At 35.9% G+C, this 72089-nt stretch overlaps 1 protein-coding gene across 1 annotated transcript; it reads right to left on the reverse strand.

Moving 5' to 3' along the window:
• Positions 1-33068: 33068 nt before the first annotated feature.
• On the reverse strand, positions 33069-52409 carry CXXC4 (CXXC finger protein 4). Its single transcript, XM_090267973.1, has 2 exons — positions 51297-52409; positions 33069-34029 (listed from the first exon to the last, which is right to left on the reverse strand). The coding sequence occupies exons 1-2, from the start codon at positions 52407-52409 to the stop codon at positions 33985-33987; spliced, it is 1158 nt and encodes a 385-aa protein (XP_090124099.1). The 3' UTR covers positions 33069-33984.
• Positions 52410-72089: the final 19680 nt, after the last annotated feature.

The following is a 72089-nucleotide window of genomic DNA, read 5'->3' on the forward strand; positions in this document are numbered from 1 at the left end:
CAAGTAGACATTATCCCAACTCACCACATACATGAATTTACCAGATAACTGCTTGGTCCTCAGGATGACTTCTGTTGGTGAACCTAAACTTTTTAGACACCTTTTTTAGTTAATATTTATACCTGATAAAGTCTTCTTCATTACTTAAACTAAATACCGGGAAATAACTTTCTGAAACATTCAGAAATATTCAGACATATAATTTCAGGAAGTCGGTCGGTCGGCAGCCGTCCGTCTCGAGAGACGATGGTGTAGCTTCTTAAGAGTCTATCTGCACCGCCGAGAATGGCTGTGCAGTCCGACTTGGGAGTGACACGGTATCTGTCTCCTCCCGTGTTGAATCGACATCTTGCGATGACGCTGGAGTGTTCTCTCCAGTGAAGCTGAAGCTACAGAGCCTGGGCAGGGTAATATGGAGGGTCTGCTGTTGCCCATGCAGCAGACCCCCCCTCTCTTCGCAGCTGAAGGGTCCAAGGGAAAGACGGAGTCAATACAGCTTGGCTTCAGGTGCGCCGCAGGAGTTGCCGGTGTTGACTACAACGTCAAACCGCCTTAGGGACTCCGGCTCCGGATTTTCTGTCGGGGTTTACTCCCTTAGCCTTTCCCCTGAAGAGGTATGCCGCAAGGCAGCGGAGGTTTTTTGGAGTCAGAGTTTTCCTTCTCTGATGTGCCCTGACTGGAAGATCGAACCAGCGACACTTAGCTCGCAGGCCGACGCTCAATCCACTGAGCCAAACCAGCCAGGGTCAGAGAGTAAGTAATATAAAAATAATCACTTGGTTTTTATTTGCTTTACAAATGAAATCACTCCTTTTCCCCTCCAAGTGTTTATAATCCCCATCTCAGTAAATCACACCAGTCTGAACTATTTTCTTTATGACCAAGGAAATCAGAGACCTCTTTTCAGATCAGGGTATGGAATTTGCAGAGAGGGTTCCTCAGATTAGGAAGGGGAGATGGTTGGAAATCTGGGTACCAAGAGAATCTAATCAAACTTTTGCTTGTTCCATGGCTCAATTGTCAGTGTCCTAGACTCTACTATATCAAATGAATGAATTTTACCCTTATCAAGAAGTTAGGAGGAGAGTAGAAAATGTTAGCAGTTCACCCCATCCTACATTTTTTAAAAGTTTTATTGAACTATTTGGTTCAATAGACAAGATTAAATATGTGATGATCCTTTTAGAGATGGAGTTCTGAGTATCAAAAATGTGCTTTCACTCTTATGTAGCCATTAAAATTTTTTTAAATTACTATTCTTAAAAAAAAATAATAAAACAAAATTACTGTTCTTGCTAGTGAGACAAGCATGTTAGAAGCTACTCAAAGGTCTGAAATTGGTCAAACAGGACATGAACCACACCTCAGAGCCAGACCCACAGGGGATTCACCTCTTATTCTGCATCTTGCCTTGAGTTTGCCCAGTTGTGCTTCTCAGCCTGGTAGCGCATTGCGTAACCTGAAGGCACATTTCAGGAAGTAATACACATATATAAATATACATAAATATACATGGCAATGTTTTCATTGTTTCATATACATAACGATGGAAAACAATGAACATATTGTAAGAAAGAATCCTAAACAGGTCTCCAAAAAATATGTAATAGATGTTTATGAATTTACTTTCTGAGGTTATGAACCATGTTATTAGCATACTGGATGTAACACAACTATAAAATGGAGATAGTAGGTTTTAACCAAATTTCTGCAGCATGTGTGTTAACTTCACTGTGACAAATCTTTTTCTAGATACTCTCTAGTATATTTTTATTTTCCACTTCACTGAAATTTTAATTTCATATAGCCAATCAGGTTTGAGTAAGTGAATCATTCCATTTAGATTAATAACAAATATGCATCGACTGAGCTCTGTAATAAGTACAACATGGAGACTAGAAACTGAGGAATGAAATGTGCTACAGTCATCAAAGTTTCTCTTGAGTTCATCATCTGTCTCCCTTTTACGACCTACCTCTATATTCCCTGTCTCAACAAATTCCATTATCATTACCTACCCAGTAGGCTCAAGCTATAAAAGGTAACTCCTCTCTCTTCTTCATGGTCCCTGCCACACCTTGAAAAGTCCTATTTATAATGGCTCTTCATCAATTCTGGAATCAAACTCGCAGTCACTACCCATGTCCAGGCCATCATTGTCTACACTAAAATCTAAATTAGTTGCCAACTTTAAGCTGTTTCTATCCAATCCATTTTAACAGTTTCATACAAAGCTGTCTACTTGAAGTCTAAATATAATATTGGTACACTTGAACTCAAAATTTTTCTCTAGCACTGAATTTTCTTCAGGATAAAGTCTAAACATGGAATAAAATGTTCTTCATAAACTGGTCCTAGCTCTCTCAAACCTTATGTTTAGTTCTACTACTCCCATGCATGGCAGAGGCTCATATATTTATTGAAACCCATTTATTTTTCAACTGTTTACAGAGCTAGATTATATTTCCCGGCATCTTTTGCTGTTAGCTGTACCAATATGATAAAAATCTAATGAATAGAATGTGAACAGAAACAATGTGCCTTCTGAGGCAGAGTGGTGATATTTTCCACCTGCCTGCTAAATAACAAGAACTTTGAGGGTTTGCAAAAGATAACTATATAAGACAAAAAACATAGATCCATGAATTATTACCTGGGAGACTACCCTACCAGGAATATTGGCAGTGGGTAAGAATGTGTGATTTATCATTAATAGCACTTAGCATCCTCTTAGTTTATGCACCATTGTATAGACTGACCCTAGTTACCTACTTTTCCTGGAATGTTTCAGGTGTTTGTTCTGCTCCAGGCCTGGCACATGCTGTTGAGTATCTCTAGTTCTCTGACTTCCATGTTTTTTAAATTTCTCTCACTTCTGATGGTCTGTCAGATTTCAGACTAAACTTCAATTCTTCTAAACGTTACCATTCCCCAAGGCCATATCTGTACTCCTCTCATGAAATTTCATAACACCTTGTACCTACCTTATTTAAGCACTTATAACATACACTGTATAATAATTGCTTACCTATCTGTCTATTCTACTAGATATAGCTAGCTATCTTCTCAAAAAGTGGGCTTGTGATTTGTTCGTTGTTGTATATTTACTGAATATATTCTTGCATTCATTCAATTCACAAATATTTATTGATACTTTATATGACAGGCATTATGCTAGACAAAGTAGATATAAAAATAAAGAAAACAATTAAAGTCCCTGCCCTTATATAGATTAGTGTATAGTAAGAAAAATGATATAAACTGTGATAAAGGCCAAAAGGAAAATTACATAGTAAGTATAAGAATATCAGGGATGGGAGGACTAATTTGCATGGCCTTAGATTCTGAAATATGGTGTCCTCTAATTCTGTGGGCAATCATGATTTGTAAATAAAAGAACAATGCCAGTATAGCACGAAAGTTTCATTGGTTCATGCACAATATTATCTGTAGTGTGTTACTATTTTTTTCCTTCACACAGCTGAGTACAGCATGAGTGTACTGGGGTATTATCCTGGGAATTATGCTCATTCACCCCAAACTCTTGCTCTTAGCTCAGTCTAGGTTCATGCTGTGCCTTGGAAATACATTGCACAGTCTCCAATAATTGTACATTTTCCTCTTATGTCAGCCACCTCAACCTTTCGTTAAAATCCTTCCATACATCTACCTTCACCTATTTTTTGAAAAGTAAATTTCCTGTATATTTGTTCTAGTAGTTCTTCATGTATAAAAAACTTAACACACCTTCTAGACTGTGTTAGTATTTTTATTAGGATTGTTACTTGTTTTTTGTAAGTGCATTAATTACAAACTTTCAAAGTTCCTTAGTTTCACAAAACTATGAAAGTGGTCTACCTTGAAGCTATCCTCTTATATGCTCTGCTGTTTTTCTGTAAATGTTATGGAACACAAGACTTTTCAAGAACCTGTATATTGTGTTATAGCAGAAACTCCCCTTTTTCTTTGCCCAATCTTCTTCATTCTTCTTAAACTGCTTCCATGGATTTCTCTCTGGAAATTAATAGGTGTCCTGTTCCTGCCATACACCAACCATTGGGCATGTCATTTGATTCCATCTGTGTACAGAAAACCTGTCCAAATCTACTTGTCTAGCTGTGAACTTGGCCTCTCCACCCAACAGAGTTTTCTGTACTAGGCATTTCAAACTATATCTACTGTCACTAACAGAAATAAAATGTGGGGAAGACAATTCAGCTTATCATCTTGCAGTGACAGAGCTCTGTGCCTGGTTTCTTTGTGACACTGGGTAATGCCACTATATCAGTAGCCAGCTACACAGAAAATCGTGGAGTAATTGTCAACTCATCACTGTCCTTTGTTCTGAAGATCCATTTTCTTTAACTCCTGCTGTAATTGTACTTATACTTCCCAGATATGGTCCTTCTTCACTATGCTTTCACTTTATCTCCTTCTTAGGTGTTTTATGTTAAAATCCTCTCATTATCAGGCTTTGTGTGTCCGGTTACAGTGTACTATTGGAAAATGAATGAGTTCTGGGGCTAAACAGACCTGCATCAAAACTTTACTCTGTGAGACCTAGAGCAGATTATTATTACTGTCTGAATCTCTATTTTTTCATATGCAAAATGGAATAATAATGCTTACTGTACAGGATCATTGTGATGTTTTAATGATTACATATAAATTAAAATGCATATGTCAAAACCCCTAAATAATAAGGTCAAAAACAAAAACAATTGGAAAAAGATTTTTCAAGAAATTTAAAGAATATTATATTTTTAAATGTTTTATAAGCTATTAAGAAATAGACTGATAGCTCAGTAGAAAAACAGACAAGTGATATGAACTGATACTGAAAAAACTAAATATAAGAGACTGAGTTTAGGGAAAGATTTTAATCAGATTAGTAACCAGACAAATGCCCATTAAAATATCTATGTTATTATTTTACCATAAAATTAGTAAATAATGAAATAAGAAAACCCAATATTGAGGTGACAATGTATTAAACAGAGACACTAATGATTAGTTTAATCAGTGCACACTATCTTGAAATCATTTTCACAAATTTTATTGGAGCCTTTGCTTTTTTTAAATTTTCACTTAGTAAATACATTTCTAGAAACATCATACCATTGGAATTCTCAAAAATTCTTCTTTAAAAGAAGAAAATATAAAATATAAGGCAACCTTGCCAAGAAATTATGATATATGGGATTATAGAGCTAAAATAATTTCTTATCTAGTGCCCTTTGAAAATGAAAACATTTTAAACAGACATTTAGCATGCCTTGGTCCCACTTTATGTGATAAGTTTACTGTGCAAAAATCAATTAAAATCTAACTGTGTGATGTTCACGTATTTATATGCATGAAACATGCCCACTTTGTTTAGCAGATAATCAAGAGAATACTGTTCAAATATGTATTTTAAGTTAGGTTACCAGATGTCTAGCAAAAACAGAAAAGGTCCCTTATGTCTGTCTTCATCCCCTTTTGTTGCAATAGTCTTAGACAAACTTTCAGCATCTAGAGTGTTTGCTATTCTTTTACTTTTTTATTTTTTACATTTCTTCATCTGGAAATTTTTAAATGTAAGGTAATTATTTTTCGAATCCATCTCATTCCTAGGATAGCCCGGCTCTAATATTTCTTTGAACTAACCACCAAGTTAATGACTATCCTGATCTTTACTACCCATGATCCCTCAGATTCTCTTTCCTTAACTTAGATTCTATGTTACATCATTATAATCTCTACATTACATGAAAGTAACTTCCTTGTCCTTTCTATCTCGTTACAGTTCTTTCCCGCTAAATATAACTCTCTATTTACATTAGATGCCACTCCTCTCGTGAACATGAATGAAGGAAAACTCATAGTCATGTTGACAGGCTTTACTTTTTAATCAATGACCACAAGCTTCAAGTAGTCAGTCTTTTACATTTCCCCAATTTACCTTCCTGTTTCCTATACTTCCACTTATCTGCATTTTCCCCTCCTTTCTCTTCCAATCAACAGCACTCTGTGACTCTCACGTGATGATTTTGTTTCTTATTTCACTAAGCAAATAGAAGCAATTGGAAAAGAGCTTCCTTTTCCTCTTGCCACCAAATGTGCATCTAATTTGATGAAGGTGGCATTCTGTCAGATTCATTTCTTCTCATCTGCAGAGTGAAGCAGGTCCACATGATGAGTCTCCTTTTACTCAATCTCTCTCCTGAAAGCTAACTTGAAGGCTTCAGCAAAATACTCAGAAATAGGCATTAGCAATGTAGAAGGGCTTTTCTGATTAACTCTTTCCCTTGAGTAAATCATGAATGCCTCCAACAGTTCCTGTGAACGTCAGCCATAAATTATTATATCATGGTATCATCTATCTAGTAATAATATTCCAGTTTATGGGTCATGTTGCATAATGCATAGCATTAACATTAATCTAAGAACTCTTAGTTTTGCATTTTCCTTCACAAGGCATTTTGCCTTAGATTATGATTCAGGAAACTACTATGAAATTGTGAAACAGGAACCTGGTACAAATGCCCTTTTCTGTCTCCAAATTAGTTTCAAGATGTATACCTCTGTGTAATACTAAACTATATGTGAACATTATGGCAGTTCTGAAAGATGAATATGTCAGTCTTTAGAGCTCTGATTCTTTCAACTCAGCTGCAATGTGCCGCTATGTGCAATTGTCAAATGATAGTGAGGAAATGCTACAGTGGAGGTCAGAGTGAGTAGAGAAAGGACAAAACAAATTTAGGTTAAAAAAAAATCAAAGACTAAAAAAGTTAAATAATTGAAATTTGAAGCAGTTTCCAAACATGTAAAATAAATAAGGTTGCATTTCTCAAATGAACTTTTTTAATGGTACATTATAGAGTATAGATAGATACGTACATCTCAAGAACCATTTTAATGGATCCCAAGTGTCCTTTGTCTACATATTTTTCTGATTCTTTATTCCTTGCCCTATGTTCTTAAGTATTGCTAAAAGGAAGCAGTACGATGGCCGTATGTGTACTAGAAAAGAGTTAAAAGGTTTGAATTCTAGTTTCATTTATACTAGTTTATGCTGTTGTCTCTCTCTAAGCCAGGGTTTCTTTTATTTGTAAAATTAGTAAAATAAGAGGTCTATAACCCTAGCTATATGGTACAGATCTAAGATTTATAAGAAATTAACTACCAAAATGCTTAGCATACTCTGAATATTTTAAAATAATTACATAAGTTGTACTTGTGTCATCCTTGCCTTCCCTTACCAAGTGAAGCAGCCTCAACCATTTCCACAGCAGCAGCCACATTTATTTTGTGGTGATGTTCAGATCTATAGAATTCTTCTGAATCCAGTTTCTACATGTGAATATTCTAAAGAAAAGCAGTACTGTGTTTTCTTATTATTTTATGCCCAAACTTATTCTTCCCTCACACTGAGAGGCTCATGAAATAAAGTTCCTAACTATTAAGCCAGACACCAGGCTTCACTCTGGGCTCTCTTTTTCCTCCACCTCCATTTCCAAGACATGGACAATTTTCATCAGGTTTGCCTTTTACCATCTCTTTAGGTTGTTATTTCTTTAACTGGTCTCTTTCTTCTTCATGTTTTTTCCTTCTTCATGTCTCCAATCTTGTTCTCCTTCAAATGGAACCAAAGTTCTCTGTGTAAAGACAAACTTATTTTTCCACTATTTAGCATACCAACTTCTCTCCCATCACATACAGAACAAGGTCCAAATTCCTTAGTTGACATATTAGACCCTCTAAAATCTTCAGACTTTTCTAAATTTACATGCTCCTTCTCCCATGGCAAGCTCTGACTTATGTGAATTTGCAGTTGTCTGCACAAGTGGTAATATCCCAGGCTTTCTTGCTTCACCAGTTCTGTTCTTTCATCTGAAAATGGCCTCTCTGCCTCAGCCTCAGCCCAGTTTGTTCATCGACCTACTGACAACAAGTCCATGCTTCCAAGCATCACTCAAACATTACTCCAAAAAGCCCTCTCTGATACCCTCTACCCAGATAGAACCAATCACTGTTTTTTTTGTGTGTGACCTCTCTGTATCTTGTATCTGCTTCTATCACTTGTCCTTATTTTGCAATCCGTGTATGTGTTTACATGGTTGATTCCATTTCTACAGTTCAAGTGCCTTAAAGACAACATCTGTATCTTAATTCCTCTTCATGGTGTTCTCAAAGCCCATATCAGTCAGTTCAGAAGAGAGATGCTACACTCAAAGTTTGTGATCTGCAGAATGTTTAATAATGAAACTTATTTTAAGAGATGCGGCAGAAATTTGGGAGACCAATAATGAATAAGTCAGAACTTGGAAGCCAGCTTAGAGTATGGCCATGCTGAAGGATAGAGGAGGGAGTAATTATGGAACCCAGAGAAGGTACTTATATGAGAAAGGTCTTCTGGGGCAACAAGAGCTGTGGCTTTTCCTACAGGGATGCCACCAACCTGAAGCAAACCCCACAGGGAAAGAACTAAGGTTATAAATACGTACTTTTGCTTCTGTTTCTTGCCTCCCTGCGCAAGTCTCCCCATATTCTAAATCCAACCGAGAGGCGGGGAAAATGCAGCCCATTGATGTTACCCATATAGATAGCCTTTGGTGTATGGAGCGGGTAGGAGTGGGAGAGGGCAGAGCACCTAGGAACAGCAAAGGAAAATGTAATGCAAGGACGCAGAGTCTCAAAGGGCTGACAGATACTAATTGCTTAAAATTGCATGTTGAGTGGGAATTTATTGAATGATTATTCATATGCCTTTGCAATTTGTACAAAATGGACAATAAGGAGTTAAACACAAATGCTCTGAAATAGCATTTCTGCCAGCTTTATACAGGATTATGTGTGCAGCCACTTAGCTGCTTCAGCAGAGAAATGCTTTAAAGGGAAAGAACAGGCTGCATTGGAGAGAAAGGTTTTGTCATATTTCCTGGGGGAGAAATGCATTCCTGGTGGCTTTACCCAGAAGGTGGTCCTTTCTGACAAAATGGTGATGTTTACAGAAGATAGATGCAAAAAATTAGGAAGGCCTGCATATGACCACAAAAAGAAACGTAGACATAACAAGAATGAAGTCTAAACGAGAATGCCAACAGCACAAGGATAAAGAGAAGTGGCTTATTTTTAGTGATAGGTGGGCAAAGCAGCAGCGTGACTAGAAAGGAAGGAGAAGATGGAGAAATAAGGTGAGATAATAAGGATTTACTGCAAAGAAAGCAGGCAGTGGTATCAGCAGGAAAATGAGATATCTGCAGAAGGAATCTGTAAATCTCCCACAAAACTCATAGCAACTGTGAAAGCCTTGGAATAGCATGTCTGCCAGCTTGGAAGATTGTCCAAAAAATGACAGGCTGCAAAGCCAGCAGGATCTGCAAGGACAATGTAGGCTTTTAAGGAAGACAAGGAAATAAGACGGAAGGAGGAGAAGATCTGGATTCGGGCTGTCCATATATGAACGAATGCATTCCTAATAATTGGTTACAGATAGCTTTTATTAACTGCATATGTACAACTTGATTATCTGCTGAACTAATGATCATTTTTATGTTCTGTAAATATGGAGCTACTTTTCAATAAGTCACATAATTGATTAAGCTTCTAAGGTTCTAATTGTGAGGTGTCATAATATCCCAACCAGGCATTGTCGATGAGAGAGATGCATAACTTCATCAATGCTAGGAAGGAAAAATAATATGAGGCAGCGTGGCATGGTGCTTGAGAATATGGACTTCACATCAGACATAGCTTTATGTCAATTTTTGCTCTACCAATGAGCAGTTATGTGAACTTGCTTTCGTCTTAGTTTCTTCTTCTGTAAAATGAGAATAATGCAGTCCCTTCTTCAGAGGCTTCCTGTGAGGATAAGAAGAGTTAAGACATTTTAAATTATACACAGTTAATTCATGTTAACACAATGCCTGGCACATACTATGCGTTGAAATACTAAACTAGTATTAATTATAATGGAGCCTACATTTCACTTGTCTTGCATGTGGTTGAAAGGAAAGTATAAAAACTGTTAAAGTTTGAAGATTGCATAATATAACACAATTTATTATTACAAATGATTATTTATGTTATAGGGAAATTCATCCATAAAGTAGTTTGAACATAGCAATTTGTAACACATCAAAATGCCACATTTATATTGGATTGTTGAATCATCATGTAGTATTATGTTTATAGTGATAGATTAATTTATAATATTATTTTTAATTAACTATATGTTAGTCCTAAACTATAATTTCATCAAGTGTCCCAGTTTTTTTAATCTTATTTTTCTAGAGTTATGTGGTTTTAACATATAAAATAGAGTGTAGAGTACCATATTTGTGTTTTCTAAATTTTAGTTTTAAGAGTTATTCTATTTTACAAATAAAGCAACTCCTTGTATGCATAGTGAGTGTTTATGTGGAAATTTTCTAATAGGTGAGACTTGTTTATATAAAAAATATAGTATAATTCAGGAATCAAAAACATGGAAATAAAATCTTGGCAATTAATCACTTTTAACTAAATGAAAGTCTGTAAATATAACTGATGCATCAGCTGTAAAATTAATAGATATTAAATATTGCAATAATGAGTGTGAGCCATGAAAAACATTGTAACATATTCCACATTCCCACACCACATTTCCCAACCATTTCCTTCAATGAGTAAAAATTACAGGCAAGCTGAAATCCATAGTTTCATAAAGTAATGTTTAGCATTGTGGAATTTCTTTGCCATACTTAAAATTATGATTTTGGGGTCAAAATTCTGGGGTTTTTGCTGTTCTAAATTTTCTCCTGATTCATAGTAAACAAATGTTCAAAAAGTACCACTTTTTTTTTTCCAGAAAAATACAAAGGAAAAGATCGATTATGGAGTATTACTAATAGTCACTGAGTCTACAGTATGCTCAGAACAGGAGCTCCTCCCTGGTATTTTCCTGCTCCTTGCCACAGCACACACTGGTGAAACATGAGACCTGAGATCAGATATTTCAGCTATTTTAATCTAAAACTGAATTGTATCTGTTCTGTATCTAGAACATCTATAATGTTAATTTCAAAACTGTTCTTCTGTCTTAATATCCCTGAATAAAATGTCACACTATGCTCTCCCCCCACTAAAAGTGATTCACTAAAGCAGTGACAGTACCTCTGAAATTGGAGAGTACAAGGCAAACCAAATGAATATGTGATTTTACAAGATAATTCAAGTGATTCTACGAAGTTTCCTAGGAGAACAGACCCCTTCTCCTACTCTCTCACTACTGAGAATCTCTGGATTACAAAAAAGAAGCTCAATGATATTAAATGGGAACTACTTCTTATGAAAAGTTGCAAAAAAGAAAGAAAGAAAGAGAACATTTAACCTGCAAAAACTAAAACTTACTGATCACTTACTCTGTTAGACTCTTTTAAACACTTTAAATGTATTGTTCCCTTTGAAGTTCATAACAACATTAAGAGGTATGATTTCCAATCTTACAGGGGCAGTGCCTTAGGCACAGAAAAAATAAAATACTTAACCAAGATCATAGAGCAAGTTAGAAAGTGATAGAACCAAAATTTATACCTGGGCTATCTGGCTCCAGAATCCACACCCTAAATCATGATCCTATTGCACAGAAATTGCATTTTGTGTAAAATATAAACAAACTTTATTTTTCTTTTTACATAAAGAACATATATTTGTTGTTTTATCCCACCATGTTCTTTGCTTATATTACCAAACCTGTTGCTTTACTGTGTTTTCCCTCGCCTGGCTGCTATTCATCCTTTGAGACTCAGCTTGGCCACAGCCTCCTTCAAGACTTTCTTGGGATAAACAAAAGGCATTAGCCGTGTGCTCTCAAGAAAGGCACGCATAACTCCATCAGATCTGTTTATTCATTCCTTCTCCAACAAAGTTCTCATGGCTGCCATATGTCGGACTTTGCTGGATGTCTGTATCATTTAAATTGCTTGTTATAAAAATCTCTATCTTTGATGGTAAGCGTCATTCAATTTTGCATCTCCCAAGTCTGGTAAAATAGCTCATACATAGTGGGCTTAATATTTTTAACTGAAACAAAGATTAATATATTGTATCTAGTTACATCAATATCAATGATTCATAGCAACAGATAAGGCCTGTTCAGAAGACCAAGAAACCATAGGTAGAGATTCAGATAGAACTGTTATTCTTTGCTATAACCAACTTCCTGTAATTTATTTAACTAGTATGATCAAGTATTTTCAAGTACTCTTATGTGTCACACCTTATGTTAGTTACCAAGGGAATAGAGGCATCAACAATGAATAAGGTTTATCCTCAGCTCACAAGGAGCATGGAGTCTAGTGGGAACAACAATGATGTACCAGTCCTCTGAAAATGAATGTGGTAGTGACTACATTAAGAAAGTTAGGAGAAGAAAGCACTTTGAACACGAGTATTTAAAGTGTGCTTCCAAGAAGAGGAAGCATCCAAATTTCAGTTTGAATATAGAGAAGTATAATTGATAGCAAAAAGGAATTTCAGGAACAAAGAGGAGCCTAAACAGAAACATTGTAGAGGAAAAATATTTTGAGATATTAACTAAGATTTGCCTCTGATAATGTATTTCCTTTTACCCTTTGCCCCATTCCTTATTCCTCCTCTCACATTAGGCGAGAGATAGGATATTATAAAACACAAAGAAAAACCTTTTGATTTTCAAAACCTAAAGCTTTTAAATCTCAAAAGGCACAGCTTTTACAGTGAAAGAAACTAAGCCCTGAACCATTCAAGGCATAAAGTTTATGCCATAAACAAGGTATAAAGAACCAGACCTCCCCACTCTGACTAAATAAAGATTCCACAAACTGAGGAAAATGAGAGATAACCCAGGAGGAAGCTAGGGCTTAGATGCTGTTAGGTTTCTAAAAAGGGCCTTGTACTCTGCCCTACCTTAAATTTGGAAGTTATAATTAAACCCTTGGGATTAAGATACCAAAAACAGGATGGAACCTACTCAAACCCAAGGATAAAAACAAGAAGAGTCAGGCTTAATCAAGCACTTAATAGAACCAGACATTATTCTTACCAAATTTTGAGTCATAACCGGATTATAAGGTATTTACCACAATAGTACCACCATTTTATAGATAACAGAACTTGGTTACAAAGAAGTTAAATAATTTATCCAAGGTTATTCAATTGGAAATGGCAGAGCTGTATTTGAATCCTGACAGTCCAGTTCTAAATAGTGCTCATAATCATTGTACTATCTAAGGAAAACACAAAATTGCTTAAGATTCAGTTTCTAACACCAGCTAAGGTTACGAATCAACATGAAATCAAGTTCAGTTATAGAAAAAGAAAGAAAGCTGCATTTTTTAAATGACTGAACTGCGGACATAATGATAATAATAATGACAGGTTTCATGTGAATGATCCCTTTTAATCCTTCCAATGGTTCTGTGAATAAGCCATTATTATAAATTGAAATATGAAAAAATGGAAGATCTAGTATGTTAACTTGTCCAAGGTAACATAGTTAGTAGGTGGCCCAGCAGTATTTGAACTCAGACAACCTGACCCCCAAATGCATTTTCTCCATGACTAAGTCATCCATTCATTCAGGAAACAGTGACTATGGTGTCCATGAAAATGCATTGCTTACGTTTCCTGCTATGGGGAACATGACTAACTAATAGTCCCAACTATTGTCCCTTTCCGTCCATCTCTTATTCTTTCTAATGCTGCACCTCCTACTGGTTGCTTCTATCCAATGACTGATCTTGGCAAGGCAACATGTGGAACTCCTCCAATGGATTTGGATCAAGGACTCCCATTGGACTAAGTGAACCTTTATTGGAACTTTCAGACACTCTTCCTACCCAACTCCCCTTCCTCACCTGTCTTCTGCCACAGCTGTCAAATCTATATCATGGTCTGAAGCTTTTCCTCACCTTACACTGCTTCTTTACTCAATAAATCTCTTGCGTGTCTAATCCTCTTTTGGCACTTGCTTTTCTCACAACCTCAACTCATGCAAGTGGTACTGACAGTGGTTTGAGAAATCAAGTGGTAAGATAGGGATTTGGTTAGGGCTCACTAACTACCCATTCTGAGTGGAAGGTGGGTCACAGAAATCCCCTGGCACAAGACCCAAATGCTAAAGACATGAAGGGGGTGTGATGAGTTGCCTTTCAGGTATGATGGTTCAGACATTTGAAAGAAGGTCGAGTTCACTCCTTACTGCTAAATTGTATTGCTATTGACACTTCAGAGAGGGTGAGATGCAAAGGGGAATTAACAAGTGGTTAATAAGTATGAGAGCCAGAAGGATTCTTGTAGTCTACAATAAGCTTTTGTAGCAGACCAAATATCTGATAGAGTCACAGAGTTCCAGAGACCTTAGAGAACTCAGAAAAGGAAGATCTGTAATACTAAACTCAGGGACCTGGATGGGAAAACCTGGGATCTTAAAATGTGGGATGGGGATATATCGATGCCCCTAAAGATGTTGGCTTTCCACTGACTCCTCAGAGCTTACAAAGATAGTTTATAAGTCCCCCCCACCTATCATTCAAATATGCTACAGAGACCACTATTCTACAAGGCAATAGATTCCTGCTAAAAACCTATACCCACTCCTTCCCTGGTTTCCAGAACCATGATTAAAGTTAAATGCCAGATATACTTACCTGGGTGTCAATAAGGGAAGGAAAAGACTATATTGGAATTCACTCATAAGATTTAGCTAATGTGTACCAGCAAGAGCAAGAAAAGTAACCCTGGAATTGCATTTAGAAAGTGCTTAATTAGGAGTGCCAGAATGTAAAACTGTATAAGAAATAATTCAATGACTTGGAGGGAAGGGGTGCTTTCTCCAGACTGTGCATCCTGACAAAGGCTCTCAGGGAATGGGCAAATTAACTGCTTGCCTGGATCGGCCTAAGCAGAGCCTTTTGAAACTGTGCTACAGTTCACCACCCAGCCTGTAGGTTCTGCAATCCTGCACTCTACACAAATGTCAGACATCTCCCTTTACATAACAAATTTCTGTTATGTCTAATCCTGTCTTGTTGTCTGCTTTTATGTAGGCCTATACAAACACAAAAAGTAGACACAGCAGTGGGTCTTATAGGAGCAAAATAAGGTTTTGAGGCTGAAAACTAAGTTCTGGATCTAATCATGCACCTTAAAAGTCAGGGTAAGAAATCATGTTTTCACTTTTCGATGAGGTGTTATTGTGAGAAAACTAATAAAGATTTATAGTAAGTATGTGGCATAAACAAAGATTACTGTGTATATAAAAACTTTAGAGTCAGGGAAGGAAATAAGAGACTGGGAATCAAACATTTGAAAATCATTTAATTTTTTAAAAACTTGAGGTAATGCATATATCTTTCATGTTGATAAGTGAGATATTTATATTAAAATGCTTGACTAAGTCAATGGCAAATGATAGGAGGTCAGTAAGTCCCTTTTATATTTTGCTCTGGAGCAATTCCAGAAACCCAAAGGTCCTGTAAGGGGGCTCTGTTACTCACCTTCAGCAGTTTTCTGATGAAATAAGAGATGAGACAAGGGTCTACTTAAATTAAGAAAATGTCACTTGATTTTATATATATGAAAGACGAATACATTCACAAACAAATGTATTTCATTTTCAAATGAATCAACACACGTACTGATGATATCTGATTAAAAATCATTAGGCAATATTTGTCACTAGGTGAAAGGGGGTTTACAGAGCTGGGGGCAGGTAGGAGGGAGACTGCAACAGAGTTCTCTTCTTTCAAAGTCTTTAAAGTTTGTTTAGTTTAGGCTTTTTGTCCCAGTACTCCTGATTTCTTGAAATATTTTCTTGCTTAAAAAATGGAAAGTAATTCATAATAGCAATAATTTCCTTAAGAAAGCAAAATGGACTAAAATTAATGCTATGCTGATACAAACAAGATCTAATATAGATGAGGCTTATTAAAATGTAGGTTTGTTTGGATTCTACTTTAGTTCTATACTTTTTTCAGTGGAAGCTTTTGAGGAATATGATGTTTTATGTCATTATCTAAGTTTGTGAACTGTTTGTGACATTAACTCTAAGGAGTCACCTTCTGAGGAATCAATAGAGCACTAGATTCTCTTAGTTGACTTCTTCATCCTAAATAAAAGACATGCAAACAAGTGTTGGAGATTAATTTATGCTAAATATTACAAAGCAATAAAGGTAGCAGTAGCTATATTTGAACTTTCAAATATCAAATGATGTAGGAAACCTCTCTGTCAACTAAGTTAAGCTTTTAAATATGTGAAATTATCAATGTTACCAATGTTGTAAATATAAACGTCTTGCCTTTAGGATGACTACCAAGTTTTTTTTTTAATCTGTGTTTGTGTATGTATGTATTCTACTAATAATTCAAGAATGATAAATAATTTGAAAATTCAAAAATATGGATATAGACTTATAAGTCTAACCATTTATTTAAAATGTTTCAATTAGATTGAAAGTATTAATTATCTGTCATAAATAAAATAAAGCATAATTACATTTCCTGTAAGCATATTTAAATGTCACACTTCTTAGATGTCACAGCAGTGTCCCTGAATATCACTTTTGTTGATGTACCAGTAATAAAGTTCTACCTTAATCCATGAAATATAAGGTCTGTCCAGAAAAAGTCCAGCCATTGTTAATACAGTAAGAATGGTTTGTGCAAAATGGACTTAACCTGGAAGCCAAGGAGAGTGGACTGGAATGTGCATGCATGAACAATGATGAATTCACTGTACTAGTCAATGTGGGCAGTAGATGCGATTGAGTGAGCATGTGTACTGTATAGCCATCATGTTCAAAATGACTGAGCAAGTAGAGCAATGAATCTGCATTAATTTTTGTGTTAAGCTTGAACATTCCTCCGCAGAAACTTTCCAGATGACTCAGCAGGCCAGAGCTATGGGCAACCAGTGATTAGTACTTTCATCACAACAATGTGCCGGTTCAGGTACCATGTTTTGTGCAGAGTTTTTTGGCAAAACATCAAATCACCCAGGTGACTCAGCCCCTCTACAGTCCAGGTTTGGCACCCTGAGATGTTTAACTTTTCCCCAAGCTAAAATCACCTTTGAAAGAAAAGAGATTTCAGACCATCAATCAGAAATATATGATGGGGTAACTAATGGTGACTGGAAAACTGTGTGAGGTTTCAAGGTGTCTACTTTGAAGTGGACTGAGGTGTCATTGTCCTATATACAATATTCCTTTTATTGTGTATCTTTTTAAATAAATGTCTGTTTTTCATATTACATGATTGGATACCTTCTGACAGACTTCATGTATCTTACTATTCAAATATCTAAAAAAAAAAAAAAAAGAGAGAAGAAGAATATATGAAAGGGTGAAGTTGGAGAGCTGGAATGTACGACCCATGGACATGGACTTGGGGGGGAGTTGTTGGGGGAGAGGTGTGCTGGGTGGAGGGGAGCAAAGGGGAAAAAATTGGAACTATTGTAACAATATAATAAATAAAATATACTTAAAAATAAATAAATAAATAAAAAGAATTAAAAAATATATAATGAGATACCACTTTACACCCACAAGAAAAAAAAAAAGAATGGAGACTGAGAGTATTTACTGAAATACAAAAATACTCACCACTCAACAAAGTGAAATTCACTTCTAGCATCTAATAAAAAATACTAGGTATTCAAAAAAGTAGAAAAATGACCCAAAAGTTAAGAAAGGCCAATAAATGCAAACAGATCCAGAAATGTCACAGATTGTTGAATTAATAAATAAGAACACCAAAATTGTTATTATTGCTATAATCCATATATTCAAGAAGGAAGAGAAGAACATGAGCATGTTAAGACATGGAAGATATTTTTTAAATTAATACTATAATATCTGAGATAAAAAATACACTGAATAGGAATACAAGTATATTAAAATGCATAGTATTAGTAAATTTGAAGAAATAGAAAAAAATTAAGGAGGAAAAATGTCTGAAAAAACTCTACAGCTTTATTGATCTCTGGATAAACTTCCGACAGGCTCATATATATGTAATTAGAGTGCCCAACATGGGAGCGGGATGCAGAGAAAAAATGGTGAACAAATAATGTGTAAAAGTTTTAAAATTTGATGATAAAAGCAATAAGTTCACAGACCCAAGAACTGCAATGAAACCTAACCAGAAGAAGCATGAAAAAAAAAAAAAAAAATCCCTAATTCAGGATTAACAACTTATTTTTCTTAGCATTACCTATTTTAGGTGGGGTTTTTAATACATACATGTTTTAATCCCTCTTCATGTTTACATAAATATAAAAAGTCAAATTGCCAACATTTTAATAATTCTATTCTTTTATTCCAAATTGGAAAGCAAGAAAAAACATTTGTATATGTACAATACCCAAATATAAGCTTAATCTTCATAAAGCAAACATATATTTAATTACTTAAAGAATGTTTTCCATGTTGAATGTTTTGGGTTTCCATGTTAATGAATAATATCAACTGATTGACCTGTATAATTGAAAGCCCAGAGACAGGCATAACTGAATCTGGCTATTTAGCATACCTTATTAGATGTCTTTCCTTCTCTCTCATATCTATGCTTGAGTCTATTTAGGTTCATTTTTAGGCATGTTCCCACTCCTGGGAATGAGCAACATGGTCATCAGTAGTTCCAGTCATATCATACTCCATTTTGGCAGAATGAATGTCTCTCTTTCTCCAGTGGTTTCCAAAACACAGAGAAAAATTCTGATTTAGTTTGGCGTGGATCTTCTACCTAGCCCTGAATCACCAGTCCATACGTTTATTAATCAAGATGGGCTTATGTGCACAAAGCTAGGCGTGTGAAATCAGTTCATCTGAACCACAGGGACTGAGAAGAGTATCTTGCTCATGTTGGGAAAAAGAAAAAAATAGTATGGAGTCAAACACTTGGGAAAACTGCCTTGATTCTCTAAGAATATCACAGGTCCCATTTACTTTGTACTTGTTCCTTCTCTAGCCAAGAGAAGGAACTGCAATGATGAGAGTTTCATTTTCCCCAAACAGTGAAGAGTTACTGCATTTGCCTGCCCTCATCTGTTCTCCCGTATTGTGATTTTGAATCCACATTTCTTCTGACACTGATCCTCCTCTTTTTCTGTAAAGTTGAGAGTGGTAGACTTTCTAGGTCTTTGTATTCCAAAGTGGAAACCAGAAGTCCTGTATGTACTTCCCTTTTCAACAAAAAACTAACGTGTTAAGCTATGACTATCGTCAATGGTTTAGTTTTTTCATTTGTGCTGTCTTTGTTTTCATAGAAATGTTGTTATAATAATTTAAATATTTTATTATAGTTTTACTATTTGATAAAATAACATAAAACGGGACATGTGAGTCTGTTGTTCCTAGGAATAACAAATAAGAGTTTTCTCACAAGCATAAAGTAATTGAGCCTAAGATGAAAAACATCAAGTGTGCTGAAGTTGGTAAAACTTTGGCTTCAATCATACTCATTGGTCTGGATCCCATGAAGTGTAGGTTCAATGATTAGGCAGCAATTACAATTAAGAAATTTGTGTGAAATGCATGTTAAAGTTGGTGGCTTAAAAACTGGCTTGTATTTTGAGATTTTTGTGATCTTGTCTTAGTTCTCTGAAACAGATCTTCTCGTATATAAACCTGTAGCTAATCTTCCACACCACCATCTCTAAATATTTCTGTTAAGCAGTGGGGTAATAATAAGGGACAGAATTTTGCTGGAAAGACTGTCAAAATCATTGTATATCTTCTTCATCCCAGAAGTAGAGTTGTGCTCATGGAGACCCAGTCAGAGATATTATGGTATTGTGTGTGCCTGCACATTGTATGTGTGCATGTTTATGCATACACATGACTAATTAATAAAAATGGATCTTTTGAGTTAAACAGTTATCACATAATTATACAGAAATTAATTATCCTATTAGAATTCCAGTGAAGAACCCAGTTTCTCTGCTTACTCTCTCCTGCTGCTTCCTTGCACATTCGTCGTCGGCAGCCGTCCGTCTCGAGAGACGATGGTGTAGCTTCTTAAGAGTCTATCTGCACCGCTGAGAATGGCTGTGCAGTCCGACTCGGGAGTGACACGGTATCTGTCTCCTCCCGTGTTGAATCGACATCTTGCGATGACGCTGAAGCTACAGAGCCTGGGCAGGGTAATATGGAGGGTCTGCTGTTGCCCATGCAGCAGACCCCCCCTCTCTTCGCAGCTGAAGGGTCCAAGGGAAAGATGGAGTCGATACAGCTTGGGTTCAGGTGCGCCGCAGGAGTTGCCGGTGTTGACTACAACGTCAAACCGCCTTAGGGACTCCGGCTCCGGATTTTCTGTCGGGGTTTACTCCCTTAGCCTTTCCCCTGAAGAGGTATGCCGCAAGGCAGCGGAGGTTTTTTGGAGTCAGAGTTTTCCTTCTCTGATGTACCCTGACTGGAAGATCGAACCAGCGACACTTAGCTCGCAGGCCGACGCTCAATCCACTGAGCTAAACCAGCCAGTAGGTAATGGGAGCATTACCTTCAAGTACATCAGTAAGCACACGCTGCCAGTGTCCTACAGAAGCAATAAGAAGTCATGGGTGACCCTGCTCCTCTTCCTTGCACATTAACCCTTCAATAAAATGTAATATGCTATTATGTACATGTAGATCCTACATTACATAATCTATGTATATGTCCCTTATGTTATTAGTGGAAGTTGCATATAATAGGTAAATAACCAGTTCTTGATTTAAATTAAAAATGACTATTGAATATGTACATCTGATTAGGGGTTAATATCTAAAATTTATAAAGAACTTACAAAACTCAACACCCCCAAAAACAAACAACTCAATTAAAAAATAAGCAAAGGACTTGAATAGAACCTTCTCCAAAAAGGACATACAGATGACCAACAGACATGTAAAAAGGTGCTCAACATCACTAACCATCAGAGAAATGCATACCTGTCAGAATGGCTATCATTAATAAGTCAACAAACAAGTACTGGTGAGGATGTGGTGCATTTTATATGCTTGGTGCAGCCACTGTGGGAGGCAGTAAGGAAATACCTCAAAAAATTAAAAATGCATTTGCCTTATGACCCAGCAATCCCACTTCTGGGAATATATCTGAAGAAACAAAAGAACAAAAAAAACTAATTCAAAAGAACATAAGCACCCCTATGTTCATTGTAGTGTTATATACAATCACCATGATATGGGAGCAGCCCAAGTGTCCATCAGTAGATGAGATAAAACAACTATGGGGCACATTTACACAATGGAATAGTACTTGACTGTGAAAAGAAAAAAAAAAAAAAAGAAAATTTTCTTTTGCGACAGTGTGGGTAGACCTAGAGAACATTATGCTAAGTGAAATAAGCCAGTCAGAGGAAGACAGACACCTTATGATTTCACTCATATGTGGAATCTAATGAACAAATTGAATTAACAAGCAAAATAGAGATGGCCTCATAGATAGAGAGCAGGCTGACAGCTAAGGGTGGGGGTAGGTTAGGGGGTGTGGAGGGAAAAGAAAAAAGGGCTCATGGACATGGACAACAGTGTGATGGTTATGGGGAGAGGGGTGTGTAAGGGGACTAAATGGTAAAGAAAAAATACAATAAAAAAAAAATACAAAAAAAGCCTTGATTCTTCTAATAGTTATTATATCCTCTTCCAGTCCACCTTTCTTCCTTCCCTCTTCCTCGCTCTTCCCCTTTCTTTTACTTTCTCTCTTCTCTTTCCTCTTCCTCAGTCCTTTCTTGCTTCTGAGATTTCCCTTTATTTTTTTTCTCCTTAAAATCAATATCCCTTTTTGTTTCTGATAGTCATACTCTAGTTTTCCCTGGAGAAATACTTTTCTTTCGTTCTCAGTAAATGTGGTTGGGAGAGGCTTACCTTCACTCAGATTTTAAGGTTAAACAAATCTTCCCTCTTTGTAGTGACTGGGTAAGTGCTGGGCATATAATCTAATTTAGGCCAACTGAACTCACCAAGAATTAATTATTGAATTTTTGCTGGACTCATCAGGAAAGAAACTTTTCCCCTCTATAACTCTGAGCAATGGAAAATAGATCTTTAGAGGTGCTACAGGCCACAACATAAATACATAAGGCCTCAGAATAAAGCCAACTGAGAGTAAGTACTATAGCGATAGAATAAACTGAAAGTGTGATACTTGCTTTAGTTTTTCCTCAGAACTTTTCAATTATCTGAGACAAACTTCTCTTTTAGTGAGTAGCTGCATTTTTTACCTTTTTAAAGGAGCAAATGACTAACTACGAAATGAAAGATTCTGAAGAGTGTCATGCTTATAGAAACCCTTCATGTAATCTTTTAGAAACCAGGAAGGCTAATTATATTAAATCTAATCATCTGATTTGGTGGTTAAAACTAAGCAATTCAAGAAAAGATTGAGGAAGTTGAGATACAGGGAGTGGATCACTGGGGAGGAGGGAAGGGCCAGAGGGGGAGATTGCCTGAGGCAAAGGTAAACAGTCCAGGAGAGGATTGGCTGAGAAGCTGAATGCCTCCAGAGTGCATGGAAGTATGGGTTAGAAGATTTGAAATAAAAGAGGGCTTTCAGGTGGCTGGCATGGGCTCTCTCAATCCTGGGTTGGCTCACTCTGGCTTTCAGGTTCTTCTTCCTCTTCTTCCTCAAGGATGCCTGGTGCTGCAGCTGCCTGCATTTTCCAACGGATGCTACTTTGTATGGGAAGGAACTCTGGGCCCAGACTAGGGTCAGGCTGGCTTGGCAGAGGGTGATAGGTTTATTCTTTGGGTGTTCTAGAGGGAACAGGCTCAGAGAGAAGCCTGCCATTCTTCAAAAATTGTGTAGCTTTTGTGTATTATGTTGTTTTAGTTCGTAAACTAGCCCTATAGAAATAAGATAACTAAAAACTAACAAGGGAAATGATAGGAGAACCCAGGTGTTAGAGTTTAACCTTGGTAGGCTTAAGTGATTAAAGCTGTAACTAAAGAGTTAAAGAGTTTAGCCTTAATTGATAGGCCTAAGTGATTCATTCTTGTGGTAAACAAGAATTCGAAAATTATGAAGCTTTGAATAAGGACTCCTTTCCTTTATCACCATACCTTTGCCTCTGGAATTTTGCCTGGAGGGTGACAGCAGGCAGCAGGACCCCAACTTGCTCCCTGGTAATGTTAACTTCTTATATTTTCTGCTATTTATTTTCAACCTTTCCCTATACAACTCTGCTATAAATTGTAATTGGACTATGAGCTTAAAGTAAGGAGTGACACTTCCTTTTAAATGTTTTAGGACTTCTAATGTAATGCCTTTTTCAAATTATAACTCATCCCTTAAAAACCTATTTACTCACTAGTCTTTGAATAAACCAATAAATAGTCTACTGAATTAGGCTCACGTAGAAGTAATTTGTTTACTTCTCTTTTTACAAGTAAGCAAATTAGACAGTTACCTGCAAGTATCAAAATGATCAAAAAGAGCTATTCAGGGTCACTCCAATGGCTTGAATAGCTCTACTGTCTTAAAGTTCACAAAGTAAGATATATTAACTTCATGTCAGGGATAAAATGCAAATTCATCGTCCAATTACAATTGATATTTTAGAGTTTACAATTGGTTGCAGCTGTAGGGAAAATTAAAGAATTCTAATTAAAGCTACTTGAAGCATATTAAACATACACCGGATTCTTCCATTTAATACAGTTTCCATCTTTTAAAGACAGAAAAGGATCAACAGTCGTTTTTCATCTAAACCAGGAGCAGGTTTATTTACCTATTACATGTGAGTTTCACTAATAACATAAGGGACGCATACATAGATTATGTAATGGAGGATCCAAATGTACAACATTGGCAGCGTGTGTGATAATTACTGACAAAAATTAATCAGTATTCCTCATGTCATACACAGTGCAGTTAGAATAGAAACAGCAAATCTGTTCAAGTAATGCAAACAGGCTGCATAAAAGGCTAAACAAGTAAAAGTATATCATCAGTCATGACTCAAATTACATCTAAATTATGTACTAGCTTCCTTTAAATTAGCCATGTAGAACTCAGTCTCTGACAGACTTTGTAAATTGGAAAATACTACATCTTCTCAGAAGGTTCACAGTTTTTTTATTATGGGAATACATTTAATAATGCAGCATGTAAATGAACTCTTACATGATGCAACAGGTAAAGTGCTATGGATACTTACGTGATATTTTTCTTAGTCAGTGATGGAATCTGTTCATAAACCTTAGAAATTCTACAGCCATCCATGGTGACAACATTTCCCAAGCTCCCAAAGAAAATGTAGATTGCAGTTTTATTGCTAAATTATTTTCAACACAATTTTTTTTTTATCCTTGACATTTCCTAAGATTTTCAGCACTTTCTACCAAACTCTGAAATCAAGCAGTTCAGCTTTGTTGTAATCATTGCTTGTTTGGTTTCTTGTTCTGGATATATTGAGGGTCCTCAGGATTTTAACAGACTGGAATAATTAACATTCAGTTCTTTCAGATTTGGAGTTACTTTTTGTTTAGTCTTCAGATTCTGGCGGCAAGGATTCAATGGGAACTTATGGTATTTAGAGATTTCTGTCAAATGGGAAGTTTGAAACTGAAACTTGGATTTGAGGAAATTGTGGTACAATTTTTTTTTCTTCCACACAAAATATAAAGAAACACTTCTCTCCTAACCATGCTACTTGTAATCCATTTAGGCTATTAATGAAAATGTGCATGACTAACTCTGAAAAGAATAAAGGGCAAAGAATCAAAAACAGTAAGCATTAAGACATTTGCACTCTATTATCTTTGTAGTCACGAGCCAGCGTTTTCCCTTGTGAGGAAGTGTGGGGAAATCTGAAATTTTATCATTCTTCTCTTGTGAGTGAGTCAACCAAACTTAATCCAAATTTGTAGTTTTAACATCTATCCACTTCCTGCTCAAACATTTTAGTCTCCAGTGATATTAAGTGAGATAATTGTTTCATCTTCTTTAATAGAATTGCCACCAAATATATGTATGTGAATGGAAAGATAAATTATGCTATACTAAATACAGTAGAATTAAGCTTAAATTTTAATGTAATAATTCTAGTCAGCATTCAACTTCAAACTTGATGTATTTATATTTGTGTTAGGAGAAAAGATTGTATTACAACATATTTGGATACACATAAATAATAATGTAAGCTTTTGCACGCAGTGGAAATGGGATAAATTGAGAGGGATAATGAGTCACCTTTGGATGAAGGATAAGGATTGAAGGCCAAAATAATATAGATCGCTGGGCAGAAAGGGAAATAGAAGTATTTATCTGCAGGACGTTTCCTGGGTTTCTATTTCTTTTCTATTGTGATCAGTGTGTGGAAGATGGATGCTAGTCAAATAATGGTTAGAGTGAAGGTGAAAGTATAACTGTTGCAGGTGACTCCCAGAGCTCAGTCCTGGCCCTTTCTCTTCCTTATCTATCCATACTCACTCTTTTGATAATCTCATCTAAGCTCATTATTTTAAAAATATCATCAATATCCCCAGCTTATAAATCTACCTTGAACTCCAAGCCCATATAGTCAATTGTATGCTTGACATCTTTACTTGAAGATCTGAGAAACAGCTTAAAATTTGTATGCTCAAAACCAAAATTCAGTCTCCCCCATCTCATTAAATGGTAACTTTACTTTTCCAGTTATTCACATTAAAAGCCCTGGAGACTCCTATCTGCCTACAAACCTATTTCCTTTGTTTCAGACTCTATGCTGAATCCAACCTCGTTTTACAGCCTCTACTGCCACCACTCTGGTTCCACCATCTTCTTCCATGTGGATCACTGCAATGACATCCCCAAACTGGTCTCCCTTCTTTCCTTCTTCACCTTCTGTAGTCTCTTTTCAACAAAACAGCCAAAGAAGTATTTTTTTGTAATATAAATTGGGTCATGTCTCCCTCTAATCAAACCCCACAAAGATGTCCTTCCTCGATAAGAGAAGTCAGTCCTTAACATGACACTACACAATCTCATGTCTCCTACTTTTCTAACCATATTTCCTACTATTCTCTCTTTTGCCCATTGCAATTGTAGACATAATGGGCTTCATGCTAGTCCTTAAAAATTCTTGTCAAAACGTCTTTGTACTTATTATTCCCTTTGGTGTGTAGGTTGTTTCCCAGATATCCACATGACTAGCTTACTTTCTAGCCTCTTTTGGATCTTACCTCAAATATCACATTCTCAGTTAGGCTTTCTCTACCCACTTAAAATTTCACCTGTCTTCATCACTCTCTCATCCCACTGGTATTCCTAATATCCTTTCCCCCCTTAATTATACTCATAGTACGTATTACCATGTGACATTTGTATTTACTTCTTCATTAGTTTATGACCTCCTTCCACTAGAACACAAACTCTAGGGAGGATGGGCAGGGATTTTTGTCTAACTTGCATACAAATACATTCTAGTTGCCCAGATGAGCACTGAAAAAATGCATAATATTAGTGAATTAATAATTGCTATAAAGAATTATAAGTTACTTTGAGAGCCTATGATATGAATTTGATATAGTCACAAAAGTTGGGGAGAACTTCCTTTTAAAGTGAAGCTTTAGCTAAGTTCTGAAGAATGAGGAGCCGTTATCCAGGAGGAGAAAGAAGAAAATTCTAGGTATTTAAAGGCATCATAAACAAAATTTCCTATGTGGGAAGGAAAACTCATATTTCCTGAGTAAGGACTGGAAGAAAGTCTAAGTGGCTAGAGCACAGAGAGAAAGGAATTACATTTCTCGCTACTTCTTCACTGTTATAAATTTATTTGTGTATTTATTTCAAACCCTGGCTGGTTTGGCTCAGTGGATTGAGCGTCGGCCTGCGAGCTAAGTGTCGCTGGTTCGATCTTCCAGTCAGGGCACATCAGAGAAGGAAAACTCTGATTCCAAAAAACCTCCGCTGCCTTGCGGCATACCTCTTCAGGGGAAAGGCTAAGGCAGTAAACCCCCGACAGAAAATCCGGAGCCGGAGTCCCTAAGGCGGTTTGACGTTGTAGTCAACACCGGCAACTCCTGCGGCGCACCTGAAGCCAAGCTGTATTGACTCTGTCTTTCCCTTGGATCCTTCAGCTGCGAAGAGAGGGGGGGTCTGCTGCATGGGCAACAGCAGACCCTCCATATCACCCTGCCCAGGCTCTGTAGCTTCAGCTTCACTGGAGAGGACACTCCAGCATCATCGCAAGATGTCGATTCAACACGGGAGGAGACAGATACCGCGTCACTCCCGAGTCGGACTGCACAGCCATTCTCGGCGGTGCAGATAGACTCTTAAGAAGCTACACCATCGTCTCTCGAGACGGACGGCTGCCGATGACGATGATTTATTTCAAGCATTTAATTGAGTGTCTTCATAATGGTAAAGGTGTCAGAAACCATGTTTTATTCATCTTGATATCCCCACTGGCTGATATATTGAAGATACACAATAATACTAGTTAAGTAAATGAGAAATTAAATCAATTTCTGGTTTTCCAACACACAAAAAATAGCCACAGCGTTTCTCTCACTGCTGCTTCTGTAGACATCATGAAATTAAGGGTTGGGAGGGGATAAAGCCCTCTACCATAATGGTCAAAGTATGAAAGCTGTGGATTGTCATCTATTAGTGGATGCATATGCAGTTGAAGTTCAAATATACACACATATAAATAGACAGCTCAGTAGTATACAAAACTAAGATGTTCAAATTATATGAATATTTGGGGAGCAAAATGTACATACAACTTTTAACACAGTTGTTTAAATGACTGAAAATTGGACACAGTGAACTGAAGTGTTAACCCATTCAAGAGCTAAAAATACCAAAAGATTGCATGTAACTTTTCCAAATTCTCTGATTCCCAGAGAATAAGCTACGGGGTATAAGATGCTGAGTCATCAAATTCAACTGCAACTGCACAATGGTGAATCTTTTCTACAAATGATGTATAATAAATAACTTAAGAGTTTTTTTCCTATTACGGGGCATGGTTTCAACTCTGTTGACTAAAAAAAATCACAAAGATGTACACAAACATGGACTGATGTATCTCCACCCACAAATATTAAGTCAATATTCATAAACAAAATGTAAATATTTATAAATAAATAGAAGTTATAAATAAAATTATAAGGTAATTTTTGGAAAGGTGAGAAAAGTTTTTGAATAGTACAATGAATAAGACTTTTCAGCAACACACATTTTATGATGGTTCAAAGGTTAAATGGTACCATTTAAACATTCTTTTCCAACATCCCTTCCAACTCGCAGTTTTCCTGAAGCCATCCATATAATTTTAAATACATCACTTTTCAGAAAAATAAGCAGATTATAATTCAAACCAAGCAACTAGAGTCTTGTAGCACCTATTAAAGTTATATAATTCTGTCTTATATTAAAAAATGCTTTGCATATAATTTATACATAATAAAAGTAGCTTTTAAAAGTACTGTTCTTGAAAAGAGGTCTGTATACTGCTTCCAATTCATGAAATTATGCCACCTGCTAACCAAAATGACTTTTGTCTTAATTAACACTCTGTATATAAAGTACAGACTTAGACTAAAAAAATAATTTGGTTGACATTTCATTTTATATAAACACATTGAAAAATAAAAAATATTGATTTAAAAATTGGCCAGAAAATCTGAGTTTCAAAGGATACAAAGCTAGATCTTAAGCCAAGATATTAGAATAAAAGGTTAGAAATAAAATTTCCAAGAAAGCAAAAATTTCCCATATAACTACGATTAGTGTATGCAATTAAAATCTTAAATTGGCATGCATTGTGTTTACCTCATATCACATTTTCTCTCCATTAAGAATAAAAAGACGAGTAAAAATGGAGAATAGCTTCTGCATAAAACATGTAAAAAAAATCTTTTACCAATAAAAACTTTTGAAACAACATGATTTTGCAGAAACCATATGAAATTCTTAGCTGGTTCAATGTCTAAATAAGTTATAGAACTCCTGCCCCTTCATCTTTGGTTAAACTATTCTGAAGAACTGTGCTCTTATCACTACATATGAGCCTCCAAGTATGTGTATCCTTGAAAATTTCAGATAAGAAAATATTATGTATGAAAAATCAGTTTTATATTTTGCTGTACAGTTGTTTACACCAAATATAATAGAGAAGCATAGCGACTCACCTGAACAATTGCTGAGTATCCAGGGACTTTCATAATTCAAGTTACCTAATTCTTTTTTATCACCCTGTGTAATTTAACTCTGCTGTCATGGCCAAGGTATTTTATATTTGTGACATTATACTAACAGAGTGTATCTTGCAATTCATAGAATTACAAAAGACTTCTAATGTGGCATTATTTTCTGTGGATGTGAATTCTCTCAATTGTTTGAAGTTCCATGTTCGTAACAATATTAAAGATCTCCAACATATAAAACCGAGTCCTACATTTCTTTTAAAAAGACATCAAAAAAATTAAATCTTTGTTTGAGAAGCAGTGAAATAAGGGTTAAGCACATTCACCACAAAATAATAAGCAGCATGGGTGGACCACAATATTCCATAATAAAAAAGAAGTAGCACAATAAATATTTAATCTCAGAGAACTGCTGGGAGTGGCTGAAGGCAGGATTCCAGTGTTGCACATTTCTACTTCCAAGTGCTACCACCAGGACTTCTCATACTCAAGAAATTCATGGGTTGCTTTCTCCTGACACACTTATGATGGAGAAGAAGGAAAAAAGTTTGGATATATTTATTTATTCCTCTAGGTTGCCTTTTAAAGCCTTCTATAAAACTATATTCTTTGGAAATGTGAAAAGAATCATGTTCTTTTCCCCCCTTCTTTAAATATATGAGAAAAACAAAACATATGAGAAAAAACAAAATGAGAAAATTGGCATAGTTTATGAAAGTTTACATACAGTATTCATTTTGCTAACATAAGAGTAAGTGAAGAATTATAAACTTTATCATAAACAATATTAGATTTTCAGGATTATATGCTCATTACTTAAGATACCACAAATTAAATTTTGTTCATGAAAAGTAGAGATATTTTGAGTACTAAAGTCCTTTATTCAACAACACATAAATTTCACAAAAACAACTTTACTGGGCAAATCAAATGTGTTTTTTAAAGTTTTTTTTTTTTTTTTACAGTTTTGTACATGCCCCATAAGTAATTTTCTTTAATAAATACACTGTTTTCCAAAACTGCTTTTTTTTTAATAATTGCACAAGCATACATACACCTTACACAAATATCTATTAGGAAATATAATAGATAACTGCACAGTTCAGAATAGGAGAACACTGTGAAAGGAGTACATTTTGTGGCCCATGCTCCTGAAACATCTCTGACTTCCTTGCAGTTGTGAAAATGGAATCCCTCCTAACATAGTAGCTGTCTTCTATTCACTAGGAATACAGATCTCAGTGTGAAACTGCCAAATGTAATGAAAACAAAATCTGAAACATTTAGCTGTTACATGAGAATGGACTGTTTGATATCACTGTGATCAAAGACCCACTACAGCTTTTTGCTGAACATATTTGACCCTGAATGGTGTGTTCATTTAACCACTTTCCTTTTTTCTTTATTTGATTACAGATACTATCAGCTTAAAGACTTTATATGCTTTAGGATTAATTGTACAATTTACATGCCAGGGGTTCTGCATAAAGGGAATATTACTTTTTTTAGTGTTGCTTAATATTAATTCATAGGAAGCTCACCATCTCTTGCTCCCTATAAATGTGTTTAAAAGAAGGAATTTGGGTATTTGGAGTTAAGCAACCGGGGGACGTTTTTATATACTCTTACAATGGAGGAAGACTTAGTTTTTTTCTCCCGAGCACAGATACATGTCTACCTTGGATACATGCCTCCACTTGTACACAGACAGGTAGAATCTATCAGAAAGCCACTTTAGTATAAAGGCCTGAAAAGAGATTTGCTTTATGATGTCCTTGTGATGTGAGGGTGCTGAGTGACAGCTGACAAGGAAATTGGTGTACTATCCATCAACACCCAGGAATTTTCCATGCTCTCCTCAAATGCTGACAGAATATGGCATCTCCTCACCTACACCCAAACAAATCAAGACTCCTATGTAGGTAGACCTCTCTTACAAAGCTTTTTATTTGGCTTATTTGATAAGTAACTTTTAAGTTGTATTGATAGTCCACCAGATCTATAATTTAATTGCATAATCTGAATTTCTTGGTGCTAACTAAAAAACATACACTGAGAAATTTTAAAAGTTACATTTCATTGGTGTTTTTAAATCATGAAAATGTAAACCTTTAAATCACCTTCTTAGGATTATAATGATAAGCTTTATGAGTTCTTGGTACATAGACTTAGAAAAAAGAGAAATGGAGTGAGACCAGAACAGTAATCTCTCTCTTTAACATCATCAACGAGAACTTTTATATTCATCCTACATTATATAAATAGAGTTTTAGCAAAAACATAAAAAATGGGTGGTATAAAAGAACAATGTCAAGAATAAGAACGTAAAAGAATTAAAGAAAAGCTACACATTTCTATTTTAATAATCAACAGACTTTTTCATAAAAAATTGAATTGACATGTAAAACACATTTTACAATATACAGATTCATTATACTTTAAGAAAACAGAAAAACAAAAACACATCAAGACATGCAACACTACCATGTATTTTAGACTCTCAGTACATTGCTATGAGATCTTTACATGTTGTTATATGCCTTATGTAACCTGAAGAGAAAGAAGTTTGTTTTACTCCCGTAATAACAATCGTCATTTTCCAAAGAGCAAGGCAAGCTTACCATTCAGTGTGAAAGTAAGTTTTCACTTACTTATAATTAATTAGCAAATTGGTTAAAAATAGGTAAAACAAAAAGGGAACTAGAAGGAATTTATATAGCTCTTGTTCCCACAGCTGAAACAGAAATTCTAGCTAGAAAACCTCAAAGGAATGCACAGCAAATAGAAAGCTATCTCAAAACTAATTTACAGTATGTATTAGTTTGTGATTATTTAACTCTCTTCTCTAGACATGGATAGGTGTAATAGATAATGAATTTTCCTACAAAAGGCAATTGGACCATAACTGTAGACCTTGCATTCATATTCTGGGCAAGTTAAAGCACACTTGTTTTCCACATTGGCACTTGTTAGTACCTTATCCACCCTTCCCTCCAGCATTCTTATGAAGAATGTTCCTTCCACATTCTTAAAAATCTCCTCTGTCATATTATTTCCCATTCAAAACTACAACTAGCTTTTTAAAATTATTTATCTGTTCGTCTTTCTGAGTTTTGCAGTCCTTCTCATCACCCTTTCTCAAGTTACTTTCCTTCGCATCATCCATTTTGCTAAATTTGTTTCAAAAGGCTAATGAATGTTATAGGCTAAAATAACTGGCTAGTGGATAAAGAACAAAGAATAATAATGACAATAACATGGCAACTTCAATACTCTATGTGTCTTTGCTAAACTCTGTTTTATTGCTGAAGCTGAAAAGTCTCTCTCATCTGACCAAATGAAAAGAAAGAAACTTCTTAGGTATCATGTCATCACAAATAACATTTGTCCAACTGAGACAGCCTTAGGATCCCTGACTGTCATAAGAAAACCAAACCCTACATGAAAAGGAAGTCTGGGTCCTATGAAGCATTACTCCTTTGTGTTTGGGGGCTGTTTGCATTTATGGAATTCCACACATTAGGGTCCTGACTTCTCAGGAATGACAGCATCTTTGGGTGACAAGAATGGGAATGGGAGCAATGGAACATTCCACCAAGGGCCTAGGGAAAGTCCATTGGTCCAACTGGAAGGCTATGATAAAAGAAGGTAACAAAAGACTGAAAGCCTCACTTCTGTTAACATGTTTAATTCTTTTAACTTAAAAATATACCTAGCCATGCCTCAGTGAAGAAGCCTTGGTGTGTTCAAATTTTAAACCAAAACTACCCACTTAATATTATACATGGAATTAAAACATTTGGATACATTTTATTAAGTGTTTATTTTTTTCCTACAAAAAAAATAAGGCAAAAAATAAACAAAAAACACATACAGCCCTTGCTAGGCTGTTAAAACAAACAAACAAACAAACCCTCAGTCATGGAATTTCCCCCCTATTCTGTATCCTAGAAAACAGTTTTAAAAAATTATACAACTGACTCTGCATGTTTCAACTACTCGGAGTACTCCGCCTTACAGTGCAACCCAAGACAAGTCAACTACACTAAGTTTTGGGAGGTATACCCTTCTGTACAACTCGTTTGTAAGCAATGCAAGTGCATAACCACTACTCTAATATAGTGCTCAAAAGATTAATTGAAACTCTCATCACATCTTCCCCTCCTATAACAATACAACTGCAGGTAATTGCCGGATGCATCATCATTTTTTTTTCTTGTAAAACTTGGCATCAAGCCTCTACGGAAAGATACATGGCAAAACTGCCACTGTTTGCTGCTTCTAGAAACAACTGGCAAAAAATATTTAAAGCTAAAATTTATTGCTCCAGATTTAACTTGCAGAACCATACTGTTGTGTACAAACTGTTAATCTCCATAGATGCTCAGACGTGATTGTCTCCTTGTGTCTAAACACACAAAATACAAGCCGCTATCTGTACAGTTTACAGTACTGAAACACATATATTTGAAAATGAAGTATAGATATGTACTTTGCAAAGATACATGATTTTACAGCAGGGGTTTACCCAAACTTATTTTTTACAGCCACTTTCAAAATAGACAACAACTTCACTAATATAGCTAAATTACATCAAAGAATCAGTGTAGTGAAAGTAAATAGACTGGCCGATTCCCCAAGCTCCTAGATTATTTTTATATGTCTTTTCTTTTCTTTTCTTTTCCTTTTTTTTGTGTGTGAAGAAACCCCTATACTTAAAATGAAAATAATATCTGGATATTTTCTTCAGTGGTGGACTAAGCAGTTTCTTAAATCAAGACATTAGTTTGCCCTTCACTTCCAAATGCCTTGAAAATAAGATACACTACTGCTTTAAAAGAACCATCGGAATGCTTCAGCGCTGGGAACAGGTGTTCTCTATAAAAAAAAGAGCAAGAAAACAAGTTAAGCTTTCTTTCTATGCCAATATAAAATTAGAATTTTCTCCTTTATACTTCAGCAATATTTTTAGTCAGCAAGATACAACACAGTGATTTGTATATTTCAACATTTAATAAAAATAAATGTTCAATCTTAGAACATTACAAAAATCAGAATATTAAATTTAATGCGAATTTACTAAATGTAATGACTAAAACACATTGGTCTAAGCAGTAGAGAAAACACAGTCTAGAATATGGATAGCAATCAGAATAAATGGTACGGTTCATAGTAGGCAGACCACCCAGCAAGTGTGCTTAAAATCTGTATCTGCTACATACACATGCATCCTCTGTAAGGCTGATGTTTTAGAATTCAGTGATTTTTTTTTTTTATTCTGGAGAACTTCTTTTATGACAGGACTACAATAAATATTATATAAATGTTACTTCTATCACTTAACTACTAATGCTAAACATTCTTACATATAATCTAATCAGAACAATACTGACAAAATATATCACTATTTTAAAGGAACTCTGCATTTTTAATAAACTCATGTCATACAGATGAAACAAACTTATACTAACCAATGATACTCAATGAAGAATAACTATCCTCTTGTACAATAAAAACACTATCATATTCCAAAGAGATAATAAGCTAGCACCAAAAGTTTGAGCAATCATTTAAACTAAAACCTAACAGTTACTATGTTTTTATTGTTGTTAAGTAGTAGATAGGCTATTGAATTTTCGCCTTTTCCCCTATATATTAACATTATAGCAATTCATCATGCCAAACTCTCTCTTATAAAACAATCACATGAGTATATATTGAAGGTTCATAAGAAACAAGCTAAGAGTAAATTTTCTTGTAAGGGCAAATGAAGTAGAGTTAATTTCATTCCTTGTTAGACTAGTCCAACAAGCCTGTGTAAACTATAAAATGGCTGCTGAGGATAAACAAGTATATTAATAAGTATGTTGACTGTTACCAAAATACTTAGTAGGTACAGAAGAATACACACACACACATACATACACCCTGTAGAGTGTTAACACATAGTGTTAACAGCACTTGTATTTAATATTTCAAAAAAAAACATTAAAAATTCTACTACAAATACTTTTTGATAATTGGGGTTAGCTTTTATTTATTTTCTCACATGACTTATTTGATTGACACAGTCCTTCTGTAGCAATGTCATCTAAAAATAAAGTGTAAATTGAAAATTAAATATATAAAATAACCATTTTGGACAGTAAAATTGTTTCCACTATCTATACTTAAAATGATTTTCATAAATTTCCCTCTTAGTCAACACAATAAATTTCAAAATGAATGTGCTAAGAATAAATTAATGGTATCTAATCCAAACTTGCCCTAAAAATATTTAACTAGTGAAGTAGTTTCTAAAAGCACAAACAAAAAAGGCCCTTTGCTCCTATAAAAAATGGTGCATATCTTACTAATAGTTTATTCCTCATTCCTCATGGTTTCATCCATTTTCTTCTCTTCGGCTCACTATTCATATCTGGATCCCCATTATTTGCTTGATTCTTGAGAAAAAACCCTTTACTGCTTTCTCAAATTAACTTTTAGTGATAAGTGTAATAATTATATATGCTCTTACATGCTTTACACACACACGCACACACACACACACACACACATGCAGTAATCGAAAACGTAGAAGTTTTTACCAGATGCTAACTTGCTGCCCAATGCCAACTAAGAATATATTTTATTTAAAGATGCATACTTATATAAATGTAGTCTTTTCTAACAAGATCAGTTAGATTCAAGCATATCCATGCAATAATAGATTCACATATGAAAAATAAACATGTGCATATATTCATACATATTCACACGTATAGTATATGATAGAGATGCCAACTCACTCTCAGATGCCAACTGGAAACAAGAGTGTAAGTATATGCTTATACAACTTTGTATCTTGATAAACATATATGTTTATAAAGATAAACAAAAAATATGTGAAGTACATTTTTTAAAAATTATATGCACTCCTTATGTCTTAGATACATTTTTAAATTTCTTTTTCCAGTTCTTTGCTCTGCATGTGACCCTTTCCACTACTGTTATTTGTAATATTTAGGGAAAAGGCAAGCTTTATAAAATGCCACCTGAGATGAAAGGTCATTGTTGTGAGAAAAAAGGTAAGTACTTCTCAATGCTTGTTAGCACAAAAATTAGATAATGCAGTAAGAAAAGCAGAGAGCTGGTTTTCTGTACTAACATGAGCTGTCACAAAAAAGTTCTGTGATGTGTACCTATTACTGTGCATACACTGAGGCCTCTATGTATCTCCATATATAAGGATATGTACAATCTACTACTCCAGGAGAAAGAAAAAGATAAGCAGGGAAGTATCTCTTAAAAGTGATTTCTTTCTTATAGTAATATCTTTGAGGTCATAAAGCATAAAAATAATTAGTTGGGTAACTACTTGAAATACGTGAGAAAACAAACAAACAAAAAACACTGGCACATCAATTAGAACAAATTTTCAAGGCATTCAACCAGAAATTTGAAGTGAATGTTCTCTAACAGTTTTATTTCAGGGTTAAAAACAAACAGAGCTCCTTAGTGTCCCATAGGCCACACAAAACGCAGGATGCATATCCAATCTCGTGCCCGAATTCCACTGGGCTCACTGGAAATTCATTTTAGACCTGGACTAAATTCTTTTCAAGATGGGTGAAGCAATGCTGAAACATATTTGGTTAAATTCACAGGCAACATATTGGGTTAAATTACAGGTTTCTGAATGTATTAATTGGGGGATATATCTTCTCTAATTTTGTCAGCTAATGAGGTCGTCTTTGTCAGAAGACTTCCATTTCAAATGGTGCAGGAGCTCCCGGGACCAACTTGGGGGATCATGCGACCTGACCAGCTCCCACTGGGTTATATAAATTTGAGTCCCAGCTGGGGAATCACACTCTTGATAAGATTACAGTGACTTTCTGGATCTCAGTGATGCTTGCAGGAAATCGTTATCCTGAGTGACAGGAACGCCAGATTCCCCAGGAAGAGAAGGCAGGGAGGTAAAGAACAGAATGAAGTTGATCAGCATTGTTTAAGGCAGCCTTTGCTGCTCATGCAGGTGCAAACACGGAGGAACAGCAACCTAGCTCCCAGGAGGCCTGGGGAGAAACCTGCAGCCCCTTTTGCCCCTTCCTGCTCTGTTGTAAAGCATGGTGTTCTGGGGAATTCATCCCTATATGAGCCAGCATATTTCCCTCCTAAATAACTTTAAAAAGTCAGTATGTTTCTTTGAATAGAAGAATGCCCAAGTATATTTTACATTTACTTCTAAAAAATATGAATACATATCCATGTCTCTGGAAGAAATGTATTTCACTTTGATTTTCATCAAATCAGCAATGAAAAATAATTAAACAAAATAAGTAATATTCCCAAAAGCTGACACTTTAAGGATTATGCCTAAATTTCTCTTTTTTGGTGTCTGCTAAGCAGTCATGGGGACTATGGTATCTTCAGGCTGATCAGGCCTCTACATCTTGTTAAAATATATATTAAGTCTAATAAAAACTCACCTCTTAAAAATTGAATTTGGAGTATCTATTACTCTGTACATATGGAGACATGTGGGATTGGCTATTCATATCTAGATACAGTATGTAAAATGTAGCAGTATTGCAGACACAATAAAATGAATCATTTTTAATAGAGCTAGATATGAGTTTTCAAAGAGTGACTCAATGCTAAAAAATACTTCAAAATGCGTAGATTATAAATTGAGACAATGATGATGTTAGCAAATTCTGTAAGTAAAGTTAAATATATCTTCCTAATATTTACTCATTTAATTTCCAATCAAAAATCTCAGTGATTTGTCTAGGCTTCAGAATTCCACTGTGAAACAAGATGACTCTAATGCACCAATTTCCAAGATGAAGTCATTATTTTGAGGTACTGTTATTCTTTTACTAACCAAAAACTAATTTCCTCCAATCTCATTTATTATTAAAGAAACATAAGTCATCCAATAATTTTCTGATTCCCACATATAATGATGTTTTCCCACCCAAAAGCAAAGCATTTGAAACTGTAGTTAGCCAATACACCGCCCTGTAAACTATTCTGAAATATTGTTCTCACTGTGAGGAATCCATGGTAAGTTTTTAAACTCCTGGGCATCCAAGGTCTTGAAATTGGAAATACCTACTGCAATTGATTTGCCTCTTCACCTCAAAACTTGAAAACCTTAATGAACCACTACAGTTTGCAATAAAAAGTATCTGAGTAAATATGATAAAAGATAATAGCAAGTCCCATTGTTTGCTTTTAGATATTTGATTATATTTGTTTCAATCTTTAGGGAGTTTTAGATGAACAAAAGGAAGAGAATCCCTGATGGTGAAAAAAACTTTTTTATGATTTCATTCACAAAGAATGATAAAATATCAAGTTATATAGGTTAACTATTTTATTGAGAAAATTTCAAAACCGACTTGGGTAAATGAAAAACTACATTATATATAATATTATGAATGTGAGTACACACACACATGCACATTAACACAAATCTTTGAATATTTAATTGGTCTAAAATGATACCTAGCTAATAATGTTAGAGACTCTCCAAAATAGTTGTAGCAGAAATATTTTTCTATATTCTATTTATAAATAGCATATTTTAAAAATCATAGTCCACTGGGTAAGGGGGAGCAATGGGGGAAAAATGGGACAACTGTAATTGAAAAACAATAATTAAAAAATAATAAAAATAAAATAAAAAATAAAAAAAATTCATAGTCCAGCAACTATAGTAGAATTATTAGCAAGCACAGGTATAGTATAGGTCGGTTAAGTCTGAGAGACAATTAATTTATGATAAATGATAATTTACTATTATAAACTAGAACTTTATATTTTAATAATACCTTAATTTAAAAAATATGTAGGTTGATGTATATATGCACTGTTCCCACTTTTTAAATTATACCTTATTCTTTCTTTTCTGCTGTAATATATATGTATAGATAATATGTATTATATGTAAGTTTAACTTTTCTCATTATTCAGATTCATTTATCATATAAACTGTAAAGACTCTGCTATATTCATATCTTATTTGGGCCATTATCCAGATGTAAACTGAAAAACACCTATCAATATTATCACCAACTGGAATGTTAGACCCCTCTTGAAAAGGAGGAAGGCACCAAATAAGTAATGGGATAATTTCATGACCCGATTTTGGGGGGTCTTAAATGTGATGATAAGGAGCATTTTACTTTTTTGGTTTCCAAATTGACATCTGTGGCCAGGATTTCTCTGATTAATGGCAGAAAACTAGACATGGCTTTTTCATTAATATTGATTCTCTGCGGCCTGTTGCTCTTGCAACTCCTTCTGCCTTGGGAATAGGAGGGCTCTTCCTCTTCCTGCTCCTTCCACACGAACAGTACCACCTTCACCACTGCGATTGCAAAACTTTAGACTGTGATGGCACAACTTTAGAAGGTAAGTCCAGCTAACTTTGGTAAATGGAAAGAAGAGTTAATACATTATGTTTTAAAGGTCCTAAGTCAAGTCAATATGATGGTGGAGCTTGTTAGGAAAACCACTGTCGAAAGGGGAATTTGTTTATCAGGCAAGAGTGACATGGCAGGAGAGAAAGTAAGAGCTAAAATCATGACTCACACTGGTTAAGAAGTGAGCAGAAAAGGCAGCCACTTTTGGCGCTGGTATCAAATGTAACTACTTTTTTAGGCCCATCCCTTGATTAATGCAATATATGATTATATTTCAATTAATTTTGGTGAAAACACTTCAACCACATTATTCCAACAAAGAAGTAAAGTTACTATATTATAAATAGGTAGTTTAGTGATTCAACTGTTTGTGGCTTAAAAAAGTAAAAGTAAATTATAATAGTATGACACCAGCACAAAGGAAAATTTTTCCATGATCCACAAATTTGGAAGATGTTTTTTAAAAATTATTTTACAAATTATTTTTAATCTTCTGTATAAAAGTGAGTGGGAAGGGAAATTAAAAGTAAAATTGAGATTTAAAGAGAAATATTTAGGTTAATAATCTATTGTCAAGAATCATTAAAATACCTAATGTTCATTTTATTTATGTGTTTATATATTTTTATGAATATTTACACAAATATAGATGGCTATATTATAAATAAATCTGAATACACACATGCACACACACACAGCAGAGACCAAAGTTAAATAATTTTATCTCCCCCTCAAAGTGACTCTATTAATTCCTGTTGCATCTAACAATTCCTTTAGGTGAGAACACTGCTAATCAGCTATTGAAAAACAAAATAATTCTTTTAATGAGCACATTGTTGGACCATATTGAAAATTTTGGTTAATTCCAAAGCAGATAGTAAACTTTCTTGTTCTTTACTGAAGAGAAGAAGAAACATTCATGTAAATTCTGAGGGAATAGGAGAGGACTAAAAAAACATTAGGAGGTGATTTTTTTTTTAAATTATGAAAGCTATGATTTGGACAGCCTCCAGCTTATATTCAAGTAAAATACAATAGTTACACCTAGCCTTTAGAAGAGCAATTCAAATTATGGTGCTTCTCTTTTATTATTACAGATCAGAGAGTTTTTAAAAATATTTATTTTTTCTATATTATGTAACAAGTGAACGTAAGTTTAACATAAATGTTCTTCTTAAGCTAAGTTCTGTAACATTTGGCTGTAGCCATTGAACTTCATCTGGTTCAGAATCTTCTCTAACAAGAATCTAACCACTGAGTACCAACCTAGAAACCAAAGCATGTTTTATGTTCATGAATTACTTAGAAGAATTTAGAGAAAATTTCAATCATTGAAGTCAATTAGACATTATCATCAAAGTAATGTACATGGTTATAACTATTCTTCTGAGAATAATATTTAGCTTTTGGGGTATTTCCTTTAACTTTTTTAAATAAATGCAATTGTCATCTGAACGAATGTTCACATTCACAATAACTCTGACTTTTTGGTATCTCTCCTTAATGTTCTTTCGAAATAATAAAAGTAAAAGGTACAGAGTCAACAATTATTAGAATTTAATTTTATCAAGTTATTATACATTACTTAGCTCTTTAGAAATATATTTTCATTAATCTGCCTCATTATGAGGATATGAACTCTTAAGCATTCTCCACTGCCATGACATCAGCAAGACCTCAAGTATTTAGATTCAAATTTTTCCTCAGGGAATTTGCATGAACTAATTCTACTTTTGTCAATATCATGTCCTCCATCTTGTGCAGACATATTAACTTTCACAGAGTTAACTAGTAAAGTAAATTAATAAGCCTAACTTTTTTTAGCATAGGCTTTATAACATGCAGTGGTTAATATTCTTTGTCAATTTTTTTCTGGAGTCTTTTCTATACATGCAATTCTGTATTTTTCAGCAAGGTCTCCTTAAGTCATTTAAAAAATTACACTACTTTTGAACAATTAGTTGCTTATGGATGCTGGATAGGCTATGTCTTCCTAAATGCCATCATTCGTTTTGAACACTGGTTTTCCCATCTTGGCCTTTCTAAATTTCTAATTGTAGACTTAAAAGAATTAGTCTTAAAAAGAAATTAGAAGGAAATCATGTAAATTAAAAGAAACAATGCTAGGACCCACACTCATGGCATCTTCCCCCCAAATTTGAGACATTAACCGTCTACACTAATTTCATATTTAAATAAGACTCAAGAAGATAAGCTTGAGCCTAATAATCCTTTCTGCCAATGGGCTCCTTTATGATTTCCCTTTAATCTGTAACACTATGGTCGGTCTGCCTGCCCACCCATCTTTCCTCCCTCACTTTTTAAACTCTTTCCTTTACTTCTTTCTTTCTATATGGCCCTTTCCCTTGATCAGGTCAAACGAGGGTTTCTAGTACTCTGTAAAATATGTTTGAAATAACAAGTCATACTATAGATTCTCAGTATGTTCAAATGCTCAAGGCAAGTATTCTACTTTTGATTATTTCTTGAAAAATTCTGGAATACTGGAAAACTTAATACTACACTATATATCCACATGATGTAGCCAAATAGAGATAATAGGTAGCAGTTTGTATTTCTTATATAGATCTGGGGAAGAACTAAGCCAGGGATGAATCAAGGAATCCCAAGATTTTTAAATACGTGTGAGATGCTCCAAGTTTTCTAAAATTTCAATTGTATCATTTTAAGTGTTTTCATTTCTTGAACTGAGAATTAAGATCTTAGGTGGGAAACTTAAGTACCTTGGATGAAATAAGATACAGAGTTAGGAAATTACATGAATATTGAAAAGGGGCAGTTAGGAATAAAGAAAAATGAGAATTCCTTAAGCTAGGATGTGTGTGCATATGTGTGCATGTGTGTACATGTGTTTGTGTGTGCTAGTATCCACAACATTTACTAAATGTCTTAGAAATTAACAGTCCTACCTAAATATTTGTTGAACTGATCAGTTGTTTACCACATGCTTAGTAATATACTATGTATTCATGAATATACAGAAAAGGTACAGATCTGCCTAGGAATAGTCAAGACACTATTTATAGACACACTTAAATTTTACTCTTTATCTTAACATTTTTCCATTCACAACTATAATTTCTTTCCTCACTACAGACTTGTTTGATAGTATTGTGGCTATTGAACTAGTGTTTCTCAAACGTTTTTACTGCAACCAACAGTTAGAAGTACATTTGACAAAGCATCCTATCACATGCATACACATACATTTATGGATACATACATAACTGAAACATAAGTTTAACAATATATATGCACATTCTCTGTTCTTCTCTATCTATTCTACTTTGTAAAAATCCTGGTGGTAAGCGAACACATTGGGTTCATGGACTCCTAATGTGCTGTCTCCTGAAGGTTGAAAAACACAGCTCAATGTCATATAAATAACATGAGGAAAGTCTAATACCACTTCACCTCATAACGAGTTTAACTCTCTATATAGCAGCCTTACATTAAATATCCAATACATCGTATATGCCTTTGGGATGGGAAAAGCCAGTGGTCTCTATTTTGTTTTTCGTGAATGAAGATTAGAGCATGCAAAGCACTCAAGGTTTAATAGAAGACTCCACATCTTCTCACTTCTCATCCATCTACATACAACTGAGAATTTTATCCCTTTTCCTTATATTTGACCCAATTAAAACCACCACTGACCTCATTTAACCTATAAACAGGAACATTTCACATAGATAAGCCTTTCCCCCAAAGTTATTTTTCTGTCACTAATTCACCATCACACAGAATCATCATTTCCACACAATTAAATTTATATAGTCCATTATTATTTTTTAACTTATTCTATCTCTATGTAAAGCTTTGGGCAAAATATATCTTCCCTGTAATTTGCTAGATTTGCTGAAATACACGGAAATGCCCATTACTCTTCCTGATCTATAAATATATATCCCTTTCTCTTCTCATCCCATTTGATCTTTATTCTTTGATATTATCAATCATTCAGGGTATTTTTTTTTTAAGTCCTTGAGCAAGAAACAGCACTTTCAGCACAGTTTTCCCCATAGTCCGACACTTTCTTCACTTTGGAAATATGAATTTAGATATTTAGATGCAGATGAGATCCAAATGGGATCCCATTTCCCTCTCATATTGGATGTATTCTCTTTTAGTTACACTTTAGAATTATTCAACTAAATGTTTCAAAAGCATAGGTAAAAATAATGTCAGCTATAATGCAATGTTTTTCCTTGTCTCTAATTCAACTACCATCCCACTGAACCTGAGCATCATCTCTGATTCCCAAATCAAATGTACTGAGTCAGGCCATGAAAATATTCCTTGTTTTTATAGTTTGGATTTTCTGGAAAACTTCTGTATCTTACATTGACAACATTCCTTCTAAATACAATATGTACTACATTGCTTCCTGGCTTGAAAATTCCTTTCTCCTTTTTTAATGCTGTGTTGGTCAGCATTCCAAATCTTTTAGGGTTTATTTATCATATTTTTCCCCAGAAAACCACCAGCCTTTTCTATCATTGCTCACTAACTTTCTCCATATCATAAATACTCTCATATAAAAAAGAAAAACGAAAGCTCTGCATAGTCACTTCATTCACTTTTTATCTCAACATGTCTGTTTTATCCCCCACCCAACACACACATGCCTATCTTCCAAAACAAAAGTAACCCTACACTATTCCAGTATTTGTTGAATATGTTCTCCAACTAGAATTCATGATGAGCATTTAACCACTTATTCCTTACAATTATTTTTTAAACCCACTGATTCATATATATAACAATTCCCTGTGTCTGTCCAAATAAAGAAAATAGTAGCCAAACGAAGGCACTGAGTTAGTAAAGTGAAACACACACACTCACACACACTCTATTAAAAGATCATTAATGGTGGTAGTGTCCATTGGTGGGGAAAGAGGAAGAGCACTAAAATGTCTAAATCGGCTCACCACATTGACTGCCCTTGGTAATTTGAACAGTTTTCCTGGGCATTTGAGAGATATAAATGCAGAAAAAACTTCTTCATTGAGTTTACCTCTTTTTAAGTGAAATTAAGCCAGATCTTTGGTGAACTGAATGACTAAAACAAATGTTCAGAAAATGCAAGCCACAACACAGCCTACCTGGGCTTTAATTTCTAACTACTATAAGTAACGTGTTGTCACACTGAATTATCTCTAAATATAATTGTTTTCTATTCTTTTTATTGATGATTAAAATAGAAACAAGAATTTGCATAGTTTCTTTCAGTATGCAAAAAACATAACCTATACACAATATTAAAATGTTGCAAGGTAGGCTGATAGTATCCCCATTTTACAGATGAGTAAGTCAGAGTAGTAAGTTATTTGATACTACTGACTCTTCCCACAACCTTACATCTAAATGTGGCCACATGGACCAAATATAATTTTTAATTGTAAGTAAATATTCAAGAAACTAGTAGTATATTTTCTTATTATAATTTATACTTGGTATATATCAAAGAAATGCAGCTTTAGTATTAGTTTTTTAAAAAGTAATTTTTTTTGCTTTGCCAACATCTTTTAATAAAAAATATAATGTGAAATAGGTAGGTTAAATATTAAGAAATAGAAAAACCAAAAAATTTAACAGGCTCCTTCTCATACCTGACTATGGATCTTATGCTCTTAAAATAAATTAAGAGAAAGCCTCAAAGTTTCACAGAGGAAAAAATATTCCTCATAATGTTTTAGAGTAGAAGTTAACAAGCCTGTTGGGATCCTTTTAGCCCCTGCAGAGCTAAGTCTTCAACATTATTAAATGGCTGTCGCATCTGAAGTATGGTGCAACATAACTCAATAAACAACAGAAAACATATGATGCTGAATGCAGGGAGGCTTTTCGATTACCCTGCAGAATAATTCAATTTCCGCACAGGTGTTTGCATGTGATGGAACAAGATATGACTGAAGGATAGAACTACCCGCATGCCCCTCCCCTAAGATTTTGAACTGCCTAAGGATCATAGTGTAATGCTGGGTGATAAAGCACGTTAGGAATGAGCAGAACCACTGCTGTACAAGCGAAAGAATAAAGCTGCACATGTGCAAAACCTTCAAAATTCCCACTTATTAAAAAAAATAAAACTCCCCCGAAAACAAGTTTTTGTAAAAAAATACTATTTTCTGGAGTGCTTGGCTTCCCCAGGCAGGTCATCTCACCTCCTAATAAGTGACTGAAAAGTCAAAGTTATAAAAATAAACGGTTTTTGCCATTAATTTGGGTTCATTTTACCTTTTAAAAAACAATCTAAAAATAAGAGGAAAGCTAAAAGAGTAGTCCTTTCTCCAACTTGTATATTTACATGAGACTTTCAATAAATCATGCATTTAACCTAATTTAATTAGATATTTTTGCATGATGAATATATGAGTTTTTAGTATTTTGTATAATGTGAGTAAAAATAAATGTCAGAAATGGAAGCAGGTCTATCTATTCTTGTGAAATTTATTGAATAGCAGGACATTTTGTTATGCTTGAAAAGTGGATTGTTTTCTGGTAAAAGTGAACTACGTATTCAGACAATTTGACCTGCTGAAGTTGAAGAGTAAGTTCTAAAGCATCAACTACTTCAGAACAGTTTATGAAACCTGCAAATCATTTTGGGGGAATACTCAAACAGTTTTATGTTTTACTTTTGTATCCATAAAGAATATTCTAGTAGTGTGTCTAGGGTCACACCAATATAGAGCTTTAGTCTCCAACCTGGTCAAGCAGACTGAATATGGATGATGCCCTTTCTTTTTACACATCTTTCAATTTCTAGTCTTACAGGCTTTTTAATTAAATTGTTCTGCATTTATCAGTCTCTAAGTCTGACTGTACAAAATGCTTACCTATTCGTCCAGGTAAACAGTGGGCAATACAGTAATTCATTTTTACACAGTTCAAAACTCAAGTAACTTTGATTTCCCTCATTATGAGGTACAATTTCCATTTTTATTTAAAATATCCAAATGTTTTCTTTATCTGATTAAAGTCTACAGTTTTTTGGTGTTATTTGTTCTGATCAACTTTCTGACTGTTTGTACTTTGTTTGAAGAAGGCTGAGTGTCAAACAACCATTCTTATTGGATAATGTACAAATGGATCTTAATTGCTTTTATTTTACTATTCCTAATTGCCATTCAAAAGACTGTTTATAATTTACATGACATTTGGGTGGGGAGAAATATTATTTTCATTTAGGAATTATCAAAAATGTATGTTTTTTTAAAAACAACTATCATATTAAACCTGGTGATGGGAAGATAATTTTATTTAACTTGTATTACAGTCTGATACCTTAGCTACAAATAAATCTATTTTGTGACTTTAGTCGAAGATGAAATTTTCTGTTTTTTTCCTTATCATTTATGAAATTCAGTATATTTTTCCTACATTCTTTCTTTATTGCATTCTAGTGCTAACATACTATTGTTTGAATGTATTGAAAACTTTCTGCTTTCCTTTTGATTGTTATATATTTGCATTTTGAGATTAAAGCACAGCACAAATTTAAATGTTTATACTGGCATGTTTTTAATTCTTGAAACTGAAAACTGATTTTTAAAGTATGATGTAAAATGAGAAACTAGTAGGTGTTTCAATTTATGATATAAAACATTTGTATTTTACTTTAAAAATTTTTTAAGTCACCAAACTTCAAAAACTTATGACATTTTCAATTATTGACTGGTTTTATTATTTATCTACACAGATTCTGAGTGTGAGTGGCACACCTATTTTACTATGACCTACAAATAAATTTCTTCAGGAAGCAGGTGCCATCTTCCCACACAAACCCAGACAATGCTTTGTCCACAATTTTTTGATTGCCATTTATGTGGTTGGAGCTCTTAGAACTTAACAGCATATATAAAAAATGTGTCCCTCTTCCCCTAAAACACTCTTATCTTGGGTCAATATCTAGATGTCTTCCACCAAACCCCTTAGAAGTTCAACCCAACTTGTGGAAATTTATCATTGGCCTGTATATTCAGCAGATAAATTTTAAAGAGAGAAAAGAAAGAGAATAGAATTGTCCTTTTTCCTGACTTTACAGTTTCTCACTGTCTTCATTATAATGTGTCCCTTTCAAGTCCCTCCACCAACACATGGAAAGTGTGTAACTCACAGCAGAGAGCCAAGAGTGGGGGCAGGGAAATCTCCTGAGGCGCTGCTTACTAATGTAATTCCATAAATCAGCTAATGGGAGAGAAACCAGATCTGTGTGGTCTCTAATGCTGTCCCACAGAGATCAATCATGTCACCTGAACAATATTCAGAGCCTAAGAGGCTGGGGTTGCCCACAAGACAATTTTATCCCTTGAGCTATACATAGCAGGTTGGGAAATTTTTTTAAAGTTAGATCTTAGTATAAGAAATAGAACTGCTGTGAATATGAAAAGATTACCTTTGTATGAGACAAAGTGCTATTATGTAATTTATATCATAATATGCAATCACATGTTTCTTAAGCTATCTGGCTGGAAGTATGGATCATTCAGGATACAAGTTTTTAAGATAAGTTTTGTCACATAAGTCACATACAGCATTTGTAATAACTGTTTTGAATAATTAACGATGAGTGGTATTTAAATATAGTAATTGACTAATTCAAGTGTTTAATGCAAATATACAGTGCACAATACCACACAAAAACTAAGTTAGTTTTATGTATGTTGTTCTCATATGGAATATATTAAGGGTGTGATTTTATAGACATATTTCTGAGGTATTAAGATGCTATCTTAACATGAGACTATGTAAAAAATGTGTAAATAAGTAAAGCAGTTTTAAAAAGGAACGCTACATGAGAGGCTTTAAAAGACATGCACAAGAATCCCAACAAAACCATGTGAGTGTATCCTAATTTCATTTTACTTGCCCTGAAAATCTGATTATGCCTCCAATCTTTGGGATAAGAATAAGTAAAAGATGAGAAGGGCACAGGAGGTTTGAAGCGATAAATAAGAATATAAGCAATGATTATGACCCAGTTATTAATGGTGTCTATAAGTCAAATCCAACGAATACTAGTTACTGAACTCACCCTTGAAATCCACAGGTAATATCCATAATAAATTCCCAAATCACTATCTTCAGCTTGGGCCTCTATCTAGTCTTTAAAGTATCTCCACAGATGATGAGAAATTACAGGAACCAAATTAGAGAGGGAAACAGGTCAGCAGAAGGACTTTTCACCAACCCACAACCACTGCTCTAGCTTTGGTTCAGTCACGTCAACTCTGTCACTCTGGCATGTGGCCAGCTGGTTTCCTCCAACCCTAACTGTGTGGTTATATATGTGATTAAGGCTATCATGCCACAACTGACTTTTATTAATGATCTAGATAGAATCTTAGTCAATTAAACAAACAAACCCAAACCTCACAACTTCTTTTGCTTTCTTTCTGGCAAATAGCAATCCACTAATAATCTTAGCTTTGAACTATGTATGACCCAATATCTGGTGGGAAGAGTATGAAGTTAGGAAAACATCTTCAGAGAGTTCTACAAAGAGAGAATTTTGTTTGCCCTCCCATTCACACCCCACCTTTTGAAGAGTCATGGAGCTTTTACGCATATGGATTTTAAAAAATAAATGAAAAAGCAATACTATGGAATCATAGGTAAGCGGAATGTGGAAGGAAAATAAACATCACAAGTTTGTGGGAAAACTATCAAAAGGGAGAAAAAGAAAATTTATGAAATTTGTTTAGGTAGATATATCAGCCTAGAGACCTGTACTAGAAAACCTATTGCCACTCACAGTAAGCTCCTTCAGAGTGGTTATTTACTAAATAAATCAGAATTATTCAGTGGCCCTATTGACTACATACCACTAAATTGGTATGCAGGCAGTGCCATGGGTCTAGCTAAAGATGAGGCCTACTAGCAACACCAAATCCAGATAGTATATATAGTTCAAGAGGAAAAATAAAAGCCTTGTAATACTTATCAACTGGGCAGTAATAGAAAATTTCAGGATGAACTAAATTTTCATTTCCCATGGGCCTTAGAGACCTAGAGAAATTAAAATAAATTAAGCCAGAAAAGGAAATTCAAAACCTAAATACTAATTTTTACCGCTTAAAAAAATATACGGACCTGCACTTTTATAATTGCTATTATCTCTGCTTAAGCAGAGTTGCCAAAGAAAATGTAATAAACCACTCCACAGTAAAGTCAAATTTTCATCAGAGATGAGTTTTCTTACAAAGAGGAATAAATGCAATATTTTGATGAAACCAATCACAAGTAATAATATTATCAACATATACTGATTTTTATTTTTTGAAATCCCAAAGTGTTTTTGCTTTATTTTATATTAATAAAAAATCTGTATCTTATTTGTTTTCAAACCTGCAAGAAAGATCTTCAACTCTTCTCTTTTATTCTTTCTAAGACCAGTCCTTCATGGAGAAATCTCCTTTAAGTAATGCTCACATTCTTTTTTTTTTTTAAAGACTGCGCAGGTGCCCCTCTGATGATAACTTGTGGGAGCCAACTGTCTTCCTACAATCCAGCCCATAGAATACTCCCAAATGCTAAATCCACCACCTATGTTCTCATGTACATATGAATATCTAGCCATCTACTCTGTGAACTTCATCAAGAAGGTAATTATGATTATTTGTCCATATTTCTTTGCTAAAAATACCACCAAAGCCATTTACCTGTGTTTTTCCATTTTCTCCCTTTTTGTTTTGATCAGATTACCATATGAAATTTCCACCAGACACACCAATCTTTGTATTTAACAGAATTAAAACCCTACTTTAACAATTACTTTAGTGGTAATCGGTACATTGTCTCTCTTAAGGACTTATAGTAAAAGGAAACTTACTGATCATATAGGGTGCCAACCAAAACAGTGCTTAGTGTATAGAACAATCTGTGACCACAAAATGGTTACTTTATCCAATGCAAACCCCCAAGGCACTATTTTTTGGTAACTGAGTTTTAGGAGTTATTCCTTTCTGAAGCGATGTAAAACAATTCATAAATAAACTTACCATCACCTGCACTACATGAACTAATTGTATCCCTTAAATTCTAACTCAACATCTTAAAAATTACAGGGGGTGTTCAGCTTTCTATAATATTTCTGCTTTCTTTAAAAAATACCAGGTAGGCAGAAAATAAAATGGGAAACAGAAACACTGTGTCATGAGGGGGAAAAAGTATTTTAGAAGTAGAAAATCCCCCTTAGAATCCATGTATTTCAGCTTCAATAATTACTGTGTCTCTGTGTTTTTTTTTTAAGGGGCACATAGATTTGTGTGCCACAAACTGTGTCCTCACTGTAACAACTGGGCCACTAATAAGCCTCCCTTAGATATGAGGTGTCCAATCTTTCGGGAAGATATGTTTTTTTAAATAATCACAAGGGGGAGGGGGCCTTTTAAACCACCAAGGGAAATTCTTTTACCACACTGAATGTGAAACTTCTGATTTTTCAAACCAATTACATTAGTTTTCCCCCAGAGATAAAACGGAGGTGCGCCCTCCCCATGCGGAGGGCGGGTCCACACCACGTGCAGCAGGGCAGGCCATGCCCCCCCGCACACCACCTACGACGGTATCTTACGACCTGAATGAAGCTTCAGGAAAGGGGTACTGCATCTTGAAGCCAGACAAGAAGCCCTGAAGGGGAGAGGGGAGGGGAGTAAGGAGGGAAGGGGGTAGATTGGGAAACAAGAAATCATCTCCTCTGACCTCTAGCGAAGTGCCAGGTTTTTTCTTTAGCTCTTCACATTTTCTAAATTTGCAGATCTGGTGTCCCGTTTTGCGGTTCCTGCAACTGCTGCAGACGCCACAGTTGATGAGCCTTTTGCAGGGCACGCAGACCCCACACCTTTTCCTCTTCTTCTTGGCCGGGTTGGCCCCGCCAGCTCCCCCTGAGGAGGACGAGGAGGAGGAGGAATGATTCTGCGGGCAGTCTGCCAGATTGGCAATTTGAAACGCACTGTCTGTGACGGCTGCTGAGGCTGCTGCGGGGGAGTGAAGGGCTGTCATGACGATGACCCCTGGAGGTAATGAGATGCCCCCTAAAGCCGGGATAGCGGAAAAAGTCCCCACGCGCTCGGGGAGATTCATTATCTCTGCTTCAGCAGCGCCGCATTTGAGCTTGTTCATGCATTCCCCTGCCAAAGGTCTGCAGTGTTCAGGGGATAAGGTGGAGAGGAAATTAGTATTTGCCATTTGCAACGACGGCTCTGGCGGGCAGCCAGCTTTCCCCAGCCTCTGGGAGTCGTTTCGGTGGTGCATGCTGGTCCTGCTGCCGCCGCTGCCGCCGCCGCCGCCTCCTCCTCCTCCGCCTCCTCCTCCGCCGCCGCCGCCGCCACCGCCGCCGCCGCCGCCGCCGCCGCCGCCACCGCCAGCGGGGAGGATCGCCGAGGAGGAGGCGGAGGCAGAGGCAGCAGCGGCAGCGGCGGAGGAGGATTTCCTGCTGCCCCCGCCTCCCCCGCCGCCGCCTCCCCCGCCACCCCCTCCGCCGCCCCCGCCCCCGCCGCTGCCCCAGAGCATGGCGGTGGCGGCGGCGGTGGCCGCGTTGTCGCAGTTCCAGGGGGACATGCCGATGCGCGCGGCGGCAGCGGCGGCGGCGGCGCTGCTGGGGAAGATGGGGGTGGTGATGCGCGCAATCTTGGCTGCCTGCGGGAAGGCGCCCCCGTTGGTCTTGTAGAAGGAGGTGGCAAACGAGCGGTAGCGCTCCATCTCCGAGTTGTAATCCACAAGGCTGTTCAGGGCCCCCTCGGGCAGGTGGCTTTCCTTGGGCAAGCCCGGGGCCTCCGGGCTCGGCCCGGGCTCCACGCAGACATTGGTGTTCATGGTGCAGGGGGGGAAGAAGGGGTGCAGGGTGGAAGTGGGGACCGCCTGGTCCGACACCTGGGTGGGAAAGGGGGAAAGGTGGGGGGGAGGGAAGGGGGTGATGGTGGTGCTGGGGTGGGGGCCGAGGCGGGATGGGAAAGTGGGTCCGGGTGGGGATAGCAAGGTGAGGACTGCTTTATTCCTCTCTGGGGCGCATTTCCACAGACGGTGAATTCCCAGGCAGCGTCTTCCTTTGCATTATCCTCCAACTGTTACAACTAAAATAAAGAAAGTCATTCCAACGAGCTGCACGAGGGAAAAGATTAAAAATAAATAAACAGCCTCTCTCACTACCTCGCCAGACACTGAAAGCTCCCACATTCTTCGTCAGGTCGTTTGCATAACAATCACCAAGGCATGACCCCCCCCCTCCACCTTCCCAATCCCGCTCCCTCCCTCCCTACAGCACGCCACAGCTCCTCCCCCCTATTCTTACAACCCTCCTGAGAAAATGTATTAATAGCCAGGATACCCAAGGAAAGAGGAAAGACGGGGGTGACAAATGCCGAGGGAAAAGGGCAATTGGAGTGCTAAAGACATGCAAATCAGGGGTGGGAGGGCGATACTACCTATAAGCAGAGGGCATTTAAACATTATGAAATGTGTGAACAAGTGCTGCCTGGGCATGCAAATGCTGTAAAGTAGAAAACAGCAATGGCTCTATGAGGAAAATGAACAGGAAATTAGCAAATGAAGTACGGAGAAAGTCTACAATACAGCCGAGTATAAACTGTAAGCAAACACAATACAACTGAGAGCTAAGAGACTGCCCACATACAATTTGAACTAAAGAGGCAAGGGGGGGAAAAAAAAACTACCAGCTGCCACAGTGTCCTTCTGTGTCTGCGGTCATTAGTTTGAATCCCAGCACAGCTGGCTCTGTTAGGGTCTTAATTCAAAGGACCAAGGACAGGTCTCAATTGTACAAGCCATTTGGTGGTGGGGCTTGGTGGGGGTAAGAGGGTGATGTTCTACTTGTTTAAAATAAACAAGAATAAAAAAGAAAGAAAAAAGGAAAAGAAAGGCGGACTAGATAAAAAATTTAAATGACAATTAATTTCACAGATTTTGAACCAAGTGCTTGCAGTCTCTGTAAGAATATTCCCAATAATTCCTAATGAAGATTCCTGTCTCTTCTCAAGACAAGAAGAAAGCATGGGACAGTTTTTTTTTTTTTAAGGGTCTCTCACAGTGACTGGTTTTTACATTAAGTAAATGGAGTGGAGGGAGGGTGTCTCTTAAGTTGTTGTTTACCTGAAGAAATAACCATTAAAATGATGTTTTCCTTTTGCTCCTTTTAAGAGGAAAGTTTAATGTTAACTGGATATTTGCATTCATCTCTTTGCTTACAGATCATTATTATGCTTTAGGAAGAGGTATTTTAGTTGTTTATTACAGAGGGAAAGGTACACCACAACCTTTTAAGAAGAAAAGCAAAGACATAAAGTGTATATTAACCTAAAAAACCAGTTTCTTTGTTTCCAGATTTTTGTTGTTGTTGTTGTTGACAGGCCAGAATATCTTTTTGTGGCATATTTTGAAGCCCACATATTGGTCTAGAATGTGGAGTTCAGGTAATTCTAGATGGGGCCCAGTGGTCTCGGTCTCAAATATTCAGTTCAAAATGGATATCAATTATAGTAATTATACTTATAATTAGATTAATGAACCATTTATGCTCAGATTCCAAGTGCAAAAACTTCAAGACCTGCTGATGAGATGCCCTAAAAAGAGGGGTTTATGTAAACAAATCCCTATTAGGCAAAGTAAATCAAGATAAGGAACCTCACCCCAGGCTGGATTAGAAGCTAGCAGGCGTCTTTCAATCACAGCAAGTCCCTAATCACTCAGGAACCACCTCTGTGGTTTCGAATTAGGAAAAACTGCTCCCTTCAGAGCTCTGATGGGAATACAAAGGGTGCCCCCAAAATGCTCCTAGCTAAATATTCTTGATGCTTGGAAGGAGCTGGGGGAAGACACAAGCATATGCATATAGCTTCAGTTTCTGCCAATCACATTATAACTGCAAGACCATAATAACTGCTACTTAGTAAAAACTAGTTAAGCCAACGATGCATTAGACATCATCACATTGAGTGGAGGGAAAAATTCCAACATTTTATCTTTTGACCTTGTTCCAAATAAAGAAATAATTCAATATCCCTTTTTCAGAGTATTAGGGTGGTGTTTCCAAACAGAAGCTTCCCTTGCCTTTTTTTTTTTTTTTAATTGCTATCACCTCCCCCTACCTCCCTTAAGGTTTAATGCCACCAGAAACTGTAGAAAATGACTGTGCCCAGGATCCAGGTCATTATTGTTTAATCAATGCATCTCTGGAGCATGGAAAAGGTACGTAAACCACAGCTATTGTTTGGATTTCTTTTTTAAAGCAAAATAAAACGCACAAATAAGTATAGTCATATTCCAAAGCAAAATTAGAAACCCACACTTCATGATCCTGTTTTGCCTTTAAACAATGTGACTGTCCATGTCTAATACTGTATGTCTGGTCTACCAGAGACATAGAGATCAAAGGTCATATTTAACATTCAGGAGGAGGGGCGGGTGCAGATTAATTAATAAATTAATACAGCGACGCCTTTTATTGCTGGAGTCCAGCATTAATAATCTACTTTTACAATCCCAAAGGACAGCAAACATTTAAGAGAAAAAAGCCAGAGAAAGAGAAAGAACAATCACTTACCAGTCTCTTTTTATTTGGGGAGCCTTAGAATTTGCAGACGCTGCCAGTCTGCCTTTAATTAGTTGCACATCACCCCTAACACAAAGAAACACAAACCCAGATGTGTCTTGGCAGCTCCCAATTACAACTTTAATACTTGTAAACAAACTGTTGGGGAGGGGTATAAATAAATATGCGGATCAAAAAAAAAAAATACCTGTAAATGGCTTTTTTTTCTTGTTGCAGAGAGGAGGAGGAGATGGTGTTAGTGGTGGGGGTGGAAGGAGGAGGAGGTGGGGGGAGAGGAAAGAGCCGAGTGTGAGTGTATGTGTGAGAGCGCGGGGCTGTTCTCGGTGGTCTCTCCTCTCCCAGCGCGTTGCTCTCCGTCCGTCTCCAGTCGCTGTGTGCGAGGGAGGGAGGGAGCCAGGGAGTCTCTCTCCTTTCTCTCTCTCTCTCCTCTCTCTCTCACCCTGCCCCCCCTTCTCTCTCTGTTTGTGTGTGTGTGCGTGTGTGTGGTTGCTGGGGGAGGGGAGCTCGAGGGAGGAGGCGGGGGCAGGGGCGGGGGCGATCGGCGCGGAGGTGAGGAGGACGCAGAGACGCGGACACCTACTGATGATTGGCTGCAAATTACATGGGGAACAAGAGGCGCACGCGGCCCGCGCTCCCTTCACAAATCCTCTCCGCGGCCTCGGAGCCACGTTTCCCGGCTCGCCCGCTGCTCTCCCTCCTTCCTCGCGCCGGCTCCCGGGCTCAGCAGCCTGCACACAGGGCTGTTGATTATTTTCTTTTGCTGTCAGAGATAATTGTTTGGAAGGGATGGAAAGAGGGCGTTTCCGCCCCTCTCTCGCCGCGTGTGGAGTGTGTGTGTGTGTGCGTGCGTGTGCGGGTGTGTGTGTAAATAAACTTGTCTGGGTTTTCTGGCTGGGTTGAAGAGAGCTATGCAAGAAACTGGAAAGGTTGTGTTTGTTTGAAGAATGCTCTTAGTTCGCACCCTACCCCGTGGCTTTTAAATACTTTTCCTGGTGTACCCAAGACTTTAAAAAATAATATAGTTTAGGTCTTTAAAATAAGAGAAAACAGCAATATTCTTGTCCAGATCTTTTGAATATTATTGTTCCAGAATGCAGAAAGAAAAAAAAAAAAAAAGTGATGTGATGCTTGACCTATCTCAAAATCAATATTATAATCTTGCTCTTCTCACCCTTTCCACACCCCACACCGGTGCCTCAGTTTGTCTGTCTGTCTCTTTCTCTTTTCCTCCACCCCAACCATCTTCTTTTACTATTCCGTCTGGTAGTTCCAACGATTACATCTGATTTTTAACTTACTGTCCTATTTTTAATTCCAAATTTTACTTAAACAAAAACTACCTTTAGGGCTACATTAATCTATTTTATACTAGTATAACTTTTGATACTTGAGAAAAATAGTTCAGTAATTGAAAGATAAATCTTTTTACCACAGGTCAAATATAAATAAAACTCATAAATGCACCTATGAATTAACTTATGCACTGCTGACTTAAAGAAAATGAGATATTCCTGGATATATGCTATTCTATTGAAATAAAGTATTCTCTAGTGGAAATCCTTATGAAATAAGATATAAAATATAAACTTGATAATTTTTGAGAAAAGTTATAATGGCTAATGATAAGCTACAGAAATAGGAAAAAAAATCAGGTTATTTAAATTGGCATTATAAAGCAGAGTACAGTTTTGTGTTAAAATTAAAACTATATTATAGAATAATGCAATAGTATAGTTTCAGAGAAGAAAGAAAAGTATCATAGTAAGTTGTTTCTTTTATGATAACAAAATGCTGAAAAGACATTTTACACCATTTTGCATTTGAATTATCCGAAGATTGTCCTTAAGCATATAAATATTCTGTCAACTATAGAGGACTGATTTTTGATAGGATGTTCAGAACTGTGGTGTGCATCAATGAAGGTGCTTTTTCAAGAGTGTGCAACTATGATACTACGGAACAAATTGTTTTGTGGCTCATTGATAATATGTGTATGTTCTCATTTTTTAAACAGAATAAATTTGGTTATAAAATCAATCAAACTAGTTATTTGGCATTTATAGAGCAAGTAACTGGTGCTTAATAATTACTTAAGTTCATTGATATATTTTTATACTTTTGTTAATGTCTTGTAAAAGCAAGGAAAGAAATTCTTCATTTGAATTTTTTTGAACTCAGCATCATAGAAAATTTATCAGCAAAATGTAGATAATTCTTTATGAGTGAAAACATACCAGGAAGGTGATAGAGTCTTAAATTTTTTTATATTGAAAATATCAGTCCAATGATAGAAGTTTGAAGTTTGTAAATAAAACAATTTTTAAATCAAATAAAGTCATTGTGTTTTTTCATGCCAAATTTGCTTGACTTTCAGAATGCTTCAAGCTTGCTTTAAAAATGAAACCTTAAACAAATGAGAATATAAGATGTTAATTTGAAAGAATTATTAGTCTTAACAATAATTAGAGCTATTTGTGACCCATCTGTGTCAGACACTGTACTGAGTAATCTGATATTTTATTTTATCTTTGCAATAACCTTATAAGATAGTTATTATTATTTTCCCTGGAAATAATAGGCCCATAGAAATTAGATATTTCTATGAAAAATTGAGACCCATAAAAATTAGATAACCTAGGTTGGGTCATAAAGTTAACATGTACCAGGGCTGAAATTTATACTCAGCCCAACCTACCTCCAAAGCCTTATGCTTATAACCTCTACTCTAGTCTCAGTACCAACAACTACTTAATAAATAAACCCTCTGTCATATTAGAACCTTACTTTTAATTATGGTCATAGACCGAACATTAATTGAACATACAGAACATAATATAAACAATATACCTCATAGTTTGCTGTAACATCCATTGCCTTGCCTCTGTGATAAAGGGAAACATGGTTTTCCTGGTCTACCTCATATATATTTTTTAAATATATATACTAATTTTACCTCTCTCATATTTGCTATGCCTCTCATTAGTCCATGCCCTATCAGGTCTTCTTCAGGGTGATGTGTCAAGGTTTTTATAATAATTGCTGAGAACTCTTAGTTCTCTATTGCCTCTCCTTCAGAATCCACAGTTCTATAAAGTGCTAAAACTTAAGGTTTGTCCCCTCTGCAAAATGCCTGCTGTAGCTTTCAATTCCTGAAAGTGGTTTGTGTCGTTACTCTCATTTATGTGTTTTGTTATCTGGTATAGGAATACAGGGACTTCATTGATATCTTCATGTGTGAATAAAAAATTCCAACTGGAGTATCACCTGAAAAAGTGTCATTTGCTTTGCAGAAATTTTGTGTTGTGCTATTTTTAACACACAGCTGCTTTCCATAATGATCATAATCATTATGATTGTCATTATCCTAGAATTTTTTAAAAGGTAGCTTATCCATTGTTACAATAGACTAAAAATGTATATTGGTGCAAAAACTATAGGAGTATATAGTTTTTGTTCATGTAACAACCCAGAGTGGGAATTTCAGATCAAAGGATGGCTAATTTCTATGAGTGATTCATGGACCCAGTTTCCTTCCATCTTGGGAACTTTATTATCCCCAAAGGATTGCTTATCAAAGAAGGGGGCACGGAGAAGGCATGATCCCTTCTTAAAAACCTCACTCTTGAAGTGACTCACAGTGCTTCAGCTGACATGCAATTGTCAAAAACAAGTCACATGCCACAACTAGCTGCAGAGATTGCTGGGCAGACACTTCCTTCCTAGATGAAACTATGACTGTGGAGTAGAGAAATAATTTTGGCGAACAGCTGGCACTATCCCCCACAGAGTAACACTGGAAGAAGAATAACCTGCTGGAAAGGTTAAGTAGACCAGACAGCTGGGGACCTACCTTGAGATTCCTCTCCTCCTGGGAGCATTTTTGCCACCCTTAGAGATTCCACTAAAAGCAGTCTTAGTGACTTTAGGGAAAATTTGGCAACTATGAACAAATTATGCTTTCTAAAATACCTATAGGAGAGCCAAACCATGGTTAGAATATTCAAACAAGAATTTACTAAAGAATAAAGAAAGAAGAAGTAAAACAAGCATAGGAAATACCATAGATCTAAAATAAACTTAGAGATAAATCTCAGGCATTTGCAGCTTGTCTGCTGCTATTTTTAAAACCCAGAGGTAACCTTTAACCCCCCACCAATAAGGTGTTCCCTATTAGTCACACAAACACAAATAAAAAATTCAGATTAGGAACTGTGTTCGAAGCCCTCTCACAGACTATCCTAGAATCCACCTTCCCAATTCATGTTTACAGTCTAAGGACTGCCTCTTTCCACGGTAATTCCCACTGTAAAAATGCAATAACCACACCCTTTATTGAAGGTATATGCCACTAAAAAAACAAACTAACAAATAAACAGAATAACTTCTATAACACTCCTTTGACTGTAGCTAGCTATGATTTGTGTTTATGTTTTCTTTACCAGAGCATGAGGTCCTTGCCATCAGAGATTGTGTCTTGTTGTCTTGTTCCACTGTGTCCCGTTTCATACATTGTTTGGCACATGACGAGTTCCCAACACTGTGCAACACTGTGCTGTGTAATTGAAGGAAAGTAGCACACATAACATGTGGAAGTAAATTCCCCATTATTTGTAAGATAAAAATGCAAAATTTGTAAAAGGGCATTTGGAGTCCTTCTCCAATCGGCCACATTTTTTGAACCTCATCTCTGATTATACTTTGAAAGAATTCTCTACTTTAGCAGGTCCACTGCTTCCAGAAAATGCCATTCATCTTTCCATAACCAGATGAAAAAATTATTTTAATAATAATCATAAGCTAAGATGAAGGTACTGTTATTTACATAAAAGAGACTTTTTGCTTATAATAAATGGTTATGTTATAATGAAATACTATTTTCAAATTCCTTAACTGAACATTTTAAGGACACTTTTCTTGGTGACTTAAGAGAAATTTGATGAAATTAGTTCTTCAAATCAATATTTTACACACCTGTTATTTTCTTCCACTTCTAATGAAATAGTGATATATCATTATTACAGTGCCGACCTTCATATTCGAAGCTGAAGTGCTTAACCTGCCAACATCAGGTTGTATGCTTTGAGCTTTCTCCAGCAATAAAATGTGTCTTAAGCTAACTACACTCTCTTGCTTTGTCTTTCTAATGACTAACAGGATGCGTTTATGGAATGGCTGACCACTGGGTAGGAAAAATTCTGTGACTATTGAGGATAATGAAAATAATTGGTTCACAGGGTTAAAGTCATTACCTGGGCCTCATTAGCACCGTGTTCAAATGAACTACATTCGAGTACATATATTCCTTTATTTTTACATACAGTTTGGACACTAGCCAGATGTACCAAATACTACATTGGGCATTAATTTTAAAATTAATTAAAAAAACCAATTTGAGCTAGGCTCATTCTTATTTTTTCATGACACTCCTTCTCGTTATATAAATTCTCATTTCTATAAAATTACATCTGTGATATTCCATGGGAGAGTAATAGGAGTTCTCCCCAAACACAGAAACCCATACAAGTGAAGTAACAATAGGCTAGAAATGGAAGTCTCCAGATCATTTCTTCCATAGACTCCTGAACTTGCCTTGGTTTTGATGAGCCACGGATGTTACCATATATATATATATATTTGGTATGCTTTGTTCAGTGGGCTATTAGAAAACTCAAGCAATTCTGGCTTTTTTACAAAGTATTTACTCATGGAGGAAATAATGGGTCAACTTTGATATAAAATATCAAGTCATGGCTAGTAGCTTTCAGACACTAAAAGATCTAAACACATATTTGCTAGTTAAGTCCCACATTGCTTTTGGGGGGTCTTTCTTTTCCTCTGCATGGCAGTTTCAAGGCACCATTCATTAGCATTTATGCCAGAAAAAAATATGCCTTAAGTGTGGGGCTACCTGTGTGCTTTCCTGAAAGTATATCTCTTAAGAGAGATAAGTAATGATGAAGTAATATGAAGTTTGAAAATTTTGTGACATACTGGCAATTATGAGTGGACCAGAAAGTACTTGGTACAGCTCTGTCAACAAGCACTCAGTGTCGCAGCTGTCCTTGTTTCCCAAATAGCAGGAAGAATGTGAGGGCATCATTCCTTCTGCTTTCTGCCATTCACTTCCCCATGCAAGTCTTATCTGTCGGGATTTACTGAACACTTAAAAGCAAGTAACAGAGTCCTGTCTTTCAATCCTCCTTATTCACAATCAAAACCTCAAAACCAATAACTCAGTTAACTAATGTTCTTCTTAGCTCAGTGGAAAGAGGTGAACTTTGGTTATAATTAATTTATAAACAGTTAACTAATGTTTTTCTCATCTCAAAGGAGAGAAGTTAATTTGGTTACAATTAATTTATAAGAAACTGGACATTTTGTAAACAGGCTTCTGGATGTTCAAATTATGATACAGTACTTGCCAATTATTCAAAACAAAGAAACAACAAATTTCAAGAATTTTAATAATAAAATTATTTCTAAAATTCATTTTTTAAATACATAAATCTAGGCTTATAAAAGTCATTCATTGTAAGCTGTGTATAACTTTGAAATTAAACTTAAACTATTTTCTATTAAATAATGTTAATTGAAATCACCATTTTGAAGTTGTCATTTTTAAATATAATAAAATTAATTTCTATAACATGTTTGTGATTTTTCTTCTGAACTTGAGATTTGACTCCCAATGTCATCTGGATGATTGCATTTTAAAAAGCACAAGTTTCTGATATTCTCACAATATTATATTTCAAATCAAAACCATTTTTGTGCATGCTTTTTTAAAAGGCATATTTACATTGTTTATCTTATTTTACCCCTTTTAAAAATAAAGGATTATTATCTTTCTTTGTGACTAGGAAGAATTGAGGATAACATCCCTGAATTGTTAACGTTCAATCCAGAAAGGTTTTTTTTTTTTTTCATTGCTGACCTTTGTTATGCCGTAGTTATAGCAACAAGAAGAGTTCCTTCTGTCTGTCTGTTGTGTTCTCTTTCCAGACTAATGACAGTCTTTTCTATACTGTTGTGTAGTATGGAAAATGCTTTACATGCATTGATTTCTTGATTTACCGATGCATTTAGCTAAACCAGCAATTTAAGTGGAAATATTTTAAATAAATGCAATTAATTGAAAGGAATTTGCATATTACATATGTTTATGGAATATGGATTGTTTATTTAGTTATCTTTCCTTTTGTCTTTAAGCTTCTCTAATCAACTTAGCAGTTTAACTTCTCAATGACCAAGTTTATTTATTCTATCACTGTGTTTGAGAGAGGGAGAGATTGAAAGAGCTGGGAAAGCCCTTTTTAGGTACCTAAAATCTGCCAAACTGGGCCACACAATCTTACTATGACCTTGGGCATTCTAAATCTCATTTTACTGATCTGGAATATCAGTTTAATTATAGTAATTACCTATCTCACAGGGTTTGTGAGGTTTAATTAATATTAGCAAAGTGTTGGAGCTGTTTTAGTAGAATAGTACTATAAAAAGCAAACTACCTGAAAGTTGCAGCTCCCACCTCCCCACACAGTGCTTAATTTTATACACTCCTTTTCTTTCTTCTTCAGAGTTAATATCACTTTTATTGCTTTTTTGCACTTCCCTCCATATCTATATCTGTGGTTTTCCTACTTGAAACTTACCGTGGACGAAAAATATGGCCTCGGCCCCACTCCTTTCAGTCGCAACCCCCCACCCCAGGGGCTCAAACATTCCTGAACCCAACAAGATCAGGATTAACCTTAGTATCCAAGAAAGCAGCTGTAGTTACATGTGTCCTTTAAGTCAGTCAACAAACTGCCAGTCCACAGTTTGGACTTGGGCCTCAAACACCTTTCGTTTGGGTCCATGGTATTAAACACTGATAGACTAAATTAGACATCCACACTCTAAAAAAAAAAATAATTGGGAGATCTAAAATCACTACTGTCCTTCCTGGAAATACAGTTGCTGGAGCGAGGATTAGCAATGGTGTCTTTTATTTTTGCCAGCATTCTCAGCACTCCCTATTAGCTTACATTTGTCCACCTAAGCATTGGAATTTGCAACTCAGGGCCTCTGAGCACATTCGCGTTAGCTCTTCACTGCACAACAATGCCTGGCCAAATGGACACGCAGGGGCTGGAATCCAGCCCATTGCTGTGCTTGCCAAGACATGTTCTGGTGGGTCTAATTTGCACAAAGCATTCTAGGGACCACAAATGGCCTGGTTTGTATTCCAGGTATAAGTCAATTAATTAGTGCAGTGAATGTCACAGCCATATTAATTAGTATTAAAAAATTAGCATCCCATCTTTGAAAGTATATCCTGTAAAACTATGTCTAGATTAAGCTTAAAATCGTATTCAATTTTATCTTTATCCCTTTTGTATAGACCCATTTTTACTAAAACATGTTACAATATGAACTACTTTTCAAATAAGATGTAAATAATATGAAAATTTTAATTGTGCTAATTCAGTGCAGCTGAAATGGGCTATATTTAATTGAAAACAAAATGACTGGAAGAGCAATGTATATTGGATAGTCATGATAATATTATATTTCTTTCTTTGGAGACATCTACTATTGGAAAGAAGGAGTCATTGTTCACACACTAGTCTTTCTGTTGCCTGCTAGCATTTTATAATGGTAGCCCTGCTTGAAAGAGCAGTTGCTTTTACCTATTTGTAACATGGCTCTTTCAAAATGCATGATGATTTGATAGCCTTTTGGGTGTTTCTTTTTTAAAGCTATTCTATTCCTGTAATTTTTGATACCTTATATTAGTGAAAAAGAAACAATTCTGTTACCCAATGGCAACACTGATTTATAGCTCTTTCTTTACTAAATTCAAGACTCCAAAATTTGAACGATGTCCCATGAAAGCTAACATCTAGGTATTTTACTGACTACTAACCAGTTTACAAAGGAAATCCAGATATGTTTATTCTTTCTGTATACAAAACATAACTTTATTCTTCAACCATAGAGAGAAGGAAGAATGTCAGGTTTCTACTGACTACGTGTAAGAGAAAATTTCTGAAACTGGCTTAAATGATGAGTCCCAGGCAGGGCAGGACCAAGGCAAGGAACAGTCTGTGGCTTCAGTATGTCAGGTGTGGTGCAGGTTCTACCCATCTCTCCACTCAGTTATCCCCTCATTTTGGCTCTTGCTTCTGGCAGGTTTCCCTCACAATTACTGTTCCAGTCATCATATCCAGGCATGACAAGCATTCAAGGAAATATAAAGACTGTCTTTTTTGTGTCTGTATCTTTAGAGTTATAAAACCATCCAGACACACTGAGGCTGATTTCCACTAAGATCTCACTAGCCAAAATTAGTCACATGCCCACTCCTAAACCAACCACTCTCAAAGAGAATGAGATTGACTTGGTCTTATAAATATCTATTACTTCTGAAGCTAGAGATGAGATCATCCTGAAACACATGACAGTGCGGAAGATAAGAAATATCTGAACATAATCATGGTTCAATTAAGAAAGAGAAAGAAGAAAGTAGGGGGATTGGATGGGTGTTGGTCAGATCAGTATCAGTGTCTGTTGATGCCTTATATAACTCCATCACTTCATTTCTGCTTAGAAAAGCTAACCAGCCCTAAATGTCGTGGGTATTACTAGGTTATGCATGATAAAATGAAGTCAATTTATGGATGCCAGCTCTTTATCATGAATGAATTAGTGATTTATAATTTCACTTATGAATCTCTGTAAGTAGAGCTTGTTCTTAGTAGCATGCCTTTCTGAGCAAAGTTTTGTTTTGCCAACCTTTCTTTACTGAATCCTCTCGTGTTCACAATCTAAGAAATTTTGTGCTGTGCTACACAAACAAGAAATACAGTATTCCCTCACTTATCTGTGAAGTAGGAACCTTACATTTATTTTAGTATTTATGTATATTTTAAGGCTTTATAAATCCTTCCCACACACTTATAAACTGTTCCTAGTTCCTTATTAACCTTCCCCACTCCCTTATTAACCTTTTCCACACTTTTATAAACACTACTAATGTTCTTAAACATATTCTACACTCTCAAACCTACATAACTTTAACAACATACGTATACAGTGCCACAAAATCCTGCGATATAGCGAAAAATCCATGATAGTAACTAAATATAATATTTTTTAAAATTCTGCAATACAGTGAGGCCGCAATAAGTGAACCACGATATAGAGAGGGACTACTGTATCTAAGCTTGAGATACAAGGGATGGGCTAAAAACTATAGCTATAAGAAGAATGCAGAGAGAATGAGGATGTTAAAATTAAATTACAAGGTATGGTAAAAAATTTTATAGTATGCACATCTATTTGGACAATTAAGTCTATCATGAATAATTTCCTCATACCTTCTGCTGCCCCTTAAAACTATTACTTTAACGTATTTGCAAGGTATCAGAAGCCAAGTAAATAACCAGTTTTTAAAATTTTAAGTTGATCCCCAAACTGACTCAAATTTGTGAAAATCTGGCATAATTTAAAAGTAAATAAATAGAAGCAACACTTAGCAGAAGGTTCCCAACATAAACAAAGCTGTGCACGTTTTGTTTATTTATGGGATTCATGCAAAGTGTCATATTCATTTAAAAATATTCAGCACAAGAGTGATTGATTTAAAAAATTGAATAAAATCAAGGAGCATACGCCTTCCTTAAATCTAAAATTTTAGTGAAAGGAAGAATGACTGTTTTTTATAATATTATGTTTTGGAAAACATTTTCTCCATTATATCCGTTCAGATTTTTAAAAGGGTTACTGTGAAAAAAAATAACCACAGTGTCTCAAAAATGTATTTGAATTTGGATGTGACATACCACTCTTCATATAACACCTGTATATTGCTCAAGTTTAAATGCGGAAATATGTGTAAAATCTCATATTAGCTTTTTCATCCAATGAATTTTTACAGCACTTGCAAAGACAAAACAGTTTAAATTGCTACCCTTGTGGAATTCATATTGTACTGTCATCTCCTTATCCAGCTATGGCCTTCACTCTTCTTTTCCAGCAAGGATTATTCCCTGTAACATTTTAACTGAATAAAAATTTCTTAAACACCAGTTAATGCAAAGCACAGTATGAAGTACTGAGGGCGTGAGAAACTGCCCTGGAGAAACTAATAATCTAATAGAGAGTACTCAGACAAGAAGAAAACACACACACACACACACACACACACACACACACATACGGAACAGAGTGGGGAGAGAAAGAGAGAGAGAGAGGCAGAGAGAAAGCTCTAAAGGCAATTATCTCACTTCTCTTTTAGCAAGAATTTAAAAAATATGTAAACTGTAACAAAAAACAGACTCTGAAAACTTCTACATAGGAAGTGTAAGTAGAATGCAATGACGGCAAACAAGAAGGACTTAATATTTTTGAGATTTGGAATCTTTAGAAAGACCTCAGGAAAGATGTCTTCTCTGAACTGGAATGACTAACAAATGGGGAAAAGGAGAAAGACTATTTGGTGTAAAAGAAACAGTGTAAGCGAAGGTGAGGGGACACAAGCGTATACCAGAGCCCACAAATGGTGTGTTGTTGAATATGGTCACATAAAGGGGTCCACCCCGCCCCCCCCCCCAAAAAAAAAGAAAGTGAAGGGAAATGAGACTCAGGAAGAAGAATTGAGTCAAATGGCATATAATCTTTAAAGTTATGCTGCGGGAAAAAGTCTTGCTTAGTAGTAAAAAGAGGACACTAAATGTTTTGATCACAGGATGTTTACTATCAGGTGTTTCATCTTTTAAAGCTCCTTTGACTTTGAAGAAGAGGATTTGGAGGGAGGAGAGTCATTCTGTCCCTTAAGGGCATTTTTATATTTCAGATCCCTGCTAAAGAAAGGAACAGCATGGAACAGGAAGGAGACCAAGCAGAAATTTTTTGAAATGCCTACAGTTTTTAAGGGGACAGAAGAACTTCAGAAGACCAGGAAGGTGAGTCAGAAAGAGCCACCAAGAAGAAGATAGTGACAAGAAATCCCAACAGAAAGAGTATTCCTAAATTGTTGAGTTGTCCATGGAAATAATAATGCTGAAAGTTCCAGAAAGGCTTGAAAGAAGCTTCTGAGAACAACCCTAACATTGTATTCAGAGCACTTTTATTTTCACCACTAATTGTTTTGGGAAGAGATGGAAGATTCCCATTACTATTACTGCTCTGCATACTACCCCACAATTGGTTTCTGCTCATTTGTGTGCCAAAATTATGGTTATTTTTTATCATTTATTTTATTTTTAATTAATTTTTTTTGTTTTTCTATTACAGTTGTCCCATTTTTCCCCCCTTTGCTCTACCCAGCTCCACCCACCTCCTACAGTCAATCCCTACCCTATTGGCCATATCCATGGGTCATTCGTATTAGTTCCTTGACTAGACTCTTCCCATTATTTCCCCTCTCCTCCCCCTTCTCCCTCACCCTGGTCACTGTCAATCTATTTCTTGTTTACATGTCTGTGGTTCTATTTTGCTAATTTGTTTGTGTTGTTCATTAGTCTCCTGTGTTAGGTGAGATCATATGATATTTATCTTTCTCCTCCTGGCTTAGTTCACTTAGAATAGTACTCTCAAATTATTCCATCCATGCTGTAGCAAAAGGTAGGAACTATTCTTTTTTTGTGTATGTGCAAAAACAGAAACTAGAGGTACCTGTCATATATTTGAGCTTGCCCCTTAGGTAACCAGCACACTTGGCAATAAGGACTCTCTGCCATTCAGAGAAGAGGTTAAAGGCTTTATGGTTACAAGGTTAACTATGCAGTTAACTTCATCACTTTTCAGGTCTTTACACCTCCATCAAGATGATGAAGAGACGTCCATAGAGTGTAACACTCAACCTCCTCATCAGGGTCATCAAGATCATCAAGACTCATTCCTTTCTGTACTTTATTACTACTTTTGTAGGTCAAAACCAGAAACGTTGAATTCCCAGGAGATAGTTCATTTTCCACACTCTCATTTTCATACAGCTCTGTACATTTGCCTTTCAGTATGTCTTCCTGATTCCTGAGACTGTTTATCATTAGCAAAATTCATGTCCTCAATAGTTTCTCTAAAAATTTCCTTTGTCTTCTTGCTCTTGCTGTAATGTGGTTTCTTCAGAGGCACTGACTGCATTGCAGCTCCTTCAAATGGCAAAGATGAGGCAAGTTCATCCTTGTTCTTCACTGCTACTTAGAGATCATTCTGTACTCCCGAGCACTCCCCTTCCCTACGTTAACATTTATCTCATAACACTGCATCATCTACTTCTGCTCCTTGTTGAAATCATCTATCTAAAGGACTTCAGGGTTCTCCTTAATCTTTGACAAATTTAACTTTAGCTCCTTGCTTACTCCACCCTACCTCTTGTCTTGATTTTGCCATTTAAGCCCATTCCCCACTCTGTCTAAATTTCATTCACTCCTTTGACATTGCAGTTTCTTGAAAGTATGGTATGTATTCAGTGTCACATTTCCCTCTACCCTTTATCTATTGAACTACTGAACTGACTCCAAACAGGTTCTTCTCAAAACTTGACTTGTACCTTGTTATAACCAAAGATCAATTTCAGTCATCCTCTCATTAGACACATCAGCAGCATTTGACATTGTCTTCATGTGGCTTTTAGGAAACCACCATCCTGATTAGCTCTTGTCTTGCTAAATTCTTAACACTGGAGTGAACAAAGTTTTTACTCCTTTTTCTTTTCTGTCTCTACTCACTCCCTTGCTGACCTCATCCAATCTCATCGCTTTAAGTTACATCTATATCCTTAAGACTTCAATATGTAAATCTTCAATCTGGACTCTTATGTCAAAATACTTGAAAATTTCATTTAAGTTATCTAAAATTGATCACCTCTCTTCCCAACACTACCAAAATTGACCCTCAGTTAATGGCAAATATAACTCTCCAGTTAGTCAGATTAGAATTATATTGTCATTCTTTACTCCTTTTTTATCTCTCACAATCCACATTAATTTATTAGCAAATCCCATTTGCCCTACTATAAAAATTTATCAAGAATCAGACTACGTCTTACCACCTAAGCTGCTAACACTGGTTGATACCACCAAGAGACCCTCAAGACTGGGCCCCCTCCTGCCCCTTTCTCTCCGAGGGACTAGCAGCTGTAGGGACCCTGTTGAAACAAAGGACAGTTTTCCATGCAGCTGTGTGACGATCCCAGTGGTTCCCTACTTCCCTCAGAGTAAAAAAGCCAAAATATCTATAATGGCTAAAAAGGCCTAACTAATCTGGCTCTCTTTTACCTTTCTACATCATTTCCTCCATGCTCAGCTCTTCAAATCTCTTTGCCATTCCCAGAACAACTAAGGTTTGTTGGGCCTCAAGACCAGATAGTGCTGTTCCCTCTGCCTGGCTTGTTCTTTCTCCCCCACATCCACATGGATTGTTCACTTCCTTCCTTCTGTTTTTACTCAGATGACCTCTTCTCAGTGTGGACTTACCTGTTCATGTTTTTAAAATGTTGCCCCACAAACTGACACTCTTTATTTTCCCTTCTGATTTGGGGTGCTTATTTTTATGTGTTAGCTAGACAGGGTCACAGGATCCCTAGATGTGTGGTTAAACATCATTGCTGGGTGTGTCTGTGAGCATGTTTCTGAGTGAGGTTAGCATTTGAATCTTTACACTGAGTAAAGCAGATTGACTTCCCAGTGTGGGTGAGCCTTGTCCAATACACCGAGGTACTGAATAGACAAAAAGACAGAAGAAAGAAGATATGGCCCTGTCTTTGTGATTGTTTTCAAACTGGGACATTATTAACCTTCAGACTCAGATTGGATCTTACACCATTGATTTTTCTGGTTCCAGGGCTCTAAACTTGGGCAGGAGGTATACCACTAGCTCTCCTGGGACTCTAGCCTGCAGATGGCAGATTGTGGGACCTCTCAATATCCATAACAGTGTGAGTCGATTCCTTATTTTTTATATATATATATCTGTCCTATTGATCTGTTTCTCTAGAGAATTATGACTAATGCACTTCTTATTCTTCCCTGATAGTATTTCTCACACCTAACAGTATATAAACAACATATTTTAATGAGTTGTTTCTCTTTACAGAAGGTAAGCTATATGAGAACCAGGAGACAGTTTTGTTCAAAGCTGTGTATAAAGCAGAGCATATAGTAGTAATGCAATAAAAAATATGTGAATAAATGAGTGTAATATAAAACATATGAGACAGAATAATTATAAAGTTAACCATAGAAAGTTAAGAATTAAACTAGAAGACCAAATGATACAATTAGCCTTGGAAGTGAGTAAAAACAATCTTCTTCTGAAAAGAAAGGAGCAAAGAGAGAATAAGAATTAGTAAAGAGGAAAAATGGGAGAATACAATGGCAAAGTCTGAAGCAGTGAAGTTGGAATTAAAAATTGACTACCTCAATTGTTTCATTGATGTAGGAGGTGAGGAACATCTGGTTAAAGTGAGAGAGTGAGGGTAGATGTAGTATATAAATCAGTGGTAAATATTTGAAAAATTTACTCAGGGAAATAAGAATGGCAGTCCAGGATTTAATAGAATATCTGGAATACATTAAATAATTAATAAATATGTGTTGACATGAATTCAATTAAGTAAGCTAGAGAAGGTTAAATTGGTTGATAGCAATATTGATAGTTGAGCATAAATGGAACATATTTATACCTTTGCAGTGAATTTTTAGCTGCTCAGGAACAGAACAGAGGAATAGTATACTTGGATTGATGTGGAGTGAATGATTGGTATGGTGAGTATGGCTAAATTAATGCAGATGATAGGATTAAAGACCCTGTAAAGGATCCTGTTTTTGCTTTGTGAAAAACATTTTGAAATAAGGATAAAATTGTTCGTAATATTCCTTATCTTGACAACATCCATAGGATTGGTAAGAATGCTACCTCTTTCGTTTCTAATATTAGTAATTTGTGTCCTTTTTTTTTTTTAAATTTAGCCTGGCTAGAGGCTCATCAATTTTATTGCTCTTTCCAAGAAACCAGCTTTCGGTTTCATTGATATTCTATATTGATTTTTTTTTCAATTACATTGAAGTTTACTCTAATTCTTATTTATTTTCTTCTACTTACTTTGTGTTAATTTGCCCCCTACCCCCAGTTTTCTAAGGTGGGAACTTAAGTTATAAATTGTAGATATTTCTTCTTTTCTTATACATGCATTTAATGCTATAAATTTCCCTCTAAGCACTGCTTTTACTGCATCCCACATATTTTGATAAGTTATGTTTTAATTTTCATTTAGTTCAAAATGATTTTTATTTTTCTCTTGAGATTTCTTCTTTGACTGATTTGTTACTTACCAGTGTGTTGTCTAATCTACATGTATTTTGGTGTTTTCCACCTATCTTTCTGTTATTGATTTAGTCACTCTAATCTTCACATAATTGCTCTATTTTTCCCATATAAAATTATCAACTTCATTAAAATATGCTGCACTACCTTCATTTTACCTTCATTCCCCCAAGTGAGTCACTCTTTACTTTAGGCTGCTGGTGGCTATGATCCTAAGCTAGATTTCTCTCCAACAATTGACCTCAATTAAGAAGGCAACTTTGCTCAGGGTTATGTCACCTCTGAGAGTGTACCCCACATACAGCAACTAGACAGTTCAAAAGACCTAATGGTTTGTCCCCCATAGCTCAAGTTGAGACAACTTGAAAGGCCAGGCTTTTGAACTCTCTGTGGATCAACTGAGTCTCTTGTAGAACTGCATCACAGTTCAACTTCTGCTCAATTCATCCCTCATAGGACCTCTACCCAATATTCCTCTGCACACAAATATCAGAGCTTCATAAAGTTTGGCCCATGATAATTACACTGGAATTGATCTTAGGAAGGAGATGTTTGGAGCTGGATCACTTGCCAACCAGATGGCAATAAAAACGTTTTCAGTGACAATAGATGGAACA

The sequence above is a fragment of the Furipterus horrens genome, unplaced genomic scaffold, assembly GCF_987537825.1.
Source record: "Furipterus horrens unplaced genomic scaffold, mFurHor1.1.pri manual_scaffold_2, whole genome shotgun sequence".
In the NCBI taxonomy this organism is placed as follows: domain Eukaryota; kingdom Metazoa; phylum Chordata; class Mammalia; order Chiroptera; family Furipteridae; genus Furipterus; species Furipterus horrens.

Excerpts from the sequence above, each read along its gene's own strand:
- CXXC4 (XM_090267973.1), bottom strand. The coding sequence starts at position 52,409 with ATGAACACCAATGTCTGCGTGGAGCCCGGGCCGAGCCCGGAGGCCCCG. Across the intron at positions 34,030-51,296 it reads AACCTGGCACTTCGCTAGAG|AGAACACCTGTTCCCAGCGC; the intron begins GTCAGAGGAGAT and ends TTTTTTTTATAG.